At 45.6% G+C, this 71893-nt stretch overlaps 3 protein-coding genes and 1 long non-coding RNA gene across 4 annotated transcripts in view; 3 read left to right on the plus strand and 1 right to left on the minus strand.

Moving 5' to 3' along the window:
• The first annotated feature begins 4253 nt into the window (after positions 1-4253).
• Positions 4254-26674, plus strand: LOC124471270 (hematopoietic progenitor cell antigen CD34-like). Its single transcript, XM_047025691.1, has 8 exons — positions 4254-4521; positions 18844-18969; positions 19387-19652; positions 19868-19948; positions 21958-22078; positions 22245-22297; positions 23170-23322; positions 24926-26674. The coding sequence occupies exons 1-8, from the start codon at positions 4440-4442 to the stop codon at positions 25115-25117; spliced, it is 1074 nt and encodes a 357-aa protein (XP_046881647.1). The 5' UTR covers positions 4254-4439; the 3' UTR covers positions 25118-26674.
• A 2292-nt stretch (positions 26675-28966) lies between these two features.
• On the minus strand, positions 28967-34167 carry LOC124471661. The gene is made up of 4 exons (XR_006956553.1): positions 34050-34167; positions 32592-32648; positions 29537-29628; positions 28967-29329 (listed from the first exon to the last, which is right to left on the minus strand). It is a non-coding gene; the product is annotated as an uncharacterized LOC124471661 (long non-coding RNA).
• Positions 34168-52755: 18588 nt separating this feature from the next.
• Positions 52756-56546, plus strand: LOC124470889 (heme transporter hrg1-A-like). Its single transcript, XM_047025077.1, has 3 exons — positions 52756-53218; positions 54104-54271; positions 54978-56546. Exons 1-3 carry the CDS (start codon positions 53089-53091, stop codon positions 55112-55114), a joined length of 435 nt encoding a protein of 144 aa, XP_046881033.1. The 5' UTR covers positions 52756-53088; the 3' UTR covers positions 55115-56546.
• A 7763-nt stretch (positions 56547-64309) lies between these two features.
• The window catches only part of twist3, a 9186-nt gene continuing 1602 nt past the window's right edge, over positions 64310-71893 (plus strand). Inside the window, exons 1-2 of the mRNA XM_047026494.1 lie at positions 64310-65465; positions 71435-71893. The exon at positions 71435-71893 is cut by the window's right edge and continues 1602 nt beyond it. Of these exons, the coding sequence (XP_046882450.1) occupies positions 64637-65218 (582 nt within the window). The 5' untranslated portion in view covers positions 64310-64636 and the 3' untranslated portion in view covers positions 65219-65465; positions 71435-71893. The remainder of the gene's footprint in view (positions 65466-71434) is intronic.

Below are 71893 nucleotides of genomic sequence, written 5' to 3' on the forward strand. Positions count from 1 at the left end.
GAGAGAGAGAGAGAGAGAGATAGCTGGCAGCAGTTCAAGAGTTGTGGTGTTTCCAGGCGAGGGGGAGCCAGAAGGGGACCCTTTATGAGGCAAGCAGAAGGTTTCTCCGCTGCAATCAAACCCAGCTGGGCCCAGATCCCACATCCTCCGCCCCTCCACTCCTCTGCTAGCTGTTCGTTTCATCCGGCATGGAACACACAAGCTCGCAACCTAAGGGCGCAGGACACAGACGAAACCTTTAAACCTGCTTCAGTGGAGATAGTGGCATAGCTCAGTGGCAGAACCGTCTCTTGCAGATCAAGAATCTCCCCCCCCCCACCCCTCCCCCCACCCCAAACACACACACCTCCCCCCTGTCTACCTCCCTGTATGTCACTTTGGATAAAGGCGTCTTCTAACTGAAGACATTACTGTGCCGTTGTTGTTATGATTGAAACTGACACAGAGGATGAACACAAATATACGGCCCAGTCAGACATCATGAAGGACATGACCAGATATATGACTTTGCCAATGTACTGTAACTGAGGCAAATATTGACATGGCAGAAGAGACCTCCCTATAAGCTACTGCAGATGTGGTGAGCAGACAACATACTATAAACAAACAGAGATGTGTGCAGCTCAGTCTGTAAGCTTGAGACCCCAACCTGGAAACCGGGGAGAGGAAATGTCTTCCAGATCATTCTTCAAAAACAGAGAGAGTGGTGGAGGGAGGGAGAAGGGGGGGGGGGGGGTAGAGAAAAGGGGGGAGAGAGAGAGATAAAGAAATGGAGAGCGAGAAGATGGGAGAGAGGGATGAAGGGACAGACAGAAATATAGATATGGAGAAAGAAAGAAAAAAAAGAAAGAGAGAAATAAAAGGAGTCAAACAGCAAGAGAGGCTGGGGAGGAATGCTTGTGCTGTCTGTATCTGTTTCCTGCCTGGAAACGAAGAGATGAAGACCACCAGGCCACATGGCACTGCACCACTCTACTGCAGGCATCACAGGGGGGGCGAGGAGAGGCAGGGAGGGAAAGAAGGAGAGAGGGAGAAAGGGAAAGAGAGGAATGGTCAGAGAGAGAGAGAGAGAGAGAGAGAGAGAGAGAGAGAGAGAGAGAGAGAGAGAGAGAGAGAGAGAGAGAGAGAGAGAAAGGGTGAGGGGGGAATGAGAAGAGACAGGCAGAAAGAGAGAGGTAGGGGAGGAGGGCGAGGCAGTGGCGAGGAGAGAGAGAAGGAAAGAGAGGGTGAGGAGTCACATAACGAGAGGGCGTGGCACACAGTGATGAGGGATAGAAGAAGAAGATGGTCACAGAGAGAGAGGGGGGTGACACAGAGGAGTGAGGGAGAGGAGGAGAGAAAGGGGGATAGTCACAAAGAGAGGGAGAGGGGGATGAGGAGAGACAGGGAGAGAGAGAGAGACAAAAGGGGAGAAAAAGAGAGGAAGACGGAATAAAATACCCACTTCTCACAGCCCTCTCATGGAGGATAAGGCCTTTTCTGTCCATTTACTGCCCTCTGAGAGGAAGTCATGATTCAGTGGGACTCCGGCAGCGAAGATCCCTAACAGGATAACAGGCTACCAGGCTGCTTTACTGCTGTCCAGGGGTGTCAAGAATTTCACTGTTCCCCACAAACTAATCCCCTCAATCCCCCTTCCTCAGCCCCCTTCCTCTCCCGACAAACCCACCAGCCCCCTGTAGCCCCACCCCCCCTTGTCCCCTTCCTCTCCCTTCAACCCCACTAACAACGCCCCACCCCCGAGTCTGACCCATTCACCCCCCCCCCCCCCCTCCATTCCTGCCCAAGTCAGGCCAGAGAGCCCCACCCCCCTCTGGGAAGCAGCAAGGGGTTAATGGGCCCACTCAGCACCCTGCTGCTTTCATTGAATGTTACTGATAGGGGTTTGTTCAGGGTGGGGGATGTGGAGCCGGGCCGCTGGGAGGAAATAGCTGTGGAGGAGGGGGTGGAGGAGGAGGAGGAGGAGGGGGTGGAGGAGGAGGAGCAGGAGGGGGTGGAGGAGGAGGAGCAGGAGGGGGTGGAGGAGCAGGAGCAGGAGGGGGTGGAGGAGGAGGAGCAGGAGGGGGTGGAGGAGGAGCAGGAGGGGGTGGAGGAGGAGGAGCAGGAGGGGGTGGAGGAGGAGTAGGAGGAGGGGGTGGAGGAGGAGCAGGAGGGGGTGGAGGAGGAGCAGGAGGGGGTGGAGGAGGAGGAGCAGGAGGGGGTGGAGGAGGAGCAGGAGGGGGTGGAGGAGGAGGAGCAGGAGGGGGTGGAGGAGTAGGAGGAGGGGGTGGAGGAGGAGCAGGAGGGGGTGGAGGAGGAGCAGGAGGGGGTGGAGGAGGAGGAGGGGGTGGAGGAGGAGCAGGAGGGGGTGGAGGAGGAGCAGGAGGGGATGGAGGAGGAGGAGCAGGAGGGGGTGGAGGAGGAGCAGGAGGGGGTGGAGCAGGAGGGGGTGGAGGAGGAGCAGGAGGGGGTGGAGGAGGAGCAGGAGGGGGTGGAGGAGTCCCGAACGGGGAAGGGAGAGGGAGGAGTTGGTGCAGTAGTAATAACGCTGCGCGTGCGTGTTTCTGTGAGAGTGTGTGCGCATGTGTTCGTGTGTGCGTGTTTGCATGCATGTGTGAGTTGGTGAGTGTGAGTGTGTGTGTGTGCACTGGGTGCACACACACACACACATTGGGAGTCAGATGGCTGAGCGGTGAGGGAGTCGGGCTAGTAATCAGAAGGTTGCCGGATCGATTCCCCGCCCTGCCAAATGACGTTGTGTCCTTGGGCAAGGCACTTCACCCTACTTGCCTCGGGGGGAATGTCCCTGTACTTACTGTAAGTCGCTCTGGATAAGAGCGTCTGCTAAATGACTAAATGTAAATGTAAATGTAATGTATCAGATTACAAGTCTGTTTCTCCAGCTTGTAAGAGGGTCGGCAAGAGACCCCCGATATCACCAACTGCCATACCCATTGTTGTATTGACTGTGTTTAGAAGTTTGTTGGAGTGTGTGTGTGCAGGAGGGAAGGGGTGACTGTGTGTGTGTTGGGGGGAGTTTAGGTGGTGGAAGTGAGTGTGGGGGAGTGTGTATGTGTGTGTTGGGAGGGTCAGTTTACAAGTCATTTAGCATACCTCTGCCAGTGGTTCCAGATGTGGTGTGTACAGTAGTCTGGGTACTGAGGGGGAACCCTTCACCCACACTGCTGGCTCTAGAGGGAGGAAGCGGAGACGGATGGAGAGTGTACGCGCGCGAGTTGTTTTGCGTGAGTGTGTAATGGATGTTTGAACACGCGTGTGTGTGAATGCACAAACACACCACACGGCTATGCGTTTCCGTGCGCCATGGGGCACACGTTTGTTGTGTGTGTGTCCTCGTGCGTGTGTGCTCAGAGCCACCGCCTCCCCTACGCGGACAGTCCTGGATTGCCCGTTGTTGATTGACATCCTGAAAACCGGCAGCAGCAGCAGCAGCCATGTCTGGCTGGGGAGGATTTAAAGGGCATTAGCATGACACAGGATCACACCTTTGTCCCGGCTGGCTCACCAGCTCACTTCAGGGCATCCTCATAAGCCTATTAGGGACAAATGGAGCTCAGTGTTTTGTTCCCCTATCAGGCTTCATTGTATGTACAGGATTAGGGCTCCCCTCCAGCAGCAACAAGCCCAGAGGAACAGAGAGGCAGGGATACAGGAGAGGAGAAGAGAGGGTTCGCATGCAGTATGGACTAGAGGGAGGTTTGTGTACATTATACAGACTGGTGGACCCGCAAGATTCAAATACAGACCAGATCGGAGAGACTGGAGATGAAGATATACAAACAGCAGCGGATCAGAGAGGTTAGAATACAGGAGAAGACTCACTACTCGCCACATTTCCAACTCAGACTGTTAGCTACTTCCCGATAGAACAATAGGTAACAGACCAAGACTGGTCATGGACTGCGCAGGAGAAACGGGATACCCTGAAACACTGGAAAACCAGAACGAGAAAAAAAAGCTGCAAAACAAAAAGGGGAGGGGGGGTTCTGCTCCGAAAGAAAAGCTTGGACACAGTCGATTATTACATAACAAATGTAATAATGAACAGTTACCCCCGCCCCCCCCCCCCCTTTATCCCCTTATTCACTACTGGGAGGAGGGGGGGGGGGGGCTCAGATAATTGGGGAGAGTAACCAGTGAGAAAAGGGGGTGTGGGACTGGGCGGGGGAGGGGCAGGGGGCATATAAGAGTTGCCAGAGCACAAGCAGCGCTTTATCCTCCCACCCGTTTGTGTCTCTCTCTCTCTTTCTCTCTCTCCCCGTGTGTGTGTGACGAAAAAACCTCAACTCGTACCCTCCGCTCTCTCTCCCTCGCTCTCTCTCACTATCTGAGGAAACCCTAAACTTGATCCCTAGGACTCCCCTTCTGCGCTGTCTCGCTCCCTCTATTTCTCTCCTTCGCACACACTCCTCCGCGGGACGCGCGTTCGAAACGGCAGGATGATGACGGGGGCATCGGCGCGGAGAATTAACGGACCCGTCAGGACGCTGGCGTTGCTGCTCCTCGTCACGCTGACACGCGGTGAGTCGCACACATCCATCACGTCTTTCGGTCGGGGTTCAAAAGAAGCGGGGAGAGACGGAGCGAAAAGGGAGAAAACATGGGCATCTGTAGGGAGAGGGGGTGGTCAAAGGGTGGGGCTGGGTGGAGGAGAGGGTTTTGTGCTGTAGCAGAGGGGTGTTTGACAACAAAAACTTCCCCCGAATGACTCAAACGGTATTCTTCCTGAAAGCACGTTTCATATGGATGAGCGTGTGTGAAGTTTGTTTTTCCAAATGTGACAAAGTGGTGGGAAAAAAAAGATATTTTCCCTCCAGTGAGAGAAGTGTTACCTTGGCAAACAAAGAGGTCAGTTTCGAGAGAAGTCTGCCATGCAGGGAGCCACAGATTCGAAAGGGAACTGAGAAGACTTTGAAACAAGAAAACAGTTATTTACTCATGGAAGATGGAGAGCCAAGCTGCTTTTGAAAAACAGCTGGAACTTTTAGATGGGAGTTTCTTCTCATCCTCTGTCTCTCAGTGAGGTGGTGTGGCTGCAAAGTTCTCCTTTGTTTGTTTGTTTGTGTGTGTGTGTGTGTGAGAGAGAGACAGAGGGGGGTTCTCCTGTGTGTGTGTGTTAGCCAGTGTACTTGTGTGAGTCGGTGTATCTTGGTACTCCTTTGTGTGTGTGTGCGAGTTATCCTTTATGAGCGTAGGTACTTATTTGTGTGTGTGTGTGTGTCTGTAGGCATGTATGTCAATGTGAGTTTGTGTTCTGGTGTGAGAAGGCTGTGGATTCAGAGCCAGCAGGTGGCTGGTTGCGTGAGGATGGTAAGGAGAGGGTGAGGAGAGAGCGTGATGTGGGTGGTGTGGAGCTGTGTTGACACAGGAGGGGGTTGTTATCAAACACCCTGGGGTGAATCTATGGCGGTGTAGAGGCCCAGCAGAAATAACTGCTGTGACCACAATGACAGCCACACGTAAGGTCATATGTTTATTTAGCCGACGCTTTTATCCAAAGCGACATACAGTAATTGCTCTAACCACTGAGCTACACCCGTCCCCGTTCGAACCCGTCTGCGGACACACATTTGGTATTGCTGCTGGTACTGATTCGTGAGAGCCATCTTAAGTGTACCAAGTATGTCATTTCACAAAGTGGGCTGCGTTGATGTTGTTAGGGTAAGGGTTAGGGTCGGGGTATGTTGGGGCTGTGAGTGTGTGTCTGGACATGGGTGAGAGTATGCAGGAATGTGTGTAGGAGTGTGTGAGTGTGTGTGTGTGCAGTGAGTATGTAGGAGTCTGTGAGTGTGTGTGTGCAGTGAGTATGTAGGAGGGTGTGTATGTGCGTGCGGGATGGCGTGTGTGTGTCTAGGATGGCGTGTGTGTGTCTAGGATGGTGTGTGTGTGTGCGTGTAGGGATGGGTGGCGTGTGGGCGCAGGGACTGGGGTGAAAAATGGACGCCCTGATTTGCCCTAATTGAATACGTGTGTGGATGTCATGGGAGCCATAGCTACGATGTGGCTTATATGATACAACAGCCCACTCTGTTCTGTAGAGGGGGGCTGACGATCTTCTAGCTAAAGGCCACATTCGGTATGTATACAGAACCCTCCTACTGCCTGGCACCACAACTGTCTCTTTGAGCTCCAATGTATGGAAAAATCGGGGGACGAAAGATAGACAGAATGAAGGAGAGAGAAAATAGAAAAAAGAGAGAGGAAAATAGGGAGGGAGGGTGGGAGGGTGGGAGGGAGGGTGGGAGGGAGCACGTGTGAGAGAAAAATGGAGGGAAAAGAGAACAAGGCAGGCGGAGTTTGTTTTTAAAAGTCGTTCTTCTCCTCCCTGGCCACAGCTGAATGTTTCTCTTCAGTCTAGCCCAGGCGTTTGTTTTATTCTACCTTCGTCTTGACATTATTCATTTTCAGAAGGGTTCTGTAGACTTTCCATAATCAGAGTTCAAACAATGACAGAACAAAAAGACAACCAAACTAAACACGACTCAACAAAAAAGAATGAACAGTGATGCATTTTCCACAAAATGAAAATAAATGATTCCAAATTTAAATAAATTCTTTTAAATGTATAAAACACAGTTTGGACCGTTGGGTTCAGTGAAGTTCTACATCAGGTCTGCACTGGTTCTTAGCTGACATTTCTACCGGCACATTTGCGTAAACATCAACACCTATATCTGGATGTACTTTCCCTCAAGTACACTTTGTACTTGCTTTGTTCAGTAGCTTAGAACAATCACCAGGCTGGACCGAACTTTACTGCCAGTCTCAAGTATGTCATTATGTAAATCATAGACTTACACTTAGTTTTAGTAACCTTTACACACAACTCAGGACAATAACACACACACACACACACACAGACCCCCCCCTCCCCCCAAACTGTCAACTACTCATATGAAGTAAACAAGATGGCTGAGTTATGCCGCAGAAAAACATTCCATGCCTCGGAATCAAGTTAGAGCCATGAGGTTGCTAGTAAATAGACACACACATGCACACACACACAAATGACTTAACCAGTGCCTCCACCTTGAAGTCACCTCCCTCTGATGTCATGAACTTTCGGAACTTTTAATGAGAAGCAGGCTTCTCTCCCCCAACATGCGCTTCATCTCCAGTCATGTGCAAGTGTTTGACATACCTCGCATCTCTGAGCAACTGGTGAATTTGCTTACTCACATTGTGCACCTTGTCACTCAATCTCCCACCGAGTCAAGCTGGATAGCGAACCCCTCCCTGCCCCCCTGAGGGCAAAGGTCAACTCCCCGAGATCTGGACCAATCCCAGGGGCGTGCCTCTCGGTCTGTGGTTTCCCTGGTTGCTCGAAAACGGCTTGCATTCCAGCGGTGTGTCTTGATCTGGTCTCGTAGGGGTGGGACCTGTTTGTTGTTAAGGTTTACTCCCCCCCCCCCACATACCTTTTCTCTCTCTGGTCTGAATCATTGTCCTATCCCCCCTTTCTCCCACCCCCCATGCTTTCTGGTCTGAAACATTGAAACATCTGCCCTACCGATAGCCCTCCACACAACTGCTACTCAGTCAAGCTAATGGATACAGCACTGAAACTGTAGTGGACGATTGATGACGCATGTTTTTTTTTCTCACACACACACACATACCTGTGCACAAAGACACACACACTGGAACCAGATGTCGTGTTTCCTGACTTAAGTTCCCAGAACCAATCTGACACAGAGTCACAGGGTAGGGTGTATGAAAGTGTGTGTAAGTATGTGTGTATGTGTGCAGCTATGTCTGCTATGACTGATTGGAGCCATGAAAGCTAATGTTCCATGCCAGGGCAGTGGAGGGGCAGGGTACTCCAGGGTTCTCTAGGGTTCTCCTGGATTCTCCAGGCTTCCTCGAGGACGGAAGGAGGGGTCAGGATTGCAGGTCAGGCCTCTGCTGTTCCAGTGAGTCTAGAGTTCCACTGCGTGTTTAACCCCTCAGGGACCAGCTCCAGTGTCACATTCCTCAGCGATCTCAGACGTACGCAGCGGGCCGATCCTCAACAGGCCTGCGACCGCACAGCCTCGCGTTCCACCCAGTCCACAGAGACCCAGAGAGTAACCACAGAGTCCCCACACCAGAGTGTCACTGCACCAGACCAGATCAGAGTCCCACAGCCCCACACCAGAGTATCACAGCCAGCCCCAAACAACAACAAAAAACGCATGAAAAAAACATGTTTTGCCAGTCTCATGGGATGAATAAATTGATGCCCGAATTAGTCCATTAACCACAATCGATACGAGGAATGTTTACTATTGACGAATACAACATTGGATTTAGATTATATGCATCAATCAATACTGACAATGCTGATAAGACAATGACGTCAAACCTGCACACACATCCTTGGCCACCCCCCCCCCCCCCCCTCGATTCAAATAATACTCCTCATCCCAGTCCTGAGAGCCTACTGCATTAGTCATGTTAGATAGTGGACGAGAAGACTTGACAGTCCTGAGGAGGGGGGGTCAGACACCGCAAGAAGTGTGTGTGTGTGTGAGTGTATGTGTGTGAATGTGCGCTCGAGCGTGCGCGTGTGTAATCAGAGCCCGGAAGCTCCCTGCGCCCCCCCTCCCCCTCACCCGTGTCTCCCATTCCTTCTCAACACCAGTCCTTCACACGCACCTTGCATGAGCGTGCATGCGTGAGGAATGTATATCAAGGACCCACAGACATGAAGAGATATTTCCGGAAGGTCTGCAGATGCCAGCCGGAACGGGGCGCCTCCCTCGCACTTTCAGCACGGGAAGTTAGCTCTGCAGACGCTGGAAGTCTGGGAGATGAATGAGACTGCTTGATTTGGAGTTGGCGTGTCGGGGCCTCCCTGTGCTAACCCCCGTCTCATGTGGTCACCGTGGCACGCCGTGCGGAGAAGGGCGGCGGCTGGCGTGTCGGAAGGTTTGGGTTTGGCTCCGTAGTCCGGTTTCCATCTGGGGGACCTCAGGAGTTTTGAGGCAGGGGCCCAGGACACATGCTCTCACAAGTGCTGACCGGGATTTTTATTTCATTGAACCTTTATTTAACCTTGAAAAAAATTATCCCCTTGAGATCTCTTTTTCAGATGAGACCGGGCCAAGAAAGGCAACGGAACAGTGTTTGAAAATAACACTGACACAGAATGTGACAGTACATCCAGTAAAAACATCTTCCTAGACACCTAAATATACACGTAAAGAATTCAGCGTATGGGAAACATCTACATTCCTCCTAAGGATATCTTCGACCAGGGTCTTAAACTCAGATACGGAATACGCGGGACAGAAGGAGTGAGATAGGGACTAGGGGGGAGGGAGCTAGGCACTAGGTTGGGCAGGGGGAGCGAATTAGGTATGGGGGGGGGGGGGCGGCTAGGGACTAAGGGGGGCAGGCAGAGAGAGCCTGGGACCAAGCAACTGAGAGCCAGGGACGGAGAACCAGAAAGAGGGAGCAAGGGGCCTGGGGTCAAAGGGGGCCTGGGGGATTTCCTGTACGTGACTGGGAAAGGGTTACGGCAAGGAGAAATGGTGTGGGGGGGCGGAGGGGGGAAGAGGGAGGGAGGCTGAAAGGCGGTGAGAGGGCAGGGCGAGGGTAAGGAGAGAAGAAGAAAGGAGGAGAGGAGGAGAAGAGCGGCGGAGAGGAGAGGTTCTGCCGACTTGTCCTTTTCCTCCACTGCCACATTCTTCCATGTGATGGTCCCGAGGGAGGTGGGAGGAGGGGGGGGTCTGAGGATGTCCAGACCACAGCCGTCAATCCAACCACACTGGTGGGAAAATCCGGGGGAGAGAATGGGGGGAGTCGGTACGATCGAAATAACATCTGGAGCACGGTGACTGAGTGTGTGTGTATACACGTGTGCTGTGTGTTTGTATATGTGTGTGTGTGTGTTGAGCTGGGGAGACCTGGGGATGCGGGTGGTCTTGGTACCGAGTGAGGGAGGGGGCTCGGCGGTTCTGCTCCCCAGCCGTGCCGACAGAGAGGGAGACTCGGACCCAGACGCGGGAGAGCGACTCTACTGAAACAATGACAGGAGAGCGGCTAGGATGTGTGGAGTAAGTCATGCGCCCTGAGGGTGGACGTACTGAGGTCCACATTAGAGGTAGACGGAGAGGGAAGAGTGGGGTGGTCAGGGACAGGGAGGTCAGGAGAGGGTAGTTGGGGCAGATGAGGGAGGGGGGTGGGGGTTGACGGGGGTCAGCTCTGCGACAATGTGTGGACGACGTATCCATTACAGGTCACAGCTGAGGTCAGGTCATCCATCTGACCCCCCACCTCTTTCCCCCCCTCCACCCTCGCCACAACCATAACCCTCTCCAGAGCCCCCTCTCCCCCTGACACTACTGAATGAAGGTGACCTAAATCCACCCCTCTTGCAGACACCCCACAGCTCCCTGACAGAGGGCAGTAGATCGTTACGTAATATTATGACTGTAATCACCGTTCAAGGTTTCAAGTGCCATGTAGTCATTCAATCGGAGTAGTTGAAGAGAATCAAAACAAAACCATAACAAACAAAACAACAGCCAAAGCAAATGGTGGTCAAATTAGGGCCCAGGCAATAATGAGCTTTGTAATGAGGCAATTACCATGTTAAGGTCAAAATGTTTTGAAGCTTGTGTGCTCTGCTGAGCAGTGCGTGTGTTTGTGTGAGTGAGTATATTTGTTTCTTAGGGTGTGTTTGTGAGGGACAAAATGTGTTTTGAGGGTGCGTGTATATGTAAATGAGAATGTGTGTTTATGAGGGTGCGGGTGTGTGTGTGATTGAGCATAATGTGTGTTTGAGGTTATTTGCGTGTATGTGTGTTTGGTCGACCTGACGTGAGGCTATGCTAGCCTAGCTGTCTAGGTTGCTTCACAGTGAGTTGTGTTTGTTGTGCTTTCCTGGGCTAAGCATCTCTCCTTACCTAACCTGGCAACCAGGTTTATGAGTATTCTGCGGTTGCCATTTCAATCAGGAGAGACCTGGATAAGTGAAAGATATTTATTACAGAATAATAAATGTACTACAATGTTTGGAGCTTGGACACCGCGGGGAATTATATAAATCAACGGGCGCCTGCCCAACGCTCGAAGAAGAATCCCCCGCGGAGTCCAGACACTGGTGGCAGTGGCAAAGCCGACGACCAATCGAGCCGAAGATGGAGACAGGAACCGGGTGGCGACGGGGAGGTGGAGGGTCGCGCACTTGACAGCATGAACGAACTACACAGGGAGAGAATCATATTTAAAGGCACGGATCATATGACGCCATGTATTGTAGACGGGAGCGCTAATCAACCTGAACCCCGGTGACCGCCCGACCCGGGAACGGGGGAAGGTAGGGCGTTCTTAGCGGGGGGAGTGAGTAGTGTAAACTACGATTGAGCCAGAGTGCAGAGATCGGTCTTGCCTGACTGAACTTGCGCTATGCTTCATTTCAATCAGGAGAGACCTGGATAAGTGAAAGATATTTATTACAGAATAATAAATGTACTACAATGTTTGGAGCTTGGACCCCGCGGGGAATTATATAAATCAACGGGCGCCTGCCCAACGCCCGAAGAAGAATCCCCAAAAGTAAAATGGTAGGAAGGTAGAGACTAAACGAAAACATACTCACCAACAGGAGGAATCGTGAAACCGCTGGGGAATAAGCAACACAAACACAACACGGAGAGCTGCCGACCTGGGTGCGTGGCACCGATGGGAGCGACCGCGATCAATACGAGATTAGCTATACAGAAGGACCTAGGCTAGAGCATACATACCCGGGCCGGATCCGTCAGGAGATGGCAAAGCACAGACAGATCCGTAGACCTGTACCTATACAGAGACGCCAAGGGAAAGAAGCAATGACTGCGCTGTAGCCTCCAGGCCAGAGGCAAATGCCCTAGTGCATAGTGAGAATGTGCTAGAGGGCCGACCCCCTCATGCTGTCGGAGTTTGCCTTGGCTGGCTGAGGCCCGACGCCCTCAGATTTGCAGGTGAAAGCCTTTGCCGGCTTTGGTCGGCTAAAGGGCGCACGCCCTTGAGACTATGTGAACAGCCTGTGCGGGCTGGAGGACCGACGTCCCCGCGTACATGACCTATGTAGGCTAGAGGGCCGAAGCCCTTGAGTCTATGTGCGAGGCCTGTGCCGGCCGGAGAACAAAGTCCCCACGTACGTGACCTAGGTAGGCTAGGGGGCCGACGCCCCTGAGTCTATGTGACAGCCTGTGTGCTGGCTGGGGGACCGGCGTCCCCGCGTACGTATGTCTAGGTGTGCTATAGGGCTGATGCCCTTGAGTCTATGTGCACAGCCTTTGCCGGCTGGAGGACCGACGTCCCCGTGTACAGATGGCCTATGTAGGCGAGCGGGTGACGCCCATGAGTGTGTGAGTAGCCTTTGCCGGCTGAGGAGCATATGAGCCTTTGTTGGCTGGAGGACCGATGCCCTTGTGAAGTCATATGCCTAATGGGTATGTACGCTATAGCCAGCCTAGGCTAGAGGACGCTGTCCTGAAGTGCAATAGCCAGTCAAGGCCGGGGCTAGCAACGCCCTGAGAGTGCAATAGCCAGCAAAGGCCATGGGACCGACTCCCCAATGTATGATGTGTAGCATGCGTTAGCTATAGCTATAGAGGACCGATGCCCTCTGAATGATGTTATGGCATGCTGCGGAATGCCTGGGATCAGCCAGCAACGGAGAGGGCATCGATGCCTGCAGACAGAGGAGCAGTTTACGCAAACATGTTGCCGCCACCACCACCAGTTATTTGCAATTGCTCATCGAGAGCCATCAAGGCCGTAGCGATCTTTGGCATTGATGACGGCAGCATCATCGGGACGAAAGATATGACATGTACGCTGACGAAGAAGACGCACAGCTGCGTCGAGACACACACTACAACCTGCGATGGCAAACTAGCAGCACCTATTCCAAAAAAAAATAGCCCATTAAGGACAGGAAAGGACAGAAAGGACCCCTGTGCGCAATGACAACAGTGCAAGCGCCCCTAGTTGTAGTGTCCAATTACTTTACATTTGTTCATTTAGCAGACGCTGTCTTCCAAAGCGAGTTCCAAGAAAGCTTACGAAAGAGCAAAGGTCAATGATCTTGAACAACGAGAGCCTTAAACATGTGGGTAGCCAAAGCATTAAGCATACATGATAAAGGCAAATAAATGCCAAAGGGAAGAACCATAAACCATGTAGGGGCCTAATTAAACAAGTTAGACAATTAAACAAAATGAACCTCGAAGTGCAAGAGAGTACCTGTAGGAAAGCAAACAAAGATAACTATACAGCAAGTACAAAAAGTTAAATCAATAGTCTAGTAGTCTGCAGTCTAAGAAGCCCCCCCAAAAACCCTGAAGGTGCAGCATATGAGCAATGGCGTATAGTGACTCCGAGCCACGGCCTACGCGCACCGTTTCAGAGACCCGCGATACACAGAACCACGTACAACCGGGTATAGAGGAGCAGCCTCCCCAACGGGCACGGCAAGGTCTGCAATGCCCCACGAGCATGACAAGCGAATCGCGTCCAACAGAAACAGCAAGCAGGGATGTCTTATCCGTAGTAACCTAGCCAAATGCCACTGAAGCGCACGTTTAACCAGCGCTAAAGATATACATTCACACGGGAGGCGGATACGGGCTGTTTATTGTTTTACTCTTCTGCTTTTAAGGCATCCACGTCACGCCGTGAGAACTATGTGAACGAACATAGTAAGCAAGTCAAATACATTACTGAAGAAACAAAATACAAATTGCGCTTAGCACCAAATATAAATAAAGCTCCTAATGCAAGATAATATACCTCATTGGCTGCTTGTCTTGAAAAGAGGTTCTAAATCTGTTTAACTGTTATTCTTCTTGGCCTTAACAAAGTGTAACTGTAAGCTTAATTGGCAGAGCGCTGAAACGTGCTAGCTTTCTCTGGTCCATTAACAAATTCAACAGCAATGGAAACCACAACATAGAACTTTAGTTCCGAGAGGAACAAAAACACAATAAATAAATCGAACTGTTACATCACATTCATTTTAACCAATACGTTTTCTATGTATTTACTTACTTAGAGATTTGAACATAAATTTCGTATTAATTATAACACAGCACATATTTAAACAGCACTTACAAGATCAACGAAGATATTGGACAATCCGGTGCAAATATGTCCTGCCTCCATGACTTAAGTCACCTTAGGAGTTTCCCTCAAGTGATATTGACAAGCATTTAGCCATACTATAAATTATTGAGAACCCCCCTTAGAAATAAGCTATTCTAACAAAGGTGTCAATTGACAGCATTCAGATAAATCGCGAGTTAACGTTAGCATCAGCTAATTTGGTAATAAGCCCCCCCAAAATAACGAGTTCAAGCGTGACATGACGTTGCTATTTCAAGAGAAGTTCGCTAGAAGCGATCATTGGCAGCAACATTGCCAAATGGGACTATTTAGTCTCAGTCGATAGGAAGCTCAACAAGTGTAGCATAGCTATTGATGAAACGGGAACAAAGCAGAAACAGAATCATATCTACCAGTCAATTCCACCCCAACTAAGGAAGCATCCACTGACGATACGGCAGGTTCTCCGAGCGCACCCAAAGCTACAGTCAGACATTCAGGGCTAGCTCGAGCACTGGGCAGATGTCATACATTGCCGACCGTTAACGGGATCTCCAATCAGCGTCGAGTAGGCCTACCCTCCGGAATCCGTCCTCCGTTGGAAACGACAGAGCTCACGACCAAGCGGAATAGAACACCAACGCAACAACGATGCACCCATCGAGTCCCTCGCCAACCTTGGCCAGCTGATTTCAGGACGGCGCAGAAAACCTCCGGTGGAAAACCCTAGCCTCTCACTCAGGGAAAGGAACAAAAGATCAACAGGATTAGAAAACCATACCCGCACCGCATACGTGAGACCTCAATCGAGGAAACATGCCAGCCCCAAAAGAGGCCAATCCCAGCAGCGAGGGAGCCGCCAGCGGAGGCCAGGAAGAGCAGCGCATGCAACCTGCGACCTCACGGAGCAGGTAAGCCCTCGGAGCCCCGACGAGCAGCAAACCACGCCGTCCAACCTGGTGCGGAACCCGGAACCGGGACGGCGTCCACAACAGGCCCAGCTCCGAATCCGATGCATGCGGATTCGGACAGCAAGCGAGAGACACCAAACGAGCGGTAGATCCAGCCAGCACGAACACGCAAGTTCGCGCACTTGACAGCATGAACGAACTACACAGGGAGAGAATCATATTTAAAGGCACGGATCATATGACGCCATGTATTGTAGGCGGGAGCGCTAATCAACCTGAACCCCGGTGACCGCCCGACCCGGGAACGGGGGAAGGTAGGGCGTTCTTAGCGGGGGGAGAGAGTTGTGTAAACTACGATTGAGCCAGAGTGCAGAGATCGGTCTTGCCTGACTGAACTTGCGCTATGCTTCATGTCATCATGGCTGTGACGCCAGGGAAATCTACTTCAGCTTGCTCCCATCTTAAACACACAGTTTCTACGGTCTCCGAATATACAATTTGAAGAGGATCCAGTCCACCCCTCACCGCATAATTAGTCATTTTAAAGGAGAGCAAGACCACTTTCCTTCAGCTTTGTTTGGAGGTGAAGACAAGGGGAATTATTACGAACTACAACCAGCTGCCTCTGACCCCTGACACCAGACTGTCACACCGTGCCAGAAAAGTGTTTCTCCCATCAGGTCTACCCCCGTCATCCAGTGTAAACATGGAGAGGGGGAGAACGAGAGAGGACGGCGAGAGAGCGAGGAAGACCACCCACCCAGAGATATGAGGGGCAGCAACTGCAGTAATGCGGGGGGGGGGGGGGGGGGGGGGGGCAAGGTCAGGGAGTCCTTGTTCTGTCAGTGCCCCCATATCTCACCCCAGCCCCGGCCTCAGGTCTCATGCCCAGTTCCATCCCCTCTCTCACCACAGCCTCAGCTGTAGTCTTGCGTGCAGCAGTTTATGCGTTAAGGCTTCATATCTCGAGCAGCAGACAGTAAAACTAAATCTAGAGGGCAACACAAGTTGCTGGGCAACACAAGCAACAGCTGAGGTGAGGGGGGTGCGACCCTGAGTGTGCTGTGACACCTTCTTAACCCCGCCCACACACCTGCCGAACCGGCACATGTCACACACTGGCTGTATGTGTGTGTCAGTGTGATAGAGTGTGCGTGTGTGTGTTAGTAGTAGTTTCAACAGATGAATAAACGGCACAAACAAGGATGATAGAGCTTAGAGCTTGAATTGAGAGGGAGAAAAGAGAGAGTCAGAGCATAAGAGAGAGAGAGATTAAGAAAGAGAATTGGGCAAAAAGAGATAGAGAGCAAAAGAGAGAGAGAGCGAGAGAGGGAGAGGGAGAGAGAGAGAGAGAGAGAGAGAGAGAGAGAGAGAGAGAGATGGTAATGAGATCTGCAGTGGTAGGAGGATGCCTGGGCAGTGAGGTCATTGTTTTGTGAGGGAACAGAGAGAGGAGAAGAGGACAGGAGAGGAGAAAAAAAACAAGAGAGGAGATAAAGGACAGGATAAGAGAGGGGAGAGCGGAGGAGAAGAGAGAAGAAGAAAGAGGAGAGGGATACGGAGGGGGGGGGAGGGGCTGTCAAGGCTGCTTGCTTCCCATTAGAAGCACAGTAAACATATTGAATTTGGAGAAAAAACAGATTCTAGTCCGAGGCATTCAAGGACCTCGAACACCCACGTGTCTGAAACATGCTGGGAGCTGTGTGAAGCATCAAGGGTATTACTACAGAACACAAAGCCTACGTTAGGAGCTGTGGAGGTTACGTGGAGCATACTTACTTGCCAGTTTTGCAGATCCGCACGCAACATCTTATATGCTATTCTATGTGTTGATTTATCTATGGTTGGTGAATATTTATAAACGCTACTGGTTCAATGAATCTATAGGAGATAAGAAAGATGGGAGGTAGGAGAGATTGGAGAATGTTCTGTTTTAAAGAAACATACGATGTTATTCAACAGCATGAAGAGCCTGCAGCTTCTGTAGACAGTGGATTTCACAAGGGCGTTCAGCTGCTTAACAGGCTGGATGGAAACTTGATTCGGTCACAAGGTTTCATCCTGGAGTGAAGTTCCCAGAATTGGACTCAATCCTTATCTGGGACGTGGGTCTGGACCCGCAGGAACACACAGATGCTGTAGATGTTGCCAGGCTTACAGCAGATTGTGTATGAATCATTGTTTCTATGTGACATACGTGTCTCCACGTGAGACAGCAGACATCTGTCTGAGCGCGTGTGTGTTTGCGAGTGTGCCTGTGTGTGTGTGTGTGTGTGCGTGTATGTGGGTATGTATGCGAGTGAGAGTGTGTGTGTGTGTATGCAAGTGAGAGTGTGCACATATTTTTACGTGAGTGGGTGTGTGTGAGCGAGTGTGTCATAAGTATGTATGTCTCATGTATGTCAGTGGTTGCCATTACTCAGTGGAACCATCCTCATAGCCTTAGCATATAACACCTCTCTAAATGGGTCATGCCAACAATGACTAAATCAATGAAATTCACACACAAATAAAACATTTTACAGACCACGACAGGCCGGAGAAGTGCTAAGCAGCTGCTTCTGAAAAGGTAGCATCTAAGAGTGCAATCTGAGGTGGGTCACGATCAATACCTAACAATACTGCTACCGTACGGCTCCTAGGAAGTCTCACCGGTGTTCATAAGACCCCGATTGAAAGGAAATTACATGGGGTGGAGGGAAAGAAAGATAGACAAGGGTTAGAGAGAGAGATTTCCCTGGTGGCCCCGGAGGGGTGGTGGGGGGGGGGGGGGCAGTCCCACAGAGAGTGCTAGAGGCAGTCTAGGCCTTTCTCCCAGCCAGGTCCCTGGGTAGGACTGACAGGACTGGGTTTATTGAAACAGGCTGTGCACTGATCCCTCAGCTAGCTATTAATTACACCCAGTCCCTTATTTCTGACACATCATTGATTTCAGGTCAGGGTGTGTGTGTGTATAGGTGTGTGCATGTGTATGCATTTTTGAATGCGTGTATGCATGTGTATTCGTGTGTCTGTATGGGTCTTGCCTGTGAGTTAGTGAGTGACTGCATTGCTTCAACACGCACATCTCACTCAGGTTTACATTGAGGTTTAATGAGATGGCTGGGCCTGGAGTCCAGCCATACCACACGCTCTGGGAGTGGCCAGGCTCTGGGCTGCCTGTTTACACACATGCTCTCCATTAATACTGAGCGTAGCAGCGGGCAGAGCTGCAACACGATCCCTTGCTGGCGGCTCGTCTCCAGCCAGCTAGCATCCACCTGTCTGGTCGAAGAAGAGACCTGTGGTAGTCTCACAACTTGTGCAGGGAGTGGCAGAACACAATCACAAGCGTGCCAGTGTGGCCACGGGAGACCTTGTCTCCCATTGGGGCAGGAGCAGTGTGGATATCAGCAGTGCCCCGGGGGGCCCAGTCCCCATGTTCACCCACGTGTCCTGGCCAGTGGACATGGACAGCAGAGTGCTTTTCCTAAGAAGTCAACAGGAGCGGGACAATTCAAATCGAATTCACGTCATTTAGATTACCGCTTAGCGAAAGCATCTTATCGCAAACCGTGTGGTCTCTCATCCAATCAAACCGAATGTCTTTTGAATAGTTCTCTTTCCAAGCAATGTCACAGAGGGCTTCACAGACGTCCAGAGACCTGCACCAAAAACCAACCTAAATCTTCAGAGGATTGAGGCAAAGGAAAGCACAGGCATTAGCATAACCACCCCCTTCTCCTCTCTTGTAGTTCGACACTTCTCAAACACTTCCCGGAGAACCCTGTTGTCACGGTAGCGGCATGTAAACAGTGTGTCGACGCGTCCCAGTCGGTGACGTCCAGTCTGCCATGTTGTTGTTGTCTTCCAGGTGGCGTGGCAGCCCAGGAGGACGAGGTTTACACGGGGGAGGGCGAGGTGACTGCGGAAGAAGCAGCAATGGTGAACGCAGATCCCATCCGAGGGGATATGATCGCGGACACTTCAGAGGAACCTGGTGAGACCGAGCATCAGAACATCTTCCAGACGCCTAAAGCGTCTTCCCGAAATCCTCCTCCTACTTTCTCCTTTTTTTAAACAGGAATGATGTCAGCCAGTCAGGCTGTGGGGTTGACACTTCCTGACAAGTTGAGGGTTCACTTCCTGTCAAACGGATGGGTTTACTTCTTTGTCAGGATGTGATGTCACTTCCGGTCAATATGAGATGTCCCTTCCTGTTACTGTAACAACCATGTAGGCAGTCTCACCAGTAAAAACACATGGGGCATATGGCCTTAGCACTGACCCTCACCTCAGACAACTGGGCAGGCCCATCCGGCAGCCATGATAGATTTTGTTACAGATTTCCGTGGTTTACGCTTAGCCTGGCCATCGATGTAAACAGCTATGCTCAAAGAGGTTCTTGTGTTTTCAGCGCTGGCGACGCCCCAGGTCCAGATCTTCGTGTGGCCCGACCCCCACTTCACTAACCCAACTTACGCCCCAGATGTGATGGACATAGGTGAAGAAAAAGACCTCACTACGCCTGTTGCCCCAGAGGGGGAAGGGAAGGTTGAGCCTGCGGCGGAGGTGGAGCATCACAGGGGGGATGGAGGTGAAGATGACCTCCCCCAGACCCAGACCCAAGCCCCCATGATCCCCCACACCTCCCAGGCCAGCGGCGGAGTCCTCCTTCCTGAGGTGAGACACCAGGTCAGGGAAACCAGAGGTCATTTTCGTTGTCGCGTCGTGCCTGGGAGATGAGATGTGGCTACTTTGCACTGTGCCTGGTAAATACAAACAGGTGACTCTGAGCAGTACCTTGACTCTGACCACGTGGCTTCATCTCTCTTCATCTCTCTCTCTCTCTCTCTCTCTCTCTCTCTCTCTCTCTCTCTCTCTCTCTCTCTCTGCAGGCTGACGTTATGTGTGTAAACAAGGAGAAGGTACAGGACAAAGATGCAGTCAGTCTGACACTGAAGACCTCGTCCTCATGTGTAAGTATTTGAACCTCTAGCTGTGTGAACATGGATATATGGATGGAAAGATCTGCGTGCGTTGTGCGTGCGTGTACTGGTCCTCGTGTTGGAACTAGAACGTTTGTGTTCTGCGTGGAACAGAGGCCGACACTGATGTGGCTCTGTGGGCCAGCCTGAGGAGCTAGGAGACTCCATGATGGAGGAGTGGGATCTCAGTGGAGTCGGCAGTAGGAGGTGGCAGGGGAATGGAAAGGAAGGAAGCAAAAGTGCACCCACAGGATTATGTAACACACACACACGTGCACACACACACACTGTACCCACCCTCTCTTACACACACACACACACACACCCACACACACACACACACACACACACACACACACACACACACACACACACACACACACACACACACACACACACTACTGAAAGGTTTCCACCTGCATTCCTGATCTGCCTCTAAGGAAGCACTCCCAGTAGTATCCAATACTGTTATTTTTCCCTTCACACACACACACACACACACACACACACACACACACACACACACACACACGCACACACACACACGTATACACACACACACACACAGCTTTAAACTGACCAGCCCCTAAGGCTCGCCCTTGTGCAGGAAAGGAGGAAAAGGACTTTGTTTACAGAGATGCCAATTCCAATAGGCCCCAGTCTTTTATCAAGCCCACGGCCCCTCAGCTAAGCAGGAAATACCTCCTCATAGGACAGCAATGATTAATATCCCTCCAATGGCTAGTGAACAAGGAGGCCAGTGATGCTGCAGCTCCTCCCCCTGCTCTGTCTGCCAGGTGAGGCCTGCGGTCAATGGGATTTCTGTTGCACCTCCAGGCTCCACTACAGCTGTGAGGTCTGGAGAGGAGGGAGGGAGGGAGGGAGGGAGGGAGGGAGGGAGGGAGGGAGGGAGGGAGGGAGGGAGGGAGGGAGGGAGGGAGGGAGAAGAGAGGAGAGAGGGAAGGCAAGGAGGAAGGGATAGGAGAAGAGGGTGAGCGGGAACGAGGGATAGGAGAATAGGGAGAGAGGGAGGAAGGAAGACAGGGAGGGGAAAGAGGGAGGTGGTGACATGTAGGGAGAGATGAAGGGAAGGAAATAGGGATAGTTAGAAAGATGGAGGGAGGTAGAGAGAGAGAGGGAAAGATGAAGGGAGCAAAAAGGTAGAGAAAGGAGAGAGGGAGAGAGAGAGATGGTGGGATGGAGAGAGGGAGAGGGTGTTGAGAGCTGAGGGCAAAGGGCAGAGGGGGGGCGTGGGGTGCAGTTTGCTCTGGTGTGTATATCAAAGGGATTCTTCTGCTTCTTAGGAAAACTGTCTGGATGTAGTACCAGCCAGAGTTGCTCTAGGATGTGTCTGGGCTGGACTGGGCTGCACTAGATTTACTTGTACCGGACCAAACTAGACTAAACTGCATTACTCTTAACTGGACGCCCCCTCCTCTTCCCTCCCTCCTTCCCAACAACGCAAACCTAGTTCTGGTTCTGGGCTGCTAGTGCTGGCTTGCAGTTGGTTCAACTTCTGGTCTCTCCTGTCGCATCCCTTCCTCCCCTTTTCTCCACTCTTATCCCTTCCCCTCGCCTCTCTGAAGATGGGACTAAGTACTGGTCTGTGACAGGGTGCTTACAGGGGGGATTGGCTTATACCACATTACACAGAGGAACGTTGCTCAGGATGGTTATATCTCTGATGGGTTAAGGTGAGAGAAGGGAGAGGGAGAAATGAAAGGTTAGAGAAGCAGGTACAAGTAGAGGACAAGAAAGAAGAAGAAATAGATAGATAGACGGAGAGGGGTTGAAAAGAGATGTTGTGAATGAAACATAGGTCATGCCAGTGACACCTGTGTTGTATGGAAACACAACATCTGTAACAGGAAAAGAAAACACTAACCCAAGTGGAAGCCCTTTGTTCAAACGTTGTTATTGGTCCACCCAAAATGACATTTGCTCAGTAGTAACCCCTTTATCTGGTATGTGTGTGTGTGTTTGTGTGTGTGTGTTGACAGGAGGAAACCAGGTTGAAGATCGAGAGTGTGCTGGAGCATCTGTGTGGTCCGGATTGTAAGCTGGAGGTGTACCAGGAAGACAACACTAACCAGATCCTCATCTCTGGACCGTACATAGATGGTGAGTCACCAAAGGCCTGTCTATCTGGCCCCATTCCCTCACAGAAATATGAAACATCACTTTAAGAAAATGACTAAATGTAAATGTAAGAAATGAACACACCAACAGGGTTTTAGACCCTGGGTCAGGAAATAGTAAAGTAACCGACTTCACATTGTTTTTGCAGAAGATGCTAAAGGAATGGCGGAAAAGTTCAACAATGACAACATTAAAGATAAGGTAGAGAATCCCCTCCTCGAGAGGTCGTCTCGTGTTTCCCTGAGCACCTCCTCTCCTCTCTGACCCGTCCCAGGTCGTCAGAGTTCACAGCTCGGAGATTCCTCTCTCTCATCAGCCCTGAGAGGAACGGGGGGACCGCCACCTAAACCTGTGGCTTTACTTAGTGTGGGAGGGAGAGGGGGATGTGGGAAGAGAGAGACAGAGAGAGAGAGAGAGAGAGAGAGAGAGAGAGAGAGACAGACAGACAGACAGACAGACAGACAGACAGATACAGAGACAGAGAGAGAGAGAGAGAGAGAGAGAGAGAGAGAGAGAGAGAGAGAGAGAGAGAGAGAGAGAGAGAGAGAGAGAGAGAGAGAAGAGAGAAGAGAGAGAAAATTGAGAGCGAGGATCCAGATGATTGATCCATCCCGTAATCTCAGCCGACGGCGTCAGAAAAACACGCGCCCTCTCCCGGCTCCTCCCAGGCTCCGTGTTGACGGGCAGACCCCGGGTGACAAACCCGACAACCACAAACTCAGATGGATGATTCTATCAGATAACTCCTGCCATTCTAGCTTCCCAGTGGAGATGAGGAATGCTGAAGGGAGTCGGTCTCTCCGCCCCTGTGGCCTCCTGCCAAGAAGTATAGTGTAGTGGTTACACAGGCACACGATGTGCTGTCCCTATCTCTGTCTCTCCTCACTTCTGTCCTCACTCCCCATCCCCCTCAAGACTCCACCCTTTATCCTACTTCACTAATAAGTCACCTTTATTCCATCTAGATTCACTCAATATGTTGACCTACTCATATGAATTGTGGACCTGAAGGTTATCTTCTATCGTCCTTCATCTGTGCGGTGTGTGTGTGTGTGTGCGCGCGTGTGTCACAGATTGACGTGGAGGATGCCGTTCCCCGCTGGGGTAAGAACTCCAGGGTTGTGCTGGTGTCCCTGCTCCTGGCTGGTCTGCTGTTGGCTGCTCTGCTGGTGGCAGGATATTACCTCAAGACTCACCGTGGCAACAATGCCAAGGGAGTCCGACTGGTGAGTGGCCACAGAATAGTAAATGACCTGCTAAAAAAAAGACGAGATTAGAGAGAAAAAGAGAGTGTAGCTGTTACAGGGCAACACAATCATAGGGGGAAGGAGTGAGGACCAGAGAGAAGAAATGCACCATGTGCCTACCACAATGACAACAGAACAGTGTCGCTCATTTTCAATAATAAAGTTGAGGGATATGAATGACTTCTCATGTTTGCAAACTGTATTTGCGACCATGCTTATCACCCTATTCATATATCATTGGATACCACAGAAAAAACCTGCTATGGGCTCTGTTTTTTTACTTAGGGGTTGATGACAAGTGGTGATCGAACCACCTCTGTTACGTATCCAGGATGTGGTTGGCCAGTGAGAAGCCCTGTGGTGACTTGTTGATGCGAAGCTGTTGTGACTTGATGCGAGGTGAAGCTTGTGGTTCGTCCTCAGCCATCTCTCTCTGTGACTCACACACAGCATTGGAGGCGGCTAGATCCCATCTCTGATGTCTCTGTCAGTCAAACAGCGGTTTGCGGGGATTCATCACTTCTCCTACAAAGCTTATGCTATGAGACACGTTTTTATGAGGGCAAAAAAAAGCAGGGTGTGATTAGGAATGTGGAGCTGCCTTCCACGGGCTTCTAATGATTCGCAGACTACCTTGTCAAGTAGTACCCTGTCATAAACAGCAAATGTTTATTCCTTGACAGGTCTGCAAACGCCTTTGTAAACCGAGATTTGTTAAAACGTTTGTTAACCGAGACCGTAGGTCTTTGTGGTTAACAAATCGAGGCGACAAAGCGTTTGCTGACCTGTTGAAGAGTAAACATTTGGATTCTTATATACTACAACAATACGTGGGAAGACCCCGATCAAACACGTCGAATCTGGAGCAGACGCCATGTTGTCAGAGCAATCAGCTGCACTTGCACTGGTGACGTCACTACATCTCCAAGGGAACATATTAACAACTGAACAGAACAACTCTCTGGTTGGTTAAAAACGTTTATTGACCTCTGCGAACATTCGGGAGGTCAATAAACTGATTTATTTACTTTCGAGAACGTCTTCTGGACCAACAGGAACAGCGTATTGGTCCAATTATTACACTAGTATATAAGGAACCACTTTGTGACAGACTAAGATGTCAGAAAGTCCTGGTCACAGACCCCAGACTATTCTGTCACAGACTACCCTGTGACAGACCAGCCTTTCACAAGATCACCCTACCGCGTCAAATACGGCCAAGTCACATGTTAGAAACGACCCTGTCATGTCACAGACCACCCAATTGCATTCTGCCATGTCACAGGCGTCCAGTCAGCTGACCTCAGCCTCTTCTTCTGAACGACCCCAAAAACATCTCAGTCTTTACCAACCACACTTCAGCTGTCCTCTATAACAACTTCGAAAGGCATGGATCACATTTAGTGAAGGCTACTCAGCTTGACGCAGAAATGTAATTGTCGCTTTTATGTTCATCTTCAGCCAATGCTGGGAAATGGAGTAGAGCAGAGTAGAGGGGAGGAGGAGAAAGGAGAGAAGTATCGAGAAGAAGTGTCGAGAACCAGGTCTCTTAACCCCTCTTCCTTTGCCCCTGTGCCCCCAGGCTGAGTCCTTCCAGGTGGACGAGGAGAACCAGGCCAACACCCTGGTGTCGGTGGCCCCCCTGCAGCCTCAGGAGCCCGTGGACAAACCCACCGTCAACGGGGAGTCCTCGCCCGACGACGGCAGGAGCCAGTCCACGCCCACCAATGGACACTCTGCCACCCAGACCCCCGTGGCCGACACCCAGATGTAGAGGAGCTACGGCACCCTTACACCCTCCTTCTCCACCTCCCTCTCCACCCTCTCCCTCCCCACGTCTCCCTCCTCCTCCCTCCCCACTCTTAACCAATCCAGCCCCCACCCTAGCCTTAATCCAGCCTCTACCCTATCCTCAATCCAGCCCCTACCCTAGCCTCAATCCAGCCCCTACCCTAGCGTCAATCCAGCCCCTACCGTAGCCTCAATCCAGCCCCTACCCTAGTCCCAATCCAGCCCCTACCCTAGTCCCAATCCAGCCCCTACCCTAGCCCCAATCCAGCCCCACTCCCCTACATTCTGACGATGACAACGCCAAGAACTGGGATGATAACAATGATGCCTGTAATGTGAAGAAACTTGGGACCACTGGCCCCTGCTAAATAGGTGGCATTAGAGGAGCCTGAGTTTGGAAGTCTGGACAATAACCAAAAGCCACCATGAAAACAAAGGCATATAGCTGCCATGACAACAACAACATATAGCTGCCATGACAACAGCAGCATATAGCTGCTATGAAAACAGCAGCATATAGCTGCCATGACAATAGCAGCATGGCTGCTATGACAACAACGGCATATAGCTGCACGACAACAGCAGCATGTGGCTGCTATGACAACAACACCATTCATGTAGCCACCTTAAAAACAACAGGAACTTCCACTGCTGTCCAGAAACAATTAAGCTGTCCAGAAAACTGAAAATAAAACCAAAAGGGTAAAGTGAGGTTTCATGTTGTTCCCAGAGTGGAAGTGTTTATTGAACCTAACTGAACCTTACAGCTGAAACGGTCTGTTGAGTAGAAAAAGGAACATTTGTTTAGTGCATGGCTAGATTGCATGATCTGTGTAGCTAGCAACTGTTTGTGACTGACCGGCACGAAGACTTACACAGGATACGAGAAGGCTTGAGGGAGGGGGAAGACCATGTCTTACATCTTTGTGCTGACTCCTATCAGTGATGTCAGTCTGTAGAGATGAGAAAGCTTCACAGGGAAGACAAATACGACTGGTCAGTCATCTGACCAGGTCTCACCAAAGACCAGCCATCCACACTGAGAGAAAACAGGCTGTGTTTGTTTGTTCCACAATTTTGTAGTGTGTTGCTATTTTTCATTGCGCCAACTTTCTATTGTACAGTTTCTTAAAATAAATGAAGACGTGTAGGGTCTTCTTTTGTACCACTGAGTCTGCGAGAATGTTGAACTCCGGAGTAGCATTTGATCATTTCCCTGAAGCAGGACTAACAGATGTGGAGATTCTATGCTGGACAAATCCAGAGATCCAGTTTCTTTAGTGGCACTGCCGTGAAAACCCATCAACTTTTCGAATAATTTGTTAAATAGTTACAAAACGACTCCTAGCTTCTCTTTAAATGTGTTCATTTTGAAACTATGTACTTTTTCTTACGCGGATGAAAGTAAACATGTATTTTAGCTTTGTTTTTGGTTTGAATGACTTGTTTTCATAAAGTGTTAATCATGTAAATAAGCCCCACTACCAAACTCTGTTGGTAATATCTGTGTGTCTTATAAACTATAATAGTGCCAATAATATGACTATTGCCTCTTTGTCTTTCTGTACGTACAGACCCAGGACTCAAGAATCCAGAATCATGGGAGAATGTCCACACATACTTTCACTCACTCACATGCATGCATGCACACTCGCACCCACACACACACACACACACCACACACACCCACACTGACAGATTCATCTATTATCAATAGCCTAACAGCTAAACACAACTTGAAGGGATCACAGCTTGCGGTATTTTGGGCCTTTCCCTCTGCCAAGTGTATGCCAGTCATGCAGGCGGTCTGGAGGATGATCCCTCTGTGGCCTCATCAGATAACCAGGCAGGAATGTGGGTTGCAGGACATGGGGAGGACACCTGTTGATATCTCCATTCAGACCTCACATGGGGAAGAAGCTACTGAAATAACACCTCCAAAAGATGGAAGGACCGACAGTCAGAGAGATAGAAAGAGAGAGAGAAAGAGAGGGAGGGAGTGAGGGAAGGAGGAAGGGAGGGTAATAAAGTGGTCATTTAGCAGACGCTTTTCCCCAACGCTATGAAAAGGGGAGCTAAACCCAGAATGAGAGTGGGACTGACGTCTAACAGAATCTATAAGACACATGGTTAACATGGGAGTGAGAGGAGCTGCCCAGGTAGCATCAAAGTTGTTTACATTAAGCTCTAACTGGCTCCAGAAGGCCCGACTCTGGGTTTTGTTTTTTAAACCATCAGGAAACAACTGCGGGCTACCCAGGCCTCTCTACCCAGCCCTCTCTACCCAGCCCTCTCTACCCAGCCCTCTCTACCCAGCTCTCTCTACCCAGCCCTCTCTACCCAGCCCTCTCTACCCAGCCCTCTCTACCCAGCCCTCTCTACCCAGCCCTCTCTACCCAGCCCTCTCTACCCAGCCCTCTCTCACCCAGCCCTCTCTACCCAGGCCTCTCTACCCAGTCCTCTCTACCCAGCCCTCTCTACCCAGGCCTCTCTACCCAGCCCTCTCTACCCAGCCCTCTCTACCCAGCCCTCTCTACCCAGCCCTCTCTACCCAGGCCTCTCTACCCAGGCCTCTCTACCCAGGCCTCTCTACCCAGGCCTCTCTACCCAGCCCTCTCTACCCAGCCCTCTCTACCCAGGCCTCTCTACCCAGGCCTCTCTACCCAGCCCTCTCTACCCAGCCCTGGGAGGAGTGAAGGCTGGGGCCCATTCAGGGGAGTGGAGCTATGGACATAACATGCAATCAGACCGTATGGTGTGGTAGCAGTATTGTAGCAACGGAAATTCCTATGTCCAGGCTTGAAAAAAGGGGTTGTAAAAATAAAGTTTGATTTGATTAATGTTTTATTTGCTTAAACAGATGTCTTGAATAGTATGATTTATTTAACTAGCCTCTGTATTTTTTGGTTGAGTTGTTGGGCCACACGAACTTCGGGACACAAACAATTTTGTTTGATTCTGACTGTTTGTCAGATAATAAAAGAAAGGAAGATTCCGGGGGGTGTCTTTGCTGACAAAAACCAACAGGAACCCACAACAATTATAGCTGTATGAACTGTACTATACTAATAATACTGTAGCACTAGTTTAGTATACGGTGTATAGTATCATGTATACTAAATGTACTATGCTAATACTACTGTACTACTAATGTAGTATACCCCTGTGTATTAACTGTACTATGTTTATACTACTGTAGCACTAATGTAGTAATATAGTATATACATATTGTCTGTGGTACACTGTACACTAACTGTCCAATACAAATGTAACTGTAGTGTGAGCGAGTGTTGAGTTATCACTGGAGCCTCCCAGTGTTGGTAGTGAGGCTCCTCTGTCTTGGGAGATACTATTGGGGTAAAGATGCGCTGTGAGGACAGAGCAGGAGAGGAGAGGAAGGTCGAGGAAGAGAGGAGAGTCAAAGAAAAGATAAGACAGGGGAAGAGGAAAGGAAAGGAGAAGGGATGAGCGGATGGATGAGAGAAGACGAGAGCAGAAGTCATGAATCCCTGCTCTGAACTACTCAGCCCAGCTCTAATCAGTCTCATCCATCTCTATGAGTAATCACATGCTGTCAGACCAGGTCAGAATCCCCACCCAGGGCCCTGATAGAACACATGTGCTCTGTATGGACAGTTTGTTATCAATTGAAACACACATTCCACTCAGTCTATAGAAGTCAGCCAAATCATTACCTAGAAATCTGTGGCATGACGCGGTGTTGTCTGTGAACAAGACTAATTCCAATAACACTGCACATACTCACTAACGCGGGAAGTAAGGTGCAGCACCCCTGTTTATAGCCCAAAATGAATAAATTGAATGAAATTCATTAAGCGTAAGACAACTTTATTCATTTGAATATTCGTTTTCGTATCAAGGTTGTGCAATGAGCACCACAGACAGCGTACAAGCACTCTGCATACTCAAGCAGCAGTGGAATATTTGATCAATGTTGTTAGTTTAGTGTCTATATGTGCACTCATTCCTGCCAGGCCCAATTCTGCTCATTTCCAATTTTTACATTTCAAACATGTTTGCAATGTGTATCTTCAGCATCCTTCAGAGGCAGTGAGTTGAGTTATTTCTTGATCCCCGGGGGTCCCCCCTTCTCTCTTCTCCTTTACCTCTTCTTGTTCTCATTTCCTCACCTCTCCTTTCCTCTCCTCCCCCTTTGCTCTCCTCTCTCTCCTACCTAGTGGTGGGTATTGAACAGACTTAGAACAGCCCGACCTGAATCAACAAAAGATCAAACCCATCATGTATGTGACTATGTTTACTGCCACCACATCCTGCAAGTGATGTCCAGCTTAAGTAAACAGAGGGTTGCATAGTTAGTACGATTCACTGCGGATCGAACCAACCAAAACAAATATGGACGCCAAAACGGTCCATTACAAACCTGCTCTCCTGAGATCAATGGGTGCAGAGTTATGACTTCTCCAGCGATGTGTCCACAGGGATAGAAGAGAGTGCCGTTCTCACCTTAGTGGTCTGTGGAGGGGGAAGACAACACTTCAGTCCACTGTTTATCAACTGGGGGTCTGACCTTGGGTTAGGGTTACACATCTTACTCGTACCAGAACAGACTGTCTGTAACCCAATACTTAACTAACCGTTTTGGCGTGTGTGTGCATAGGCTGCTGGCTTCCTTCAACATGCTGTAACATCACACGACTGGACCCCTGGAGAGAGGGAAGAGGCTGGAAGTCTTAAGACTTCAAAGACCGAAGCAGTCCTCTTTTTCTCTTAGGTTTGTTCGCATTTTATCCATATGAGTGCACTCTGTTCCTACTGTGGGCCTACTTTACCTACAGAGCCGACGCTGATGGCAAACCCATTTTGAAGCTTATTTGTAAAAGATGCTATAAAACATGTTGTGCAAGGGAGGAAATATTTCTAACCTCGCCAAGCACCTCTGTGACAGACCAACACGCCGAGTACAAAAAACGACAGGTTAGCAAATAAGCTAGTTGGCTAGCCAGTTGGTAGGATGGTGAAATACATAGCCTGTATGTCAGGCCTACCCTACTGTATCGTTAATAGAATGACAAGAAAGCAGAAAACTGGAGTTCCAAAACGACAAATATATTAGCTACAGTGGGGATCTCATTTTGGTGCTTTTTTAAAACAGTCACTAGTTAAATAGCATAGTAGCTAGCTACATGTTGAGTGGCTCAGACAGAACAGCTGATTAAAAAAGACACACTCCCATCGTAAAATGTTCTTTCTACGGAGAGCCTGTCCACTCCCTATAGACCCATTCTTTGTTTGTACAGATTCGGGATGCGCGCGCAATGTGGTTGCAGAAAACCGGGAACGGATAGCATCTATAATGGCAAAAGGACCACACGGATGATACAAATAGTTAGATTTAAAAAGACCAAAAAGGTCAAGGAGGACAGCCTTTAAGAGAGAAAGCGATTCCAAATTGATCTGTCACATCATAATTTTGATTTGGGTCACGAAAGTCTTGAAATTTCAGTGAGAATGTCTCCCGGTAGACCGTATTGTCTTAGGCGGCAGCCAGTCTCTTCGGTTGCGTCATGTCAAAATTTCACCATTTTACAGTTCGGTCAATTCTACATAAAAGGTTTTACACCAAAAAAAGTCAAGCAGGGCATCATTCAAGAGATATGGGAATTCTGTTTTTAGCCAGCCAACATTTATTATTTTAAGCCAAAAAACATGTTGTGCATATTTAGATGAGTGCCTTTTTCTCTTGGCCATTTATTTTACTTCATTTAAAATTTATAGCCTCTATATTGGCAGTAATTAACAGTAATACCAAATGTATAATGTTTTAGAAAAAAATTAAAACAATATGGTTTGGAATGATATTTGAATTTCCTATGTCGAAATTACAGCAGCTTACAGCTACTTGCACCTGGCGCCTCTGGTACAGCCGCATCTTCGGGCTGCAAACTATGTATTCTATACTTCTACATTGTGCAGCATTTGCTTGCTGTTTCGTTGTTTTTCTCCTTTTCTTTTCCTTTCCATTTCTTTGCTAAAGAAACAACGATGTTACTTAAAACAGCTCCAACGTATTGGCTGTACCCGGAAGACGATTGATTTTTGACCAATCGTGATCTGTAAAATGGACGGTGCACCGTTCGAGTTTACACGGGGGAAATGCCCACCCCCACCCTTTGGATTTTGGATCGCTCCAGTTAAACAGTTGAATGGTATTAAGGCCGTCCTCAAAGTGAGCGTAAACTATTAGGATTTTTTTTCTTGAATAGTGCCGTGGCCGTAGCGGCCGTTTGTTTGACCTATGGCCAGTCCGACTTAGATATCGAGTATCAAATCAGTATCGAATCAGTTTCAAGTATCGTTTCGGTATCGAGTATCGTAATACTAAACTTGGTATTGGTATCGAAGTAAAAATGTTGGTATTGTGACAAATGGCAAACCCTCCACACAAGCATACCATTAATCCTCCCCACCCTTCCCATGGATGTTGACCACACACACACATACATTTGCAAAGGACAATAAACTAAACAATATTTTTCAAATTCTTGTATTGATGTATCAAATAGTGAGTGAATATTCATAGTACAACGGGAATTCCTAGGAATAGGATTAATTGTACAAACATCTGATTCAGATGAAATGGTAAATAAAAAATGTTCACAACCAGGCTGAAAACAAGATGAAGAGCTCTTAATTTGCTGTGAGACTCACGCATTTCAGCCATTTCTCACGCATTTCAACCCGTTCTCAAACTGAGAAGTCAAGGATAATTTACATTTAGTCATTTAGCAGATGCTCTTATCCAGAGCGACTTACAGTAAGTACAGGGATATTTTCCCATAGTTATACAGAGTAAAAAGCATCATCACAAACGCACACACCACCCCCTCTGGTCGGCCGGAATTGTTACCCAAAGTTGACAAGATGGGAATCTCACGCCAAACTTTTGATCAAATTTGAGAGCCATGTTCTGTCAAGATTCTGCTACAACACTGCCACCTACTGGACTGATTATGTGTTTGCAGGTTATAATTAGTGCCGTAGAATGCAGTTCGTCTCAATTTGCTGTGGTTGGGCCTACGATCATGATGACGATGGTATCAGGGGCCTGTTCCATAAAGCGAATATATCTTGGCTTATTTGGTAAAATCATTTCAAATTAAGTGTGAAATCTAGCGTCAAAAAAACGGAATAAATCTGAATGTGTATTCTGATCTAAAAGTAGGCTACACCACAATTCCTTGATTAAAATCACTTATGTCCAACAACAAACCACTGCGCTGCTCTTACAACAACCCAAAAATGTAGTCTAAAAGTGCCAAATGAAAGTATTGGTCTCAGCACCCCTGGGTTGAATCAACGTCTGCGTCATAGCAAGGAGGTTTACGGTAATTTCTCCACATTACCGAGTGATCTCACTCAATGTTTGTAAACATGCGTCAAGCACATGTGATTCTGACGGAGGAAAAAGAACTTACTAGAAATGATCCAACCAGAGCACGGGGGAGTGTCAGGGGCGTGGTTCCCGTGTTGCGCTATGGAAAAATCGATAGGGATACTGTCAGGATGCGAACGGAGGCATTGAAGATTTGAAATCATCACAATGAGTCTTGGAAACAGGTGAGCCGCCATAAAGTCAAAAATACGTGGTTGGGAGGACGGGACCAAAAAGAATGCGCCTTAAGGAAAGCTATGTAAGTAATGTGTTTTTATTATTCGAGCTGCATTATGGCAGTACATTTAATAACGACTACGTAGTCTAGCTAACTCATCAAAAAATACTTTTTGTGATTGGTCATCTCAAACATCTCCTTATATTTAAACTAAAACTAAACACAATGTCTAGATAAAAGTGAACATTTGAATATTTTTTTGTTCAATTTGACGTAAGGTATAGCCTATGGCTTGTGAACTCATCATGACGACTAGCCACTATATTAAACGCGTATCCATGAATAAATACTAATAAGACATGATGATAAGTATTATTATTATTATTGTTATGACTCAATTTGACTGCGTCAGAGAGGGAGAGAGTGAAAGCGAAATGCGACGGGGCAATGGAATCTCCTGGGGATTGTACCTGCAGGAATTAGCTAACTGGTAAGCGTAGTAAAAAACATGGCCAAGGGCTATTAAAAAAAAACAATCGGTTTATATGTTATCGATGAAGGAATTTCGTGTAAACAAAGCACGGTAGCGAAGGAGATGGCGTGCGAAGGGAGAGCTTGGAAGAGGATGCTGCGCAACAGAGATATATAGTGCGTAATCCAGGGAGAAGAGGATGTTACGCAGTTCATATTGGCACGGTCACCTTTTACCCCAAGGCCTCTTTAAACTTTATCAAGAAACCTTCAGAATGAATCAGAATGGCGGACAAACAATAAATCATTTGTCAGATGTGTCAAATATTTTACAATTGTTTTCATTCTGGATAGGTCTGGTTTGTTGTTTGTTGAGTTTGAGTCAAAAAGAGCTAACGTGATATGAATTAAAGATGATTGGTAGTACTTTGTTTTAATATTAGGCGAAATAGACATTATGCGCGGATGAAGACCACAATGCGAAATCAAAATCTATTTTAGTGCGCACTTGATGTGATGTAAACAAACCATATTTTCCAAACATAGAGGGCGCTGTTGAGCATGTTTCTTTGACTTTTCCCCTATTTAATGTGCGTCCAACTGTTTACATAAAATTAACCATCGTTTATGTTTGCACCAGGAGTTCATAAGGAGGTTATCTTATATAATAATCCATACAGACTGTGTAGTCATGTGCATTTCAACTGATCATCTCAACTGAACCGTCAAATATGTGCTGTCAAAGCAGGCTCTACTCAAATAGGAGAGATTCATTCAGGTGGGTAGAATGGACTCTGTTTGGAATGAAATTAAACCCACACCTGAAAGAGTACAATATGGGGTGTGACCCACCTGTTGTCAGGTCTCTGTTGTTGTTGACAGTGAAACTGCGAGCCTCCCAACCCTGCTCCTCATCAGGAACTGAAGAAGGAGAAAGGAGGTCTGGATTCAGTGGTGGAGTGTGTGTGGTGGGGGGAGACATACTCACCTCCCACGACCTCCGAGGTGAACGTGACGCACCAGAGCCTCTCTGCTGCCGTAGCTGCCAAGGGGAGGGGCTCAGCCAGTGACGGGATACTCGATGAAAACTAGAGAGAGACAAGGATGGGAGAGAGAAAAAGAGAGAGCAATAGGAGAGAGGGATAGAGATAGAGAGAGAGCGAAAAGCGTTATAAAGATCAGCAGTTGTACATTCTGAATAGAAAGCTGATACTAGGGGAAACATGATCACAATAATGATTTTCTTTGAACAAACTCATACTTAAACAATCTAATGACAAGGGGGAAAGTGTTGTTTAACTGAAAATTGAGATATTAACCAATGGCAAACTGGTGAGACAGGCAATTTCACAATACTGGAAACAAATTCAATGTCAAAAAGAATCTTACAAGTTAAACAAGTTTAGAAAGGTCAAGGTTGACATACTCTAATTGCCTAAATTAGTGTTAAACGGTACTGCGATGGCAATTAAAATGTTGTAAGATTACGATGGCAATTAAGATCAATACTAATAATTACGGTGATTAGTTGATTCAGTATTAACTTAATTGGAGTTTGTGCATGTTCACATAAAAGGGATGCGTTCTAACCTGGGAATCAGACAAATCTTTCAGCTCATTGGTCCGGCGATGTCGGATGCACATTTTTTGAATAATCTGTTTTCCCCCGAAAAAAATTATAATATCAGGAGACGAGGAGTTTAAAGAACTTAACACTGTGGAGGCCAACAAAGCCAGGGAGGCATGTTGCCAGGAAAGTAAACATTTAAGAATACTGCTCTTGTCATGTTCTATATTTTGTCTCATGGACTCTTCCTTTGTGGTATGAAGATGTAAGATGTAAGGACACTAAATTAGAGCTTATAGATGGGCTGCCAGAAAAAGAAAACAAACTAACTGGAAAAAGAAAACACGGACATACTAACATGACTACAAAGTTAGACGCTTGCTATGTGGTACATGGACCATCCCTTGATCAATGCCTCTCCCCCAAAACTTTCTTTACATTTTTAGGAAAGGGAGAATGCCAGTCGCTACATACGTCATTACTTCTGTGAGTGGCATTGGAGTCATCTGGCTATAGAAGTATTCCCTCAGAATTCCCTCAGATGTCAGACAACGTCATGTGGGTACGCTTGGATTTTGACAATCTCTAACCACGCTCGCACTGCAGAGTGAGCCCCTCACAATCCGTGCAATCCGTATATGTGACATAGGGCCTGATATAGGGTAACACCGAGTTAAACACAAAGATAAACTGTTTGGGGCAGTATTAGCGGCAATTGCCATGACAACTCATTTATGGGTTAAACATTATCCACCTTTTATAGTACGGGTAAATCAGGAAGTTACACCCAATATCACAAAGATACTCCTAAAGTTACCTGGATAAGCTAGTAACATTGCTTCGGAGTAGAGGCTGCTTGAGATTGTCGTGTTTTTTTCTTTCCTATCTCCCTCCTGCCCCTGCCCTCTCTCCCTCCCACTCCCTTCCTCCCTCGCTCTCTCTCCCTCCCACTCCCTTCCTCCCTTCCTCTCTCTCCCTTCGTCCCCCTTTCCTTCTTTTTCTCTTCTCCAGCCAGTGTTAACAACTGACCCACTTTTACAGAAAAGGAAACGTGTGACCTCAATACCTCCTGGAAGGCGGCCATTCCAGTCAGCCTAACACAAGTTACCACAACACAAGTCAACTCGACACACCACAAGTCAACAACACACCACAACCCTGTCAACACATAATGTCACATTCATGTTCTCAGCTTAACAGCTGATCCGGTAAGTACCAATGAGGTAAGCATTTTGCGTGACGTTTTCCTAAGCAAATATAACCTAACTTCCTTATTGCTGTGTCGCCTTATTGCCCTTGGCAGTGACAACCCTGTATGTGTCTGTAGAGGCAGAGTTGGTCGTGCGTCAGGCTGTCGGCACTCCTAGCTGCTTCAAAATACAACAACAAGAACAGGACCTGACCCACGGCTGTGTCTCCAGTAGGGTCGGCTTCACCTGTAAACATTCGGAGACAAAAGGGCCGCCCTCTTTCTGAACAACAGAGCTGAACTCTCCCTCTCAGAGATAATTCAGTTTAGGCGGTGGACTGGAGCCGAGAGATGACTGTGCTAAAATTAAACGACGGTGCCAGGCTGGTCCGCTGGAGGAAAAGGTAAAAATAGCCGAGTGGGTAGCGGGCCTGTTCACAGACATTGCTAGCAGAACAGCACCTACGCAGCATAATTGGGAAATCCTCTTACACTCATGTATACACGATCTGTTCTTTTTTCTCTCAAAATGTTTGATCGTGTTGCAGTCTGTCCGCCTAAAAATACGTCATAAACTCTGTCAACAGACCTGTCTAAGGGCTAAAGTGGGTTGAAACGCAATATTTCTGCTTGCACGCTAGTTCTTGTCTCTGTCGGTTCAATTCAGCGTCAAGCCCGCTTCTTTGATCTCGCGGAGCGTTTATGGTACAGTGTGTGTGTCACCAGAGGCTGGTGAGGAGCCACAGCAGCAAAGCCACGTTTCAGCTGCGGCAGTGTCATCCCGTCTTCTGTCAAATCACGCCGCCAGGCTTAACAGCGCTCTTTCTCTGGAGGAGAGGGACTGGCTCTCTCTATCGCGCACCATCATCAGTGGTTACTCTGAGTCGTGAGCACTATTAAGGTCATGGAAGACACACTGTAGTGCCACGCACTAACTTTTTCCTCTTTTTTTCAGAGGCGATGATGAGCCCAACTGCTTTTTTTTTGGGGGGGGGAGGGCGTCCGCCTGTCTTGACATCCTTCAACTCCACCATCATCGGTCTGAATGTGCCCCCCCCCTTTCCTGGCCCAGATAAATTAGGAGCTCTAATCTGTAAGAGGATTAATGCGTCCATGCTCCTGTATTCACCTGCCACGCTTACTCAGCTCCGCTACCCTTTTGTTACGTCATCGAGCCACGGCAGACATCCGGCCTGGAATGCCCCATGCTCCAGTTGTCATGGCGCCACGCACGCTGCCCCCCCCTCCCCCAGTGCAGCATGGGAAATGTTAGATCCTCATCTTACTGGTAGGACAGATGTCCACGGAGATGTTGATTAAGCCTCCTCTCTCATCCCGAGGATTTGATGTGCATGTCACAAAACAAGCATCCACTGTCCGTGTGGCATTGGAGCAATGACGATTTGGTGCGTTCAAGGAGAGAGGGAGAGAGTGTCCGGCCTAAAAAATAAACGGCGGGTGATGTTTGACACGAGCTTATCCGAACTGAAGTATAAAGTAACAGAATGTTTGGTTTGGCTTGAAAAGGGACGGATGCTCCTTTAAAAGCAGAGGATGGTCAGGTGACATGGCAAGCAGAAACAAAGTCAGCTGTAGAGACAGCAACTGTGAGCAACAGACTAGGAGAAAGGCAAAGAGAAAGAGAGATAGGGAGAAGGAAGGAATGACTAAAAAGAAGTGTGGGTATGACATACATAAATATGAGAAGAGCGAGCGAGAGAGAGAGGGGGGGGGGGGGGGGGGGAGAGAAGCTGGGCCCTCCAGCTCTATTGCAGCAGCAGTCGGGAGCTACAGCAGTGAGGCTCGCTGCTGTAATTGTTCTGCTGTTATTCTATCCAGCTATGTAAACAGGAACCATTACTCGAGCTGGGTAGGTAAACAGGAACGATTTCTTGAACTAGCTAGGGTAAAACTAGAGTATTACGTTGCTGTGACTCGAGTTGCATGTGTAAGTGTATTATAGTTACAGTCATGCAAATGTGGTATGGTGGCAAAGTACCCTGCGCTGTGGCGTCGCAACAAGAACGTCCTGAGTCAACTCCTGTTAATGTTGGGTGCTTGGGTGGGCTCCCGGGCCTTTCTGTGTAGAGTTTGTATGTTCTCCCTGTGCTTTCATGGGTTTTCTACGCAAATATTTCCCAGTATAGAAATATGCAAAACAGATAGCTATTTTGCCCATGTCCCTGGTCAGGCCTTGGCCCTTGGTCGCCTTGATATGGCTTATCACAACTCCTGGGTGCCCTTGTAGGAAGGACAAGAACATGGGACCAGCAGCGGTTGACCTCACAGCATGTGTGTGTCCCATGATCAATAAGTGTTTCTTCTTCTTCTAAACAGGAGCTGGGTCTGCAGGAAAGGCTGCTACGTCACACGGGCAACTGGGAACTTTGGTAAGTGTCTCTCTGCCTGTCCTCCCAATGTAAAAAATGAGACAGACCCTGGGATGGTGAGGTGTGTTGGTGTGTTGGGGGGTGGGGGTGACAGACAGAGGCTGGGATGGTGAGGTGTGTGGAGGTCATAAGCTTGATGATTAATCAGGGTAGGGTTTTTGTTTACTTCCCTTGTCCAGGTATATACATCACAAGGAAGTGATGTTCTAACCCTAACTGATCCCACAAATCCTTTCAGCAACCTAGTCTGGCTGAGGGAGGGGAAGGAGGTGGTTGGTGTTGCAACATATTTATGGCATGCAATCAAACAAGGGAACAGGACAGAATGTTCATTCACACACACGGCAGAAAACAACGTGCTGTATTATGAACAAGTCAACAGTGTCAAGACTTCTTGCGAAATATTCTTCTTTGGGATGAACATTAGAACAGTTGTTGATTTAGTATTTTTACATTCATTAGTTATTGTGGTTTTCTTCCTCCTTCTGACCAGACAAAGCTGGATTGGATCCATGCTTGGAAGAAGGGAGGCTGAGAGGAAGTACACTCACACACAAAGCACTCAAAAACAAGTTAGCATTAATAACACTCGCATGATCGTGTCCAATTTCAATGCGACGGATTGACATCACTGGTAAGTGTGTACAAACTACCATTGGGATTGTTTGGTTTTCGTTGTGGCAGCTTGGTGGGAATGTAATACATTAATCTTCACTCTCTTTTCGTAATCATTAACACGTTATTTGTGGTGTATTAGTGCTGCTCTGAGCGGCTTCTTCCCGGCCCGCTTACCCGCCTTAGCTGCACTGACTCCTGGGATGAGCACCCACTCCTCATGCCAGTGGCTGTAACAGAGACACACCAGACCCGACACGCTGCTCTCTACATCTACAGCTCTGTGGTCCAACACAGACAGTATCTTTCTTTCCCTCCACTAACTCTCTATCCTTGTTTTACTTTCTCTTTCTCTCCCTTTTGCTCTCTTTCTCTCTGTGTTTACATTATTCTCTCCTTCTCTGTCTGGTCCAATCGCCGTCAAAAATGACGTTGAAATTGGACAACTTCTTGTGGGTCGTCTCCATGGTGATGACAGTTCTGGGTATGTGATTCTTCACCCTGGGAAAGAGCCGTTCAATCAACGGTTTAATGAAATAGACCCGGGAGTGACTGTGTGGAGTGGACCAGCAAACTTGAATCTTCCTTTGGAAACTGGTTTCCGGTGGTGTTTTAGAGTATCAAGAACATATCTAGCACCATTTGAAATCAGTGTTCTTGGGGCTGAAATAACACTTCACAATTGCCAAATGGATGGCTACAGCTAAATGTGTCAATGACCAAGGACTTATTCCTGTCTCAAAGTGAATTTAATTAGGTGGGCAGTATGTCAAAGTGCCATAGAGGGTCATTTTGGAGACATTTAGAACGTGATTTGTATTATATACGCTTGCAGCGCGCCCTCTAGTGACAAAAGCAGGGACTTCCGTCAGATCGTTTCTTGTGACGGCATCATGGCCTCTCTGACCAAGGCTGACCGTTTTCGTCTGGTGTTCAGAGTCTTTTCAACGTCTAGCACCATTTGAAATCGGTGACAATGTAGAGGGAATATCTTCCAGATCGGATCTCACAAAGCTTTTTGTATTCATCGAGTGATACATCTGAAGAGGAGTTATCATTCTCAATTAGTATGTCCTCAATCCGTTGAGCAGCATGATAAGTAGACAGAGGGATGGGGTCAACTCACTCATTTGTGCTGGGAGCGTCATGTAGGCTGTGCACCATGATTATATGTACTGTACATTAAAAAAATAATAAATATAACACTTTGATAAACCATTATTTGGAATCTGTGTTTTTGTGCACTGTACAGTTTCCAATAAATTGAGTATGCTTGAGTATGGAAAGGGCTGTTTGATTAAACAACAAAAACATTTCATTCAGGATTTTTCTGGTCACACAGCAGTTAACGTCAATGGAAGTATGTAGGCTTGTTTGAGATCAGCCAGGCCGATCGCCACCTGCCTCAGTGCTGTGCAAATTAGTGATGGGCCTCGTTTGACTCAGCTCACTGAAAAGAGCCGGCTCTTTTGGCTCCCAAACGGCTCTTTAAAAAATAACTAGTTTTAACTATGACTTTGCCTATGATAGGGTTGAAAACTATTCTAATTAAATTATTAAATGAAATCATACTCTACCTTAACCACAATGTCTTGAAAATGCATTGATTTGTTATAGCTCTCCTCTGAGTTTCGACTACTCGTCTGACTGTGTGTGAGTTGGCTTGGCCCTCCTTCATGCAGTATAAATTGGTTGACACCGCATGTATGATTGACAGGAACAGAATGTGAGGATATTCAGACAAAAATATATAATTTGTTTTTGTTCTTTGAATTAGTAAATTATTTTAAATACAGTTAAAATCATTCATTATTTCATTACTACATAATCATTTAATTTCTATAGATTATTTTTCATTTTATGGAGTCGGCTCTTGTAGGTGTCTCATTCACGAACGACCCATCACTACAGTGCATGGTTAGAAATGTTGGCAAGCAACAGTAGTACATAATGAGCATTAAAGTTATTAGCTACTATACTTTATACTTTATTTTTTACGATTATCATCCACATTTATGCTGCTTATCTTATCACCGTGTCATGTATTCTTTGGATTGATGAAGTACAGTACCTAATAAAACTGTAATGACTGAATTAACCAAAGAACAACCTTGCTAGATGCAAACTTGTCTAGTAAATGTTATCTCGTTGAGCTAGCAGGAGTGAGTGGACTTTGTCCATCTCTAACTGCATTTAGAATCTAACAAGCGATTATCTTACGATAAACGTAAACTAAAGCGGACTAAATAAAACACCACTTATAACAACATTGATAAGAGGTCCATTAATGTGTTGGAATATGAAAAAAAAGAAGAAAAAAAGTAATCAGTAGAAAATCTACTTACCAGCGAGCATGATTCGGAAACACTGAAAATGAAAACAACTTAAAGATGGTGTAGGTAGGCAATGTTGTTGAGAAGCACTTTTTGTCATATTTGCTGAAATAAATTCACATCTTGATGGCAATCAATACATCTAAAGGTTTGACGGTAATATGATATCAATTCAACATCTGTAGGCGTCGCAGGACTGTAATATATGGTCAAGGTGTGACTCAAGTATTTTATTGTCAGACCACACAGACCAGCACAGCGTCAGACAAGGCACTGAAATTCTTAGGACAAGACAACGCAAAGCAAAATGGCATAACATGACATATAAGTACTCAGAACAAGTTTACACCTATGACAAGCTAACATATAATACAAAAAAACTCCTAAATATACAAAATAATAAGCAATACAGTATACTAAACCTATAACACACATAATAACCTATACTAACCTAGAGACAAGTAGGGTACACTTAGCGCAATATTGCTGATTGTGCCACCAATAGCTAAAGTGACAGTGTGTAAAGTGACTAGTGTGAGTGTGTTGCCAGTGTATCAATATCCATATCAATGTTCATTCAGAAGCCTGATGGCCCGTGGAAAGAAACTGCAGTCCAATCTACGTGTGCGAGACCAAAAGCACGGACTCAACGTGGAGAACGCCCGGGAGGCACAGCAGGAGGCATACCGGAGGAGCATCAAGAAGGGGACTAAGCGCTTCAAAGTCCTTCCAGGCATGGAGGTCTTGAAGAAGGACAAGAGGAGGCTTGGGAGACCTGGACGCACAATAGATCCAGACTGGCCAACAAAGTACCGGTAAATAGACTTAACATTAGTCAGAATGAGAAGGTAGTGATGTCCAATTTAGCCATTATAGCATGTCTTCTTAAGGGTGACTGAGGTTGGAGACAACAGCTTGGTGCAGTTGGAGACCTTGGTTGGCCAACAACTGCAAACGAGGACACCCTATGCCTCAGAAGTCAGAAGACTTCCTCAAAGCCCTGAGAGGGTTGCTGGAGAGGCACACAAGGACCCAGGAAGAATGAATAGAAGCTCTGAAAAAGACAGCCCGGCCAACCGCAGGCACACAAAAGACAATCAAGTGGGTAAGAGAAGAGTTGATTATAAAACCTGATGACATCATAGACTTGGCCGCACACAGAGTAATCAGAGATAGGAAAGCCATATCCAGGGGATAATCATGACAAACAAACCAGCAACCATGAAGGCACTGAAAGACATGGTGTGGCAGAGGCTGGAAGCAACAAATACCAGAAAGGAGATGGTGGAGAAGAGCAGGAAATTCGAAAAGCTCTACTTAGACTGGGAAAATAGGGGACTGATTCTAAATGACGACAAGGTGGAAGTGACACAGGAACACAGGAAGGAAGTGGCTGATTTTGAGAAACAGGAACTGATGGCAAAAAAGGCAGATTGGGAAAAAGCAGGCAGCCATTAAATAGGAGGACGCAAATGGGCATATGACAAAGCACAAAAAGAAATGCAAGAGCGACAGAACTGCTAATGATGCTGATGATGTCAGCCGACCCTCAGGCAGTGACAAAAACAACCAAAATTGAACAAGCTTGCAAGCCAACAGCAACCAATGGAATTGAGAAGAAGGATAGACTGTACCCAGATATTATTGAAGCCACAGCTCCTCCAGTTCCCCCACCCTATTCCCCAATGAATCCATTCACACTCCAACTCCAAGCCCCAGTGTTTGAAGTCAAGTCATGGGTGATAGTGCTAAAAGAAAAGGAGTTGACCTTCACGCACCAGCTGGAGAGACTGTCCACAAGACTGGAAGACACAATCAACGAGACCCAGAGAAACCTCGCACAACAGGAAAGATGGCTCATAGGGGAGAAAGTGAGGTCCTTTCTAAGCTCAGAAGAACAGAACGGGAGCTGCCTGTTAAAAGAAGATAGCAAGAGAGGAGAGAGCAACTACGGCGAAGGAATTATCTGATATCTCTCAAAGAACTGGCAATCCATCTTACCAAGGCCGTCCGAAAGAAAGGAAAGAGGGAACCAGGATGTTGGAACGAAAGAAGACGGAACAGAAGGCACTGGAAGAAACGCTGAGAAGGAGAGAAGAAGAAGAAAAGAGAAATGGGAAATAAAACGCAAAGGAAGAGGACAGCAAGACATGGAAGTAGAAAGTGTGGGAGAAGATAACCAGGAACGTGAGAATAAAGTGGAAACAGTAACAAAAACTGGACTGGGAATGGAAGTGGAAATCGGAAGGGTCTCCTCCCGCACCAGATCACAAGTAAAGAAACAACATGGAGCTAACCGTCAGAGCTTCCAGGTAGCACAGAGCCTCCAGGCCCCACTGATGATAGATGGAGGTGGAACAGTCAGGTACGAGCCATGGTGTCATCAGGACATGAAATAACTAATCAGACAGCTCCCCCCACTGTCTGCGGGAGGGCAGGCCTGGATAGGAACTCTGGAGAAGCTCACAGCACAAGACCGGCTGGCACTGGGAGACAACCGGGCCGTCATCGCAAGGATGGATGGGCCAGTAAGGGTTCAACAGGCAGAGAACCTGGCCGGATGCGTGGGAGACAACGATACAAAACGATTCAATAACGTCTGAAGAAGATACTGGGACGCACTGACAAACATCTACCCACAGCCACAAAGCCTAGCACCATTAACTGGCCTATGGATGGAGTCGGGAGAAGAGATGCATGCCTTCCTGGAAAGATGTGAACGTGTGGTTTGAAGGGGCTGGAGAACGCCATGACGCCACGGAGGCTCATCACATGCTGTGGAGGGCGGCCGTGGTCAAAGCACTCCCCAAGCCAGTTCAGAACAAACTAGAAGACGTGGTGGGTCTGGGTTGGAAATCCACAGGAAAGTGGAGGGCACGCCTCATACATTTTTACCGAAGATACAAAGCAGAAGAAGACGACAAAAATGAGACACTGAAGACGTTGACAAAACAGCTACTGAAACTCTGGGTCTCTGAGATGATCAACCTGGCCAATGATTAAAAGATGGCTAACAAAGCACAGATGGCAGGGGAGCAAGCCCAAATGGCAATGGAAGTGGCAGGACAAGTCAACAACGGAGAACAATGGGCCCCGCCACCACCAGTACAACCACTGCCACAGGCATTTCCACAGGCACACTTTCCAAAGAACTATCCAGCAGCTGGAACCTATCTGCCCTACCAACAAGGCCACTCTAGAGGGAGTGGACGAGGAGGCCCAGCTCGAGGCATGGATCGAAGGAGCCAGCCTGAATGTTTCACTTGTGGGGATTGAAAACATTGGGCCAGAAACTGCCCTCAAGGCCAGATGAACCATGGCTACGGCTACAACAATCAACCAAGAGGGGGATTCGGCCAAAACAGAAGAGGATGGGGAAGAAGCAGACCAAGAAGTGGAATATCAGCAAACAGCTTAACATTGACAAACTCACAAAAGGAGTCCATTCTGAGCCACAGCAAACCAAGAACAGTTCAACACATGCTGGCTTTTTTTAAATTGACAGAATACAGCCGAAACCACATCCCTGACTATGTAACCCTGACACAGCCACTGAGAGACATAGTTGCCACCGCAGGAAACGGGAATCGCACAGCAACACTCACATGGACACCAGAAGCGGAACAGGCATTTCCCAACACAACGCAAGCCTTAGGACAGGCAAAACACCTCTGGCCACCAGATTACACACAGTCATTTCATCTGGATGTTTCTGAAACAAATGGTACAGTTACGGCGGTTTTGTTTCAGAAAGGGGACAAAGAAGATTGCTTATGTATCACAGCTCAAAACTTAGTCATGTAGATCTAGGACAGACAAGATGCGGTAGACACTTAGTGGCCTTAGCCAGAGCAGTAGAGAAAACGGCACACATTGTCATGTGTCACCCGCTAAGAATAAACACGGTACACGGGGTGGTGGCATTTCTCACTTCCAGCAGGGATAGGCATTTGACTAAATTGTCTTAATCGATCGTCGGGAGAATTAACGATCGATTTTCGATTAATCATTAAAATTGTTATATTAAAATTCACAATTTATAGGCTATATTAAAATGCAGTGAAAATAGAAAAAACAGCGTTTTTCCGCATTGAGATCTGTAGCTATTACAAGAAAAACAACTATTTCTGTAACTCCTAGAAGCGGAGCCGACAGCTAGAAGCCTGTGCTCAAACACAACTGACCCTCGTTTTTTTCCCGTCTAATTAACAAAGCTTCATAAAAACCTTCGCCCTCAACAATACTTAAGGGTAGCATATCCATCTCGATGGACTTGCAGATCTGTTGGGTAATTTTCTTTGCTCGTTGTGCATCGCAGCTCCTCCGTGCTAGCACCAAGAGCAGGATGCACCGCCACTAACCAGGGTCGGATGTACGTTCTTCAAGTGGTACATCATTTGAGTCGTGGAGGAGTTGTATTTATACTCAGCTTTGCAGTGTTGGCAGTGAACAAAGTAATTTTTTTGTCCATATGGTCTCACGCTACACTTCGCCGTGACCTCTTCATGTTTACTTTTGAAATAGCTATATGGAAACTCGCCGGTAACAGTATAGGCCTGTGTCGTTTTTTTCCAAACATTGGCTTCATTTGGTAAAATGTTTAATTGCTGCCACATAGCGAAATCCATTGCATTCCTTCAAGACTCACACTACGCAACAGAACACGCATTAGTTTTATCGATGAACAAATAATGTCATCGACTAAATTCTTAATGATCGATCGTCGATTAATTATGCCCATCCCTACTTCCAGCGCCTTCACCTTCTCGGCCTCGCAGAAAGTCAGAATATCTGACACATTGACGAAGCCACACATTTCTTATGAAACAGGAAAAATCGATATGGCCACTGCTCTGGACTTTAACGACCTCACACCCCATAACTGTGAATACGTGTCTCAAAAGGACTTCAAAATGAGGCCGGACTTAGACCCCACACCACCAAAAGACCCGGACTGGACACTGTTTACTGGCTGTTGTTGCTATAAAGGAGATGCTGGACACATGGCCTCCTTTGCGGTAGTGCAGCAAGAAGGATTCGACAAATGGCACATCCACACCACCTTGGAAGCAGAAATCAAACCCCTCAACCGGCCTCGGTACAGTTAACAGAAATCCAAGCACTCATTAAGGCATTAGAATTAAGCAAGGGAAAGGCAGTGAACATCTACACTGAATCAGCTTACGCACATGGAGCAGTACATGTGAATGGGCCACAGTGGATGAGGAGGGGATTCCGTAAGGCCAACAGAAAACCAGTCAGACACTCCACAGCTATACAAAGATTACTACAGGCAGTAATTTTGCCCACAAAAGTAGCCATCATGCAATGTCCAGGACACCAAAAAAGAGACTCCCATGTAGCAAAAGGAAATTATGCGGCAGACCGAGCAGCAAGACGGGCAGGAGGATACACTAAGCAGATGGTGTGTCTGACCGATCCAATCAGGCCAGCCTTGACTACTCAAGACTTAGTGGACATCCAGAAAGAGGCAGTGTACGAACAGAGCCAGTGGATACACAAAGGAGCTACGGAAAAAGATGGACTGTGAAGGGCGCACAACGGGAGGCTAGTGGCACAAGCAAAACTAGTGGGAATACTGACAGCATAAGCACACGGACCAGCACATGAAAGCAAGGGGGGGGTGTCACAGTGGGACATTCATGGGAATTAACTGATGCCAAATGTCCACGTGTTTGACTATTCAAACATTTGGCTAGATGCTATAGGCATACCTGAGGGGTTCCTGATGAATATAAGGCAAGACACCAGATTCATGCAGGATTTGAATCGATAAACAAAAACATGGAATGAATAAATTACATATATTATAACCAACAGCGTTTTGTGAACTATACTAGGGATGCTATTGAAGAGTTGGCTGAAAAGTTAGACAAAACAAGCACCATGACTTGGCAGAATCGGATGGCATTAGATATGTTGTTAGATGAGAAAGGTGGAGTGTGCAAGGTTTTTGTTTTGGGACCTTATGCTCTACGTTTACTCCTAACAACACTACACCAGATGGCTCAGTAACAGGGATATTGAAGGGGCTAATAACATTGAGTAAGGAGCTGGCAGAAAACTGCAGAGTGGACAGCTACTTCACCAATATCTTGCAAGCCTGGTTCAGAAAGTGTACATCAGTTATTGTTTCAGCACTAGGGGCAGTAGCAGTAATGGCAGCCATCTTGATTCTGTGTGGCTGCTTCTGCATTATGTATTTGGGGTCAGGCGGAGAGGCTGATGGCTACTGCCTTGTCAATAGAACAGAGGATGCAGTTAGCCATGGAAACTGAAACAGTGTTAGCTGGTAGAGAGGTGAGAGGGTGAGCCAGATTGGGAAGAAATAACTAAAAAGGAATGGGAGAATCTTGAGGAAGAGCAAGTGTAGGGACTTTTTTATTGTTTTCTTTATTATTCAATTTTGTATATTCTTTGTTAAAACCTTGGCTACAATTGTATGTTTGTGGTGAAAAAAATATCATTGGGATATTTTGAATGTGTGTTTGGTGTAACACTCTTTAAAGGGTTGAAAGGAGGGATTCCTAAAATTGTTTTGTGTCTGTCACCCATGTTTTGATTTAATCATCTGTACTTTCATTTCATTACATATATATTGCTGTACTTTAATTTGATTTTAATACCTATATTTTGTATTTATTAACTATGATTTGATTTCCTTATCTGTATCTTTAATTTTATCAACTGTATTTTGATATATTACCTGTATTTTGATTTTCAGTATATCATTCAGACCTTCACTGTTTAATTTCATTATATATATAGGATATTTTTATAGGATATAGGATATTTTTAATTGTGTTTGTTGTCACACCTTTTAAAGGAAATGTTTAATATCTGGCTAAATGTCTTTTGACACCACAGTCTGTGGGACATCATCAGACTTTTAGGTCTGCTCCCTGAGACATCAGCAGACCCTTGGACTGCCCATCTTACCTGCGTAAACACTCCTTCTAAAATATAATAGGATGAGGACATCCTCACCCCATCGACTGGTGGCCAATCAATTGACAAACATCTCCCTTCCAGGAGGGGTACAAGACCTGTGTGCCCTGCGGAGCCCAGGCAGAACTTGGCTAGGCAGAACTCTCTCCAAGACTTCTGACAAGACCGTTCTCACAGAGGCCTTTGTCTTATTTACTTTATGAAGTGAGACTGGTAACACTGACTGGTAACACTGACTGGTAACACTGACTGGTAACATTGACTGGTAACACTGACTGGTAATACTGACTGGTAACACTGACTGGTAACACTGGCTGGTAACATTGACTGGTAACATTGACTGGTAACACTGTAAATACTCACTGGTATCACTGACTGGTATCGCCAATCTATATTGAGACACTATGGTGTATTGTATTCATTGTTTGATTTGCATCATTTCTTATTAAACTACAAATAACTTGGTCGGGGGGTCAGGTGGCTGAGCGGTTAGGGAATCGGGCTAGTAATCAGAAGGTTGCCGGATCGATTCCTGGCCGTGTCAAATGTCGTTGTGTCCTTGGGCAAGGCACTTCACCCTACTTGCCTCGGGGAATGTCCCTGTACTTACTGTAAGTCGCTCTGGATAAGAGCGTCTGCTAAATGTAATGTAATGTAAATGTCTGGCATTTAACCTTGTTTTCTTATCCACCCAAATTAGAACACAACAATTATCACCATGGCCTGTGTGTGGTCTTTAGTTCTGATAACTAGTCTAGTCATTTTGCAATTCTACCAGCTAGCTAGCCAGCTACAGACTAGTTAGCCAGCTACAGACTAGTAGTTAGCTAACAAAAACAGGGCGACACCGCGGCTGTAGCCCATAATTATGCCTAAAACGTAAAACAGAAGCTTTGCAGAAATACAAGCAACGCTTTCTGTGTAGTGCAAATGTTGATAGACTGGTTAGGGTGGGAAAATAATGATAATATGAGAGAGAATATACCTAAACGAAAATTATCAACTGTAGGCAAGGCAGTATATTGTTTTATTTCAACGGACTTACCTGTTAAGAAAGACAACTGCTCTTTCTAATAAATGTTAACAGGAATGACATTTGAGAAAGAAATAACAGAACAAGCCCAACCCACAACCTGTCCTCTTCCATACTCTGGTCCAGATAATTTCGAAATATGTCAATTCTCTCCATAATTTAGCCCTTAAACCGGTAACACTTTAGAATAATGGTCCGTTGTTAACAAGTAGCTATGCAGGAAGTAATAGGTAGTTCTACATTAACACCGAATTTAATACTATTAACTAATATGGAACCAAGATTAACTAAGCAGTAAGTAATAGCTAATTTACAACAAAGGTAGTTCCTTGGTAGGTATTTGGTTATTACTAAATAAATGTATCCTCTTGAGAACTACTTGTGAACTATGACCAATTAAGAAAGAATAACCAATTAATTACTAATCACAAAAGTAACATGTCTAAAAAGTGAACAGATTGGTTGTTTTACTCATAACATGGTCATAACTTTTCAGAAGCTTGTGCCTCAAATGGGTTCTTTGTGGAAACCAGTTTATGAATATGATATTCCCCCAAATACGTTAACTACAGGTTGAGATTTTGCCTACTCTTACCAAAGGATGGACGAATGTTCTCTGTTTATTTCAAACTTAAACATGGCATAATACAAATTATGATCATTTGTTAAAAAAAAATAATAATTAGGAAGTGATGCTGACACTCTCATGTTTGTATTAGTTTACTATTATGAGCTCTTGAGTGTCAGTTCAATGTCTCAGACTCCAAAGACCTACCTTTATGTTACAGTAGCCGCCTGAGGAGGACTTCTCTTTAGGATATGAATATAAACATTGATGTTCTCTTTTCAAAAACAATTTGCATCCTGCATTTATGTTGCGATAAGCGCAAAACCAAATCTTCCAGATTACAATGTTTGTTATAATATCACTAGTGCCTCACAGAAATGTATGCCTGTACCGTATGTGTCAAATATAAAATTAGACTTATTATAGGCCTATTACTAGTGAAAACCAGTATAACTCTTCGCTAATTACTCAAGCGTTACCTTGTCATCCTGCAGGAACTACTTGTGATGTGGACCATTATTTTAAAGTGAAAAACATGTTAACTCCTCACTAATTATTCAAGCGTTACCTTGTTATCCTGCAGGAACTACTTGTGATGTGGACCATTATTTGAAAGTGACAAACTTGTTAATTCCTCACTAATTACTCAAGTGTTACATAGTCATCCTGCAGGAACTACTTGTGATGTGGACCATTATTTTAAAGTGACAAACATGTTAACTCCTCACTAATTACTCAAGCGTTACCTTGTAATCCTGCAGTAACTACTTGTGATGTGGACCATTATTTTGAAGTGACAAACATGTTAACTCTTCACTAATTACTCAAGAGTTACCTTATCATCCCGCAGTAACTGTAATCTGGACCATTATTTCAAAGTGAAAAACATGTTAACACCTCACTAACATGTCACCTCACAAGATATACAACATAAAACAACTACGGTGATTGGATAACATTTCTTTTAATTAATTAATATAATAATTATTAATATCCACTGGAAGATTTCCATGAAGTCGTAAAAGAAAATCCTACATAATGCAAAAATGGGCATGCAAGAATAAAGCATTTTGTTAAATATGTCTGAATTAAACATTCTTTTCTTTTCTTCATTTTGCACAATGATAAAACCTAGCAGTTAAACAAAAATTCTGTATTTTGGAATGAAACATTCAACACACTCAACAAAATGTGATGATAAACTGAGTCAAACATAATGGCTAAATAAGTAATAAGTAAGTAGCTACATGGCTAACCCTAACCCAAATCAACGTATAGGCCTATCCACTACAACAGCAACGCTCCCAAAGGAATAAAAATGATTAAGGAAGAAAGAACAAATGGCAGGACTGTAAAATAACTTGCTAGATAACCCAATTCAGAGAACAGGAACATGGCCCAAAACGCTAGCTACAGTTGTTGCTAGCTGTAAAGCCAGACTATAGCTGTCGGCTAGCTTGTAAAAAGTCCTTCATACAAACTGTTTAGTATTGCAATCGAAATTTGCACTTATTCTACAATTCCAAATTTGCAGTAATTCTACACTCGAAATTCTAGTGAAATTCACCTAGCGTTAGTCGTTGTTGTTGTATGTTAGCCAAATACTGGATATTTACAATCCATAAAAATGTGCCACTGCCAAATGTTTTCGCGCTCCAAACTCACTCGTTGACGTTGCACCAGTATAGGTTTAGGGGAAAACATGACATGGATTCAGGACAAATAGGTTTTGGTAAGCCAAGTCGACTGGATTTGGAAAACGGACCGGCCGTGATTTGATATTTTCTGAGCTGCAGACAGACCTAATAGCAGACACATCGAAATTGCCCGCATAATCATACAGTATGATCAAATATTGGGGAGGACGTGTCCCATAATCATACAGTATGATCAAATATTGGGGGGACCTGTCCCATAATCATACAGGGACGTGTTATAACGTTAATATTCAAAAACTGGTTTCCACAAAGAACTCATTTCAGGCACAAGCTTTTGAAATGTTATGACCCTGTTAAGAGTAAAAAAAAAAACACTTGTTCACTTTGTAGACGTTACTTGTGATTAGTAATTCATTGGTTATTCTTTCTTAATTGGTCATAGTTCACAAGTAGTTCTCAATAAGGATATATTTATTTAGTAATAATCAAATACCTACCAAGGAACTACCTTTGTACTAAATTCGCTATTACTTACTGCTTAGTTAATCTTGGATCCATATTAGTTCATAGTATTAAATTCAGTGTTAATGTAGAACTACCTATTACTTCCTGCATAGCTACTCATTAACAACGGACCATTATTCTAAAGTGTTACCCTTAAACCCACAAAAATACAATGTATTGGCCATTTAACATTATAAGATGCATAGACAATGCTTGGCTATATAATGCTTTATGGATTGTGATGCAGCACGTGGTAGGCTATATTTGCTAGCATGCTAAAACAATTATTTGTTATGGAAACAATATTTAAAATTCAAGTAATATTTTCCACATACGTTTTATTCAATGCCCTATTCGCCTAAATATTGATAACAAATGAGTAGGCCTACTTACCGAAAACAGGAGTAGAAACTAACAAATAATTAAATGTTATCGGAGTACCAAAATGACCAGGTTTTTTCCCCACTTCTTCTGGAATCAGCAGGAATATGTCACACATGCTTCGATAACTCAATATTGATTAATCTGATTATTTTACAATAAAGTGTTATTAAGTGTAGTTAACAGTTTCATTGTCAGAAACATCACACGACGATGTAGGCTAGTTTTTATTTTACTCAAAATTTGCAAGTGGGCATGTACGTTTACCCTAATAACCCTGAACACATTCGATTCTTAATATGTCATCCACAACCACAGAGGGCGCTGTTTTATTTTTTACATTTTACTCCTACCTACATTGGGCTCACTGCAGCGAGACCTATGAGCGAGACTGAGCTCGAATCTCCGTAATCGTTCCGATGACATATTAACGTCCAACTGAACAATTGTTTTATGAGTACACACTACTTAAAAATCTGCTTTTAGCCTTGTATTGCATTCCTGCTACAGATTATCTCGAGAAACTGGACTGCTACAGTAGCCAGCTAGTGCAAACAACGACGGCGTTACAGCTAAGCTAAAGTTAAAGGAATCTCTTGTTGTGTTTTTAAGTCGACCTTTGCTACTGTAATTGAGTGGCCACCTTTCGTTGTCTCTCATACTATTTGTCGTTTTGTTGTCAGTATGGGGTTTAATAAAACGTACTTAAGTATTGGATATGCCTCTTGTGGCATGTTCATGGGATTCTCCGCGTTTCTTGTATGGAACATCGCGTTAAAACAACCATGGACAGCGGCAATGGGAGGACTATCAGGTAAACAATCACGCTTATATCATGGATCCGTCTACTGTTACATAATGGGTTCTGAACATCAACCTGGAACATTTGCCTTGGTTAGTAGCCTAACTCAGTCATTCAGTCAAAATGCAGCTTAGCTCTCTTGAATAACAACAATGGCCGTTGTTCATTACAGTTTAATAAAGAAATATAATAATTTATGCAAACAACAAGAGATTTGTGTTTGTCACGGTTGGAAAAAAAACAGTAATGGAACATCCGCCTTGGGTGGCCAAATCATTTTGAAAGTCACTTTCGTTCATTTTAGAAGTGTGTGCACGTTCTAAGCTTCCCTTCAAGTCTGCAAGTTATTGTTAACATTTCGCCAGTTTCAGTTTATCAGCCGTAAACAATTGCCTTATTCTCCTCAGGTCCCCTTCATAGATATCTATGTTCACTTAGATGAGATGCAACATGATCCTAAATGCATGATCTATATGCTTAAAGGCGTAAAACCCTGTTTCACTTCACCATACTCTTCAGGTCAAGTGTTGATATCAAGAGTGTCCTCATCCCATGACTTGAGTGTGGCAAATTGTGACACAGCAGAATTAGGAAGAGTTTGAAAGAATGACTCAGGAATAATAGAAGGAAGGGTAAGGTCAATTTAACAATCATCCCACTCAGTCCGTGCTAGAAAGGAAGCATGTTGAGCACCGTGGACTCTTTTCAAAATTGAGAAGTGTGCTTTCAACACTTGATCTTGACAAGAGCAAGTAAGACTTTTGGATATGGTGACACAGCACACACTTACTCAGAAGTGTTGTGGCAGAATATATCCACCACGGATGGAAAGCACCCACTTGTCATACAGATAACTAAACCTTGTGTCTGTCTCTGTCGTCCGACCTTCCCCCCCAGGTGTACTTGCACTCTGGACTCTTATCACCCACATCATGTACCTGCAGGACTACTGGCGCACCTGGCTGAAGGGCCTGAAGTTCTTTCTCTTTATCGGAGTCGTCTTCTCCCTGCTGGCTGTTGTGGCCTTCATCGCCTTTCTCTGCCTCGCCGTGACACACAAAGAGTGTGAGTCTCATATCCTCCATCGCTTTATTTTTCTTCTTCTCTCTGAATGACTTCTTATCCAGTTTAGTCGATGTAATATCATCCTTCACACTTTACGTAATACCACAGAAGCATGGGAGAGGTGTGTTTGTAGTTATGATGTTGCGTGTGCATCAGAAGGTAATTCAACCGTGGAAGCTAATTGCCATGTTCCCTGTGGAATCCGTTGACTTAGGTTTCAACCATACCAGATGAGTATTCTGGATTTTCTGGATCACTGTGTTTGGCAAACATCATTATTTTAGACCTCCTATAAGTGACAGATCAGTTTACTCCATCAGTGCGATGACCAAGACCGCATTCTACCAAGCCAGATGTAGAAGAGAGTTAAAATTTTCCACGAAACAATAACAAAAATGTAATGTAAAACTAAGATAGCTGTCTCTATTGTTACACATATACATGTCACTGTTATAGCCCCTTTGACCACTGTTGTAAAACATAACCAAGTAACGTTTGAGTCCGTTCCTGCTGTTTTGGTTATCAGTCCATTAGACGATGAGTATCTTAAGATAGAAAAATACAGCAGGACGGGATTCCCCCGAAATGTAGCAATACGTTCTTACTTCTTTTCTTTTTTTTTTACCTCCTTTATTCATCTGTAGGTGTGTCTAACTTGATATCTATCCGATGAAACGTTAACCAAACCTCTTGTTTGTCTCTGCAGCCCTGACCAACCCCCAGAGCCTGTACCTGTCCTGTGTGTGGAGCCTCATGACTCTCAAGTGGTCTTCCCTGCTAAGCTTCTACTCACACCGCTACCGCAAAGAGTTTGCCGACATCAGCATCCTCAGTGATTTCTAACAACCTTTGACCTCGGAACAACCCTTTTCCCTAAGTCTAGTCTCTAGGCCCAGGTCCACGGAAGACAGGGTTTGTTTTTTTAACCTGGCGGGGATTGAAGGGGGGGTGGTGAGGGGGGCAACCAGGTGTTAGAATGTGAGCAAGGGGGAACCTAAATGAGGTGGTCACCAGGGAAGGTGGGGAGGGTAGAGACAATGAAGGGAATGGGTGGGAGGATTCAAAAGGTTTGGTTTGTGGTTACGTGCAGACAACACACGTTACCTCCTCTGCCTACGTGTCTCCCTTTTCCTTCCTCCTTCTGTCGTTCCTCTCTCCACGTGTGCAGGGTAACCCATGGTCTCGGAGGCCTCTCTCTAGAGCAGGTTCTCCTGTTTTTATAATATGTCATTCACCTGTGTATACAATAACATATTCTGTGTTGCTCTTGTAAGTCCTACAGTAAGGCTTTGACAGACAAATGTAAGCGACTCCTTTTTATGCAATTTGTTTGGATTCATTTGATATAATTCTTACTTGGATGATTGTATGCATTATCTAGTGGTTGTATATCCGTGTGGTTGTTTGTCAACAGTCAATAGTGCAGTTTCATACTTGTGCCACAAGAGGGTAGCAGTTCATTAATCATGGCGTTTTTAAGTAGTACACTTTTTTTAAATAAGGTTTGTGACCCGATAAACAGACAAAAGTATGTCAGCATTGCGTAGAGCAAAAAGCGGCAGTTAACTGTATAAAAATATATAGATATTTGTTCATGCTTACAACATGACATGACGCCCAGTGTCAGTTATATCATTGACTGCACATGTGTTACTACACTTGCACATATCCTGGATTGCACTGACTTTCCATTTGCTTTTGTAAGGTACAGCTGTACCTGTGCAATGTGCAGCAGTCCACAGATATTTCCTCTCACCAGGAATGAGTGCTGAAGCCACTACCAAATGTTAGCTATCTCAACGCTTAGCTCAGTATTCTGCTTTTTTGTAACGCAAGGACTCTAAAGGGATTTTCAAGTCTCAGTCCCACAATGTCCCCAGTGAGACTTGGAAGGAAGAAGGATAAGCATGTCACCCTTACTGTGACAGAGTGAGTGTTGTGGAAGGTGACTGACGAGCATACATACACACTTGTTTCTTTGCTTCATGGTTATAGCTTTGGACTGCAAGACAAGGCTAGTGACATGCATACATTAGTAATCATGACCTGTGATGATGTTTTACCTCATCCTAACCATGGTGATGATCACATTGTTGCCTACAGAGATTCATTGTTCAGTGTTACTTTAGTCTTGTTTTTTCTAAGTTTGCATTTATCATTACAATGAAATGTGACTATGTGTATATTCCCCCGAAATACTTGTGTGTATGAAAATGGATGTGTGTTGAGAGGTGTGATAGTGTGAGAGATACATTAATAAAGTATTATTTTATGACACGTCTTCTGCTTGGCTCTGTTAGGGCCACTATTTGGGGGGGGAAAGGGTGCGATTTATTTGTAAGGGTTTTCTTTGTTAAAAACATAGGACATTATATTATCTGACACCTTGGAAATGCCTTGCAATGGTTCTGTAATAACATCTTAGCCTAAGTGAAGACTCCATTATATATATAATGGGGTTATAGAACAATGCCAATTGGACCAATGAAGAAAAGCAAAATGGCTGGACAATTGGCCACCTGTGTTATTAAGTTTGTACAGGGGGGACGGGTGGTAACAGCAGTTTCACATAAGGATCTCATGATGAAATGGTGGTTAAACGGGGTGTATAACAGGGTGTTTTAAAGTCAAACATGGTCATTACTATTAAGCGAGGGTCAGCCTTATTAGGTCAGTGTAGAGCTGGACTCTGCATTAAAGTGGGATTTGCACAGTGATGGCGGGAAGCACCCGCCCACATAATCCATGTTTATAAAAATAAAAAGACCCCAAAGCCCTGTAGGCATAACAGTAAACGTTTCGGGCAATAACCTGCGCCCTGCAGTTGGGCAATTATTCAATCCCTCCACCTTTTTTATTTCGTCCCTCAAAGGGGAGGTAGGGGGTTGCAAAGACTTGGTTTATGGTTTGGTTAAGGCAGTTTCCTGATAAAATGACTTTGAAGTTGATGTGAAAAATATGTGCCTGATATGTCTATGTAGATCCATTTTTATTCAAAATATGTTATGGTCTATGTTGTAGTGGCTGACTTGGAGATAGTTATTCAAAAAGTTACATAGCTCCACTAATAAAATGTGGCTCCTATTCCATGTATTCACTATGGGAAACAACACTAAAAGGAAAAGTGAAGTTGGCACAGCCCTCTAAGTGATTTCATTATCAACGAGAAGTATCTTTGATCCTTTATAAGAAACTATTATTTTTTTGCAGACATCCTACCTCTTTGTTACAAGAACATTTTTGGTGGTACTTATACTTCTTAATTGCATTACACTGGTTTGTTTGCAAGCCCTTCGAGTCACAATCTATAAAGGTAATTGCAATGTTGTGGTTAAGTAGCCATGGCAACAATTTAGTTATAAACTTTTACATTAAGAATCTGAAAAACAATCCTGGTGACTTTCCACCAAACAAGCTGTAGGGATTGGACAGAAAAACATCCTATTAGGTTTATACTGTAGGTTTTAAAAGCGTGTGTGTTTTTGTTTGGCATGTGAGGAGGGGAGGGGTTAAATTGTCTTTAATTACGGTACCCCCTTCCACCAAAATCAAGGAAGGAAGTCGTCTAAGACTTAACTGGCAGAATAATGAAACTAGGGGTGGGGGGGGGGATACCAGCGTGCTGTTGGAGTTATGATCCGAATATTTTTATAATGCTGATATATTCAGTGTCCACACTTGCTTTCTACCATATTTTGTTATTAAGATGTCCCCCATATTGGTTTCACTGCTGCTGTGATGTAGTGATTACTTGGTTATCAATGAAGTTCCTATCTGTCTCCATGTATCTACTTGTATGTATACATCCATACATCTTATATATATAAACATGTATAACCAACAGTTTGAATAAAAACTGCATTCAGATACACATGATAAGTAGGTACATGCCTGGCAAATTAAAGTGTTTCCATTAAAGACGCATTCATTAGAATCTAAAATGATGTTAGATTCTTCAACAACCAAAACATTACTTACAGGCATCTGAAGTGGCTACTCAAAACTCAGCCTTGTATTATGTAAAGAAAATAATCCATAAGTAAAATAGGCAGTCTCAGAGGTATTTTGGTATAAGAATTAGAATTAATACCCCCCCCCACCCACACACACACACACACAAAATCCAATAATACTGAATGGAAAGCAAACATCTTGCATTAGTAGAGCACCAGATGGCTGCTTTGACATTAGAAAGGCGCCTTGGCCGTTTGAAAATTGAGTTTCAGATTGATTTCCGAGGAACTTCCGCAAAACGCAACGCAAAGCCCACAGATAATTAAGCAATATCCATAGCAATTTACTGTTTTATTTACAAACTGAAACACATGTCTCTGGACTTTGCATGTTTCAGACCCCATCTTCCCTTTTTGTCTTTTTACGCTGATTCTCAGCTGCACCTTTTCCTTTTATCTCTTTGCCTCTCTTCTCCCCTCCTTGACTTCTGTCTGCCCCTCATCAACCCTTTCTCTTTGTCCGTCATCATGCTTATCTCTCACCTTCTCCTTCACTCTTTCCACTCAGCCACACCCGTCCCATTTCTCTCCTCCTTCCCCCTGTCCACCGAACACTGTCCCTCTCTCCCTCTCTTTCCATCGCTCCCTCCATAACCACCATGCGGTCCCAATGTGATTAACCTCTTCATCTGGCAGCACATCAGATGCCCTACCTTCAACTTCAATAACTGTTTTGTTCTCAAGAGTCCTTTTGTTTTCTGGGTTCCCTTGCTCATTCTGCCCAGCAGACCGCAGAAGCTCGCATCTGAAACATTTTAGGGAGACACATATTTGCCGTTAGAGCACAAGGGATATGCCCTGGCAGCGTTGCGTTTGAAGTGGCCTCCCTGGGAAAACCAGTACCAGAACGCTGGATTAAAAAAAGCATAAAGCAATTCGAACAGAACTTTCGTAAGGTCATCTAATCTAATGGAGGATGGTGATTGATTCAATGTGAAAGTGGGCGCTTTGATGTTGGTGTTAGAGTAATGTTGATATTTCAAATGGACTGACTGTTCCAGGAACGTAAAATCTTTGTCAGGCTTGGAGAGGCCTGCTCTAACTGTATTCTGTATGGTACTTGTTGCGTGCTACAGGGCCTGGTTTAACACTTATATATATATGCTTCTTACTTTGTTTCTAAAAATGAGACCTGAGTCATTGGTGAGTTTGATTTTGGTGTTTTAAAGCTCAGACCTCAACTTAAGTCATATCACTGAACTGGTTTCTAACTTTCCTATCAACAGGTGTTTGTGTTTCCATCTATCTGTGCATATGTCGCCAACTAGCTTGATCCTGGGTCTGCTGACTAATCACATCTGACCACCTCCTGAAAACCATCATTTTAGCCAGCTGCCACATAAAATGGTATCAGTTTGATAGCTCGTGTGGGCAGTATTTGAACTGAAAAGTGATCATAATCGATTCAATATGGTACGTTCTCTGTGTTGAATCGAAACACATATTTAGAAACAAGTCACAGTTCCTATTTGGTGACTTTCGAACACTCCCACAGGGGTCTCAGAGCAAAGTACCCCTAGAACCTTTTGGATCTATCAACAGAAAGTTCCAAAAGTGTTCGTCAACTGCTATGTGTCTTTAAAGTGCACAGTGTGATGCGGTGAGATATTCAAATCATACTAGAGACAGGTTTACATTTCCAAATAGTAGTTAATACTTGGCATTCAGCCTACTGAATGTTTGAGAATGTTTAAGTCATTGGTGGATTAATGTAAACAGGAATAATCCATAGTTGAAATCTAACAGGAATAATCCATAGTTGAAATCTAACAGGAATAATCCATAGTGAAAATCTGCCCCTTTTTACATCCCACAGACTTTGGCATTTGTTGTAATTTGTAGCATTGCTACATTTCTCTGATGAACAGTATCTTCTTTGTGTCCTGTGTGGTTAGCTGATGGCAATAGCATAGCAGAGGGTGCCTCATAGTCTTACAGCCCTGCTTAGCTGTGAACTCCACTGGGACTGTTATGAATGCGGTGTGGATGGGCCCTGGGATTTAAACACTGTAATCAGAGCCTGCCCCGGATATTGGCTAAATTACACATAAAAGGATGAACATTTGAAGGAAGCTTGAGTGCTAAATATTATGATAAATTAAAGCCTAATATAGGGAGGTAAGTCGCAGCCGAAGTGGAATAACATAGGTTAGCACGCAGCCCCAACGTTTTTAAAGCAGAATCGTTTTTTTCCTTTTCTTTCTTTATCTCCCTCAAATAAAAAATGTCTTCAGGGGTTTTTCTTTTGCGCTGCCCTGTTTTGCACACACACACACGCACACACAGACACACATTTACATGAACGAAGAGAGAATCTTAAAGTGTGTTTGTGTGTTTGGCCAGTGTGCCCTTTCAGAGTGCCTGATTTAATCTTGATAGCCTTCAAACAGAGGGGGAAGAAACTTTTTTTTTTTTATCGACTATATATTTAAGATTCTTACATGTTTCTCATATGCACCTTCCTGCCATAGCAAATTCCTTGTTTGTGTAAACTTCCTTGGCGAATAAAGCTCATTCTGATTCTGAAAACATTGCCTGTACGGACGCATGCTCAAGCACATGCAAATACACAAAGATACATCTTTGAACAATTCTGTAATTTTCAACAGAATAATCAACCTGAAATCAAAGCACCCGCCTCACCCCTTGCAAATCGGCTTCTCTCCAATCATAATAGCTCTCCTACCAGTTGTCTACAAGTGGCACCCTTCCCCCTCTCCTCTGCAGCCGCATCCCTCACCCCTATACCCCCTCACCCTCAACCTCCCCTTCTTATTTGATACCCCACCGGAAGTCCTGCTCTACGGGGGAAATAGGTCCCAGATGTCTGCCTGCGTCCTAGTGGGCTCCATAGGAGGGATGGAGCTGCAGAGACATAGGTAAGGGGGGGCGAGAGAGTGTGTGTGTGAGTGTGCGTGTGTCTGCCTTGGCCATTCCAAGTCAAGCAGTCGGGAGAGGAGGAGATGGAGGTTGAGGTGAAAAGTCGTTACGTCGGATGCCATTTGGCTAACAAGGACACATTTTTGAAGCAAGTTGTAGTCTGCACCCATATGACGTGATGCCATTGATCCATCGCCCTGACTCAGATTCTTTGAGTGACTAATTGAATTGACATGGACATGGACGTGAAAAAAAAATGTTTTCCTTTTGCGAGAGCTTCAAAAGTCCCTTCCAAGTCAACAGGCTCATTCCTCAGTGCAGTATTTCACTGGTACTTTTGACCAAACCATATGGGGGACAAGAAATAACTGGACGATTCAATTTTTGTGTCCGTCTTTGATATCTAAGCCCCCTCTCCAACTCAGTACATATTTATCGTCTTGCTATTGTTCTATTTGTGGCCACAGGAAGGGTTAATTATGACTGGTCCAAAAATAAGTAAAAAGAAAAAAAAAATGAAGAAGAAAAAGTAAAAAGGGGACGGAGTGTTTAGTGAAACATTATGTCAAGACTCTGACAAGGAAATGAAATGTGCAACATCAATCAGCCTATGAGGATGGAGATCAAACGGCCCTCCACACTCCTGCATCTGGTTCTGTTTGGACAGCCTCTTGTTTTTTTTTTCCACCTCCCCTTTCTTTTCTTTCTCTTTTTCCCTCCGTTTCTTATTCTTTTGCCATTCTCTTTCTTTCTCTCTTCTTTTCGCTCTCTCCCTCTCTCTCCTTTTCTTTCACTTTCTTTCCTCTCTCTTCTGAGGAAAGGGGCGCGCCATGCTGTTCCTGTTAGGGCTCTCGTTTGCTCATTCTTTCCATGATGCTGGCATGGAGGCATGCCTTCGCTAAGGTAAGCAGCCCCAAGGTCGCCCCTCCTCCCCCACCGCACTCCGTCTCCCGGACAACAATGCTCTTCCTGTGCCTCTTCAGAAATCTAATGTCTCAACCGCAAGTCGCAACCAAGGCAATCCTAGTTCCACTTAATCCGTTCATTGAACTGGAATTTTGATGAAACAACAACAACAATAAAAAAGGGGCCAGTTGAATAAATTCCTCTTTTTTAATCCAAGGGACGGTGTCCTTTGACTAACAATAACTGAATAAACTAGATCAGCTGATTGTCTTGTCAGTGTAACACCAGACTGTACATCAGTCATAATTCAAAGAATTAGAAGGACTGCAAGTGGATTTAATGCCACCACCTCTGTCATACAATCCCATCCCTTTGAAACCTCTGGCTCTCCCCTTCTCAACATTAAGATCAACAGAGTTCCAGTTCAGAGTTTGTCAGTTTACTGGAAACAATCCCAGACGTCCTCATTCCAAATGACCAACCCCTCTAATCTGAGGAGTTATCAAAGCACCACGAAACTCAGCTTTCAATTATGCACTCCCACTTCATTACAATGCACGTCCAATCAAACACAGGTCCATCATCACTTGCTGTCAGGAGCCATACAGTCACATAAATATCTCCCACTTGTGACACAAAGTTCTCATTGGTTGCGTGTGAGTATGGAGTCACCGTTGAAGTCCCACTGCCGTTGAGACGAATCGTACAGATGTGATGGTCAATGGTTTGCTATGACATGCAAGCACGCAGCATGGCAAAGTCCCTGGTCAGCCTCAACGCACTCGCAATATAACATGCAAGTCGTGCCGTGTCACTATAAGGACTCTGTTATTACATCATGACATCTCTATGTTTGTGGTCTGGCAGAGAAGAGTACTGAATTGTGTGCGCTTGCACGTGTGTGTGTGTGTATGCAGGCATCCACGCAAGTGTGTGTGTATGTGCAGGCGTCCATGCGTGTGTGTGAACATGTCTCCCTGGTGCACCGTCATTGCAGTTCCAGATGTGTGTGTGTGTGCTCCCCTGGGTTTGTGGTGTGGAGGAGAACATGTGCTTGCTCTACCAGAGGGCATGGATGGCACAATTAGTGGCTTTCTCACCTCCACGGCCACAGGTCATGGGGTCATGAGGGCAAGGTTTACCCTGAGTGCTCACTTCTCAGATATGAGTCGTAGACTGGTATGGAGGCTACTGACATGAGAGGTTATCAAATGCACATTATAAATGGAGTTTTGAGTTAGTGTTATGGACAATGAATGAAGTGTGTAGTATTGATGATACGGACATGTTTAGGGATTTAATATCTGCTAGAGACAAATTATATGAGAAAAAAAGGGGCAAGTATTGATTTTCACTCATGCTTCTTTAGGCTGCCCACATCATTCATCACATTGAATAGATATCATTGGAATTTACAGTTGAATTTTGGTTCTCGATCAAGAGCACAAAAGTGGCTGTGACTAAATGTTTTTTAAAGGTTTCTGTTTCTTTTCCTCAATACAAGTTGCCATAGTGAAATTCCTTTTGTTTTCTGTAAAAACATAAATATGACATCATAAAGTTGATGGTTTATAGTAATCCTAGTTTAACATGTTAATCCTAGTGTTGTTTTTATTGGCTTAGACTAAGAGGTGACCCTTGGCTTGTGAGATTTGTTTTAATAATATAAAGATGTAAAATATGTTTTAGTTGGCACACAAATAGTGCACTTGACACTGTGAATTCACACTTACTTGTTCTAACCTGAGGAGGAAAAATTGGCTTTCGTTTACTGTCATCAATGTTTGTGTAACACAATATATATCTTTTTTATGTTAATAATTATTTATAAAATTAAATAACTACATTTTTATTCCAACAAGATGGTTTCAAACATCATACAACACGTTTTACTAAAAAGGTGTAACAATCTAATGGGATTAGAGTGAATTGATGAGAGGAGAGACAGACAAGTGGGTACATTCTAGCGCCAGGAGTGCTCTGGGAGCAATCTGGAAGCTATAAAGAGTCAGACAACTTCTGCGGCATTAGCTCTGCCTTCCCCTGATTGGCCGAGAGGGCCACTTACCCCTTTTCTTTACCATCCACAAACCTCAAGCTCCACTTCCTGCTTCTCCGCTCTGCTCCAGCCCTTAGCCACACCCAACGGAACTGTCTTAGGCCAATGAGAGCTGCCCGCAGGCATGGAGTTAGCGGCTGGATATAAAAGGAGGGGAGGTAGGCCAGCAGAACCAGATGGTTTGTTGTTGTTCCGGCAAGCAGGTTGAGATGGAAGAGGAGAGGTGAAAAATTCCACATAACAACCAAGGGAGACGTTCGACGAAACAATCAAGTGAAACAGTCAAGTCCAGAGGATTTCATCCTTGTTGTCACTGGAGAGAGAAGATACGTTCAACGCTTGTGCGTCTCAACTTGAGCTTCCGAGGAAAGCACGTGTTCTGCACGGGCCTCAGAAGCAGGAAGATATAGAGAAAAGGGAGGCGGTGAAAGAGAGGGTGAAAAGACGAAGAGCGACATCACCCTGCCTCGGAAGGGGAGAGACGGGGGTCCTGCGAGGGACGCCGCCATGCGCGAGGAGGTGTCCTGCAACAGCTCCCCTGAGGGAGGGCGGGGGGGCAGTGAAGAGGAACTGGAGCGGGGCAACAAAAAGAGCGGAGGGCAACCAGGGGGACGCAAAAGAGTACCCTACCCGAAGAAGGACGGTCTCGGTCGGGCTGAGGAGACCGGGAACACCGGTAGCCCCAACAGCCTGGTTCCCGCCGGGCCCAAGCGCTTGAAGAAGAGCCCACCCTCGGCAGTGGTGTCCATGGGCCCGTCCTCGCTAGGACCCGGTCCGGAGCAGCCCTTCGAGGACCTCCACACGCAGCGTGTCATCGCCAACGTTCGGGAGCGCCAGCGCACGCAGTCGCTGAACGACGCCTTCGCCTCGCTGAGGAAGATCATCCCCACGCTGCCCTCGGACAAGCTGAGCAAGATCCAGATCCTCAAGCTGGCGTCGCGCTACATCGACTTCCTGTACCAGGTGCTGCAAAGCGACGAGATGGACGCTAAACTGGCCAGCTGTAACTACCTGGCCCACGAGAGACTGAGCTACGCTTTCTCTGTCTGGAGGATGGAGGGTGCCTGGGCCATGTCTGCCAGCCACTAGCCGACCTCTCCCCCGTCCAGTCTCCTCAACCATCCTCTTGACCTTTGACCGTTGACCTTTGTGACCCCCCCCCCCCTACCACCGTCTACTCATAGTCTGTTAGCCTTCCTGCATCCTTCATTGCTCTCCCCATCCCAAATACACCTCCGACATACTATGATCCCCCACCCCACCCCCCTTTAGGCCTCAAGCCACTTCACCTTTGACTCAACTCATCTAGCCTCCTCGATGCACTCCCCCCCCCCAGGTATGAACCCCTACCCCACACCAACACCCACATCAGTCCATTTACATGTACACACACAAACAAACATAGACACAGAGAAACGCATGACCTAAGGAAGTTGCATGAGACTGGTGTTTACCATCCTTACTTTAGGAGTTCGACAACAACATGGATTCTTGTTGTTGAGTGACATCTCGGTGGTTAAGGTGTAGGCAGCATCTGAAGTTCAGAAAAACTGAGGTTGTTAACTGTCTTCTAATTCTCTATACTCTCCATCTAAAAAACGTTCAGTGACATCTGTCCAAAAACCAATGAATGTTAATCCAATTTAAATTCCTGATCATTTAAATGGACCCCAGATTAGTTAAATAAATAAAAACTTGCTGACAAACTGATTTGGAAAGAGGAATTCCAACACAAGCAGATTTACATCTTAAAATGTTATTCCGGATTTTTTACAATACGCAGATATTATTGTAATGGTTTCTTTTTACACTGTAGGTCTTTTTCTTTTTGTTGAGTGTGAGACAATATATGTTGTTTGGAACATCTTATCAAGGTTTGTAGACTACTATTTCATGGAATAGTTAGTATGATAGTACTATATATCTGATGTAACACATTTATGTCAGATCATCAGGATAACATCATGAAGCTACAGTAGGAGGCACAGCTGGATTTGGGTCTACACATAATCGTAGATTTACAAAGGACTTCAGATTAATTGTGAACATTCTTTGTAGATTATGAATAATATTCTGGACCAGTCTTCACTTTGTCAGTGTAAGGAAGTTATGCTGCCTCAAATCGTTCCTACTGTTCACTATTCGACAAGTTTTAAAGTGAGTACTATGAAAGAATATTTTTGTCAAAATAACTATTGTATTTTGTATAATAGCCTATGTAACAAATGTTAATGGAATAAGTTCTCCATTTTTTATAGAAAGAAAATTAGATTGAAAATTGCAGCTTACATAAAAAAAATTATCTAAAGAGCTTCAGAAAATTAACCTTTCGAAAAGATGGATCAGGAATAAATGTAACAAACGTTTATGGGCTTGTCAGAGACAGTGAGTTTAAAACTAAGAGTAACCGAATCATATTATTTTCATGATGATTCATATTTATTTCGGACCTACAAAGGAATCAATAATATTCAGTTGGCGATCAAAGAGATTTTGCCTTCGAAAGCAATGAATACGTTTGTCAATACCTCGCTCCCTGAACATGGTTCGCATCAACCTTGGGAGTCTGAAACAGCCAATTGTAGACAAGGGTCTGTCTTTTTTTTTGAGACAGCAAAGAGTCACAGGGGTCCTGGACAGGTACCTCAGAGGGGGGAAAGGGTGAAAAGAAAGAAAATAGAAAAAGCAGCACCATCCCCCTCTCTTTTCTCCCTTCTCCCCTCTACCTCTCTCGCTCTCCTGCTCCCCCTCCTCCACCTTTCCCTCCCTCTTCTCCCTGCAGCTTTGCCCTCTCTCCTCAGGATCTTGTATCCAGTGTCGTGCAATCAGGCCCTGCCGGGTCCCAGACAAGCAGGAACCTTTAGATTGGAAACAGTTGTGAGGCATTAGCAAGGTGTGTGTGCCAGGGGAGAGCTTGATGCTCTGTGTATGCGTGTGTACGCGTTTGTTTGCGTGACGTTTGGTGTACAATTGTGTAGCCAGCGCACTGGTTGGTTGATGTTTGTATATTTACATTATGTCTGCATCCACCTCTTGATTATGTGTGTGTGTGTCTATATCTGTGTTTATGTCCAAGCCTGCGGATACGCATGTGCACATATGTTGTTCGAAACACACTTATCTTTCCGGCAAATCTTCTCCTTCTTCTCAGTCTGGAAAAGAATGAAGAAAAAAGCATTTAACAGAATCAGTGTCCAGCAAAATGAGATAAGAACGTCCACATCAGCGGTTTTTAAAAGAATACTGGGGGAAGACGGCCCTATTTAAGCATGACAGAAAACAGGAAGGACAGAATGAAGAAAGAAGAAGCAGGAAAAGGAGTGAGGAGCCGGCGCTTGACGAGGTGCAGATAGGAGAGACTGTCTCTCAGACAGAAAGCTTAGGAGGTGGTACACATGTAGGGCCACGGCTTGCATGTTTGAGGCATGGGGAAGGGGAGGGGTAGAGGAAAAGCAGAGCTTTGGATCAGAGGTGAGAGATCAAGGTGCACACATGTGTGCCAAAGGCATGCATTTACACTCAGAAAAGGGGAGCACATAACAGTGCACATGCAAAAACCGCGCAAAAATACAGGTGGGCTACACACACAATTTTGACTGAAGTACACTAACATATACACATAACACACAAGTGATGTACTGAGGAAACATAAGTTCCTATTAACAAGTCCACACTGCAAGACCATTGACAGACACGCAAAATCTCTCTCTTTTACCCAAACAAACACAATCTGTCTCTCATACGCACACACACACACACACAAGGCCTCTCTCTCTCAGACACACACACATATTCTCCAACACACGCGCTTTCTCCCTCTCCAGCGCTCACACACACACACACACACACATACTGTCGGTGAGGCCATGTGCAGTCTCCAGGTGTTCCTTGCTCAGTACTATTAAATCTGCCGCGGCCTCAGAGCCGACTTTGAAGGCTTCACCACTGTGGCTGGAGACCCAGGGTCTCCACATGTGGAGAAGATTGTCGTTGAACGAAGAGGCTTAGTTGTTACCTAGCGCTCTGCCTTCTTCTTATTCACTTATCTCCATCTCTGTGGGGGAGGAATGGAAAGTGAGAAAAATAGGCTGGTCGTTTTGTTTATAAAGGCATTTGGGCATGGGTGGGGGTGGTAGAGATTTTTTTTTCAAATATGGTAAAGTGGAGCATTAAGTTGAACGAGGGCTTGACTTTAAAGAGCAGGTATTGTGAGATAGGTTACAAAGCAAACCTTTGGAAATAAAATATAAAAAGTATTTCCTAGATTGGAATGTTTACTAAATAAGAGGTTCTTTTGATCGCGAGTACCGTTGTAATTTCAAGTTGGATAATATCAGGGGTTAACAAAAATAGAAAAGTCTGGAAAATGGTTTAGAAACTCCTTCCAGACACATGGAGGTTCCTGTTTATAGTCAGAACTCTAAATGAGTGTTTGTGTTTCTGGAGTTTGAGTAAATGGCACGTGTTTATGCGAAACTGAATAAGATTGTATATATGTGTGTGCCGGTGTGTAAGGTGCATCAAATCCATCTTTACTTTAGAATATTTCAGGGTATATGTGTAAGAAGTAAAGTGTGTGTGTGTGCGTTTGTTTACACACACAAAACATTTTCGACTGCATGTGGGTTCTACATCGAAGTAGCTGTGATATATAGGGGCTTGGCTTCTCCAGTACTCTTCATCTGGTAACAGTGAAGCTCAGCTCCCCTCTGCTTATCCTCCAACCATTACACACCATCAGCTCTTCCCCCAGCCGGAACTACTGCCTCGGCATGGGACTGCATTGCTGTCTGTGTGTGCTGTTCTGAGAGCAGCTTTCAGAACCTCTGCCATTTGTGTGCTGAAGCCCAGGTTAGGGCCAGAACTATTACAGGACCGTCTGAAAGTCCTCTGCAGGCCATCTGCACTTTAACGGCTCTCGCAAACGGGCCGTTCCAGAGGTGGAAGGCTTCTGATGCTCATCTCCTATTTTTAGGAGGTTGAAGGTTGGACAAAGGCTGGAGCAGGTGGATGGTGTGTGTGTGGGTGTGTGTGTTAGGTAAGGGATAATGCCAGACGAGGTGTAGGCTACAATATCACCTGATAATAGACAATGCGGAGGCGTGAACGGACGGTTGCTACCGCAGAGTCCATTATCAGTTAATATTGTACACCTCGAAGGGCATTGTCCCGCTTATACCATGGTCACTTGCCAACAACCTTTTTTTACAAACATTGTTTGTTTTGTTTCGAGCGTTTTGCAAAAGAAATCTAATGTTGTTCAACGTTAGCCAACTATTTTAGCTATAGTCCTCTCAACTCATAGAACCAACACCGGCTTTCCCTTGGTTGAGCTATTAGCCCCGAAAGCTAATGTTATGCTACCAAGATTCAAAGGCAATAACATTGTGTACGGTTGACAAACAGTAAATGTAATTTTACAGTATGTTTGACAAGAAGATTAGCTAGCAAACTAGCCATGTCGCTGTCCCAAAATCAATATCAAGATTTTCATGAACAAAGTATTGGCCAAAAATGGCCTACTAATTCTAGGCTACAGTATGGCCGCAGCCTGTGGAGCGAGTTGAATAGCAAATAGATGTGAGATGATCGCATCAAAGTTGACATATTCACCAAACAGTAATTATAATTTCGACAGTATGTTTAACAACAAGACTAGACAGCTATCGAGCCATGTCGAGCCTTGTCCCCAAATAAAATCACGATTTTTAAGAAGTACATAATTGGCCATGTGTAGAGTTGCGGCTACTGTAGTGTTGGCCGCAACCCGTCTGAAGTAGATTGACTAGCGAGGTGATTAGCGAATGGGATGTGAGATGAGCGGTGGATGAACTGACACAATACGTTCAGAAAAGTAACATTTTTCCAATAGGTTAAAATAAATATTGAAGTCACTCATTGATGTAAATACAAGTTAGCTTGTTAAAGTCTTTCAAAATTGTAAATGGAGGCTTTGACTCCATCCTTTTTGTTGTGGTTACTTATTCCAGACACTTTGTACAGGCTCATATACTATGTAGCCAGAGCAATAATTTAGAATGGTGAAAAGACAGTTTTGCTGCAATTACGTAGTAGGCGTCCGTATATCACCTGCTAATGGACACCCCTGCAGCCTATAAGAATTGAATATTCACCCAGACCATGTTATAAGGCCAGCTGGATGCTGGGTCAGCTGTTACTGTATGTGCATACTGATATGCACATACAGAGGCAGATGAATACATTTCTTCAGGTTTTCATGCAGACAGGAAGAGAAGGCAAGCCAAGATGGAGTGTGTGGGAGTGATTCAAAATTGTGATCATAAATTGCAGCCATGGCACATCATGAGTTTGATTTTGGTTCATACTATGTGACGTGCTTCAGTCAGTTTTCATAGCATTTTTGATTATTTGATCTCTGTTGAACACGTTGGATTTTAGACGGAACTGCAAAACATCTGGGAAAATCGAACACAACGTAGGCCAGCGTCGGAGACTCTTTACTATGAGTGTGTCTGTTCACACTTTTACTTGAAAGCACACAACAGTACACTATGCACTCATTTGATGCACAACCACTGGTCTATCCTTTATTTTCATCTCAGCCAATATCCTGAGAGAGATATGCTGAAATTCCAAGGAGCTTCGTAGAGGGAAACTATCATCTGTGTGGCCGAATCAAATTGGCAGGAGTAGATATACTATGTGTGCTATTCTCGGGCCCTGTGTGTCCGAACTTGTTGTCGCAGTTGGGATCCTCCTCTTGTTTGGTACTTGAGAAAGGAAATGGCATTCCAGGAACTTTGCTTATTGTGAAGAAATCACAGCTATGTGATGGGTGGGAAAGAACCAATAGCGTACACAGGAAAGCTACATTGCGTTCTCTTTTTCTGTCTAGCTTTATTCGCACCATGTACAAGCACATTGGAGTTGGAGAAAAACACTGGGTGAAATATTATGCTAGCTAAACCATAAAAGTGGCATCTCATATGTGAATGACAAATGCTTTCATTTGCAAGTCTTGGGGGACAATGACATGCGTGGCGTGCAAACACACACACACATCCTCCCACTGACACACTAGGGGCACAAAAGTGACTGCATTGCGGCTTTTCACTTAAATAGTTCAGCAACCAAACATGTGCACAAAGAAATGGCTTATTTTCAGTAAACACCCTAACAAAATGTTTATTTAACACCTCTGACATTTTGTTGATTTCGGCTTGCAATGAAATGAGGTGTAAAATGGCATTTTTGAGGGGCAACAGAGCTGACAACAGTTTGTTTACAATGTTTATGTCCTGTTTCTCTTTGTTTCCACCACAGCACCCTGACATATGGACAAAATTCACCATCTGAGGAAGAAGTCTGTTCCTGTCTAAGCCACAATGCCTCCCCCTAAAAGACACATTGCGCTTGTATTGAACAATCATGTCTCTGTGGACAGGGCACATGCATCAGTTTAAGGAACACCTATCAAGTTTTCTTCATCCTTGCAGCCTCAATTCCTTCTGGTTCTCGGCAATGTTGTACTCTGAAACTTAGTTTGAGGATACAAGGACGATGTTACAAACTCAATGGCTTTTTATGTACATCAAGAACAATGTCTCAAAGGGGGGCCAAAGGACAACGGTCACTCACAGAGGACAGAGGAGGCAATTTAACTGAAAAACTGTTTTCAAAATGGTCACCTTGGTTCCATCCCGCAACTTTATGATGACAATCTGCAACTTTTAACATCACTTCAAAGAAGACTATTTGGGAAAACAGTTTTTCTTTTGGGCC

The sequence above is a fragment of the Hypomesus transpacificus genome, chromosome 9, assembly GCF_021917145.1.
Source record: "Hypomesus transpacificus isolate Combined female chromosome 9, fHypTra1, whole genome shotgun sequence".
In the NCBI taxonomy this organism is placed as follows: domain Eukaryota; kingdom Metazoa; phylum Chordata; class Actinopteri; order Osmeriformes; family Osmeridae; genus Hypomesus; species Hypomesus transpacificus.

Excerpts from the sequence above, each read along its gene's own strand:
- LOC124471270 (XM_047025691.1), top strand. The coding sequence starts at position 4,440 with ATGATGACGGGGGCATCGGCGCGGAGAATTAACGGACCCGTCAGGACG. Across the intron at positions 22,079-22,244 it reads CTCTGGACCGTACATAGATG|AAGATGCTAAAGGAATGGCG; the intron begins GTGAGTCACCAA and ends TTGTTTTTGCAG. Across the intron at positions 22,298-23,169 it reads ATGACAACATTAAAGATAAG|ATTGACGTGGAGGATGCCGT; the intron begins GTAGAGAATCCC and ends CGTGTGTCACAG.
- LOC124470889 (XM_047025077.1), top strand. The coding sequence starts at position 53,089 with ATGGGGTTTAATAAAACGTACTTAAGTATTGGATATGCCTCTTGTGGC. Across the intron at positions 53,219-54,103 it reads GGCAATGGGAGGACTATCAG|GTGTACTTGCACTCTGGACT; the intron begins GTAAACAATCAC and ends CTTCCCCCCCAG. Across the intron at positions 54,272-54,977 it reads CGCCGTGACACACAAAGAGT|CCCTGACCAACCCCCAGAGC; the intron begins GTGAGTCTCATA and ends TTGTCTCTGCAG.